This window comes from Citrus clementina, unplaced genomic scaffold (genome assembly GCF_000493195.1).
Source record: "Citrus clementina cultivar Clemenules unplaced genomic scaffold, Citrus_clementina_v1.0 scaffold_9, whole genome shotgun sequence".
NCBI classification, from domain to species: Eukaryota; Viridiplantae; Streptophyta; class Magnoliopsida; order Sapindales; family Rutaceae; genus Citrus; species Citrus x clementina.
Genome location: NW_006261964.1, coordinates 11494758 through 11566846, shown reverse-complemented (window position 1 = coordinate 11566846; position 72089 = coordinate 11494758). Strand labels below are relative to the sequence as shown.

The following is a 72089-nucleotide window of genomic DNA, read 5'->3' as shown; positions in this document are numbered from 1 at the left end:
ACAAAATCATCTTTTGTTGATTGGCGTATCTACCAGGAACCGCATACCAATCCAACTGCTAGCTTTGTCACTGATGTGTGGCAATCCTTTGGTGATGTGCTTGATTCTATATTCTTCATTGTTCAGCATTTCCTTTACAATGAGAAGGAAATGATTGAATGGATCAGTAACTCTCATAAAAATGTGAACGATTACCATTCACTAGTGGTTTTGAGACTGGTTGTCATAATATGTTTGCTTCATTTGAACTTTGGGAAGTTTGGAAGTTCACTTCGTGATTTGCTTGGAAGGAAATATGTTAGTCGCCTATTGCCATTGGAATTCTGTGATGCCCTTCGTAAAATAGAGAATCATAATTGTCTGAACGTACATGAGATTTCTCAGGCATTCAAGAAGATTGGCAATCCTCTTGTAATAGCTAGCTTGGGAAAGAATTGTTCACAATTTTTATGTCCAGATGCAATCTTTGTTAACATGAAGGTAATGAAAAGCACGGATGAGATATTCGAAATTTTGTATCCAAAAATGGAAGCTTGTCAAGTTCAAGTTGGAACGAGTAAAGATGTTCCATCTAAACGTCCTGCTTCCCTCCCTGAGGACACGGATGCTCAAAACATGAATGACAATACCTTGGTGATGAACCTTGATCAGCTGTGCAAAGTTTTTGAAGCATTGAAGATGGTAGATAATGGAAACAATGGGAATTACAGGCGCAGTGTTAAATATCAAGTTGGAACAAGTAAAGATGTTCCATCTAAACATCCTGCTTCCCTCCCTGAGGACACGGATGCTCAAAACAAGAATGACAATACCATGGTGATGAACCTTGATCAGCTGTGTAAAGCATTGGAAGCATTGAAGATGCTGGATTATGGAAACAATGGGAATCACGGGAACAGTGTTAAATATCAAGTTGGAACAAGTAAAGATGTTCCATCTAAACGTCCGGCTTCCCTCCCTGAGGACATGGATGCTCAAAACATGAATGACGATACCTTGGCAATGGACCTTGATCAGCTGTGTAAAGTACTTGAAGCATTGAAGATGGTGGATAATGGAAACAATAGGAACTAAGGGCACAGTGTTAAATGCCCCAGCGATTAAGGTACTGCCAAATTTGTTTTAACAATACCTCATGACTTCAAGATGAAGCATGTGATGAAATGAGCACTATAATGTCTGTTTGTTCTTTGTTGATTAACAGGCAAATATGTAGATAAGTATTCAACTATACTTGCAGCCAGAATGCTAGAAGAATCGAAACAACTTTATGCTGCACTTGATGGTAAGTGTGTGATTCAAAGATGTATGGTTTTTGTCATTGGATTCCATTGTTTCTTACTTTGCATAATCTTCAGTAGGCTGAAACTCGAGGGACTGCATTCAGGAATCTGAAGTCTAAGGATATTGATCTTTCTCTTAGACTGTAAATAATGTAATATAAATCATGCAACTTAAAAAGAAATTTGTGTGTACTAGCTGAGAGGTTGAGACATTTGCCACTACCCTTTTGTAGAAAAGAAACTTTGCAATGTAATATAATTTAATCAATTATACATAGTGTTGTTTCAAATGACAATGCAACACAAATGATATTTGTCACAACAAATTTACTTTGTCTAGGAGATTGCGTCTCATCCTTCCAACTACCAAATGAAAGTTGTATACGAACTTTATTTCATCCATGAGAGAGTTTGTTTATCATCTATTATTAACTCTTCCTTATTTTTATTTATCACCTAATTATATACAAAAGTCTGTCATGATTGACGGGCACAATACCATTGGTTGTCAATCTGCACTACTAAGGGTCTGTTAGTTAGATTAAATGTTTGAAGAATTTTTTATTTGTTTTAAAATATTTTTAAAATTTTATTTGTTATTTTTTCAACTTAAATCTGGTTATTATTTGTACCTAAAATTCCTATAAAATCTTAATTTCAGCCCAGCTGTTTTGCCCCCTACAAGGCAGATGCTTGGCGGCTAAGAAAACTTTATTCAGGATATAAATTCTATAATCTTAACCCAACTAGGAAGACACCCTCTCAGCAAGAATTCTCAAAACTGTACCTTATGGCATAAGGATTCGTACTACCCTCTACAAGTGAGATTCCTAAACCCTGTCAATTAGGTTTTTCCCTCAAAGCCTATAAATAGAGCACCCCATGCACTATCCATGTACCCCTTAAGAACCTAACAAAGACCTCTATCGCAACTTACCTTTAAGCATTCACGAGCAACTTAGCAATCATTTAGCAGCTTAAACATCACCTAACCAGCAGCCTCTTCAACCATCCATTCTCCTTATTCGAGAAAAACTTTTTCTTGAACAAAGTCCCCTAATTTAAATATTTTTTAACCTCAAGAGACCTTAAACCAACCATCCTTGTCATCCCATCAACATTAAATCATCTTTCTTGGATTAGAACCATCCTTCATTCTCAGACAAACTCCTTAAACCTTCAAACACGACCTTAAACCTCAAGAAATTGTTATGGTAATATTCTTGATTTGCGGCCCAAATTTCTTTTATTCTTGCAAACCAACGTTAGAACAACCCTTAGACACCATTCAATTGCATATTTTAGGTTGCCATTACCCCAGAATTCCAACTTTACACCTTAGATCCCATTAGGATATTTTTATTTTCCAATTTACTGCCGTATTGGTTACAAGGGAAGTTCTTAACTCAATTTTTGATTATTCACTAGTGTAATGCTCCCACGCTACTACTCCCAGTAGGTGCCATTGCTATTCAAGCTTAGATTTGCTATTTGTCAGATCAATGCTTAGATAATTCTTTGGACCTTACTCTTTGAACTATAAATAGAACGGTGGGTTCACATACCATATTCAATCCAAGTTACAAATCATGCCCAAATCCTATTTTCAGTTGAAAGAATTGTTTCCAACCAATCTTGAGGCGACATAAGGATGGATGTCTTGCCAAAACAATTATCAACTATTCACGTTTGAATATATAAAATAGAACTTTATAACTTTTATGTGAATGTAATAGGTTTGAAAAAAAAAAAAAAAGAATATCTGCATATACTTAATTATTATTATATATAGTCATTATATCTATCTATATCTTTTTTTTAAATTATCATTTCTATTTTTTTAACATTAAAAGATGTTTTTTTTTTCTTTTTTTTCGTAGTTATTGTTTTAGATTATGCTTGGCCCAGCCTGAGGGCATGTTTTTTAAGCACTTGGACTGAACTCAAGCTTTAACTAAAAAGTTAGGCTTGGCCACAAAGGCCTGAGAAATTTTTAAAAATAAAAGATAATTTTTTTATTTCAATAAATTTTTTAGCATTTATTTAACCACTCCATAGTCCATAACATATATGGAAAGTTGTGAATCGATTAAGCCTAATTTTTAAAGCCTAACCTTATAAAAATAAAATTTTATGAACTATAAATTGATAAAACATAATGAAAAAAAAATGTAAAACATAACATCCAGGCTTCTAAGGCTTGGATGAAAAAACCAACCAGGTTTTGCCATCCCAAATTTAGAAATAATATTAATTAATTAATAAATTAATTCGTTATCTTTTAGGTTTAGGTGGCATGATTCAAGGCTAGTGGGGACATACACGTGATCCCACAAATAAGGTGATTATTATTATTATTTAGATTGATTATAATAGGTATTACAATCATTAATTTTTTGAAAATCTAAATAGAAATAGTTACAGTACATTCAGAAATCTACCGACTCAAACTCATGTCCTCAACTTTAGATTTATCTAGTTACAAGTTACGGAAGGAGGAATGAGAATGAAAATAGTGGTCCCGACATAAAATTAGAAATATAAAAACAATGGGAATAAAGTTTTCATTCTTTGAACTCACCATCTTACCCTAATGAAATTTCATAATTTCACTTTTATCCTCAATTAAATTATCATCATCGTCATCATTCGTCATTAACTTTGTTGTTATTCTTATTATTATCATTGTCATTATCATTATCATTATTATTGTTATTATGAATATCGTCATATTCATCATCATCGTTACTTTTATTATTGTTGTTGTTGTTATTACAAGAATAATATTTATTATTATTACTAACAGTAATTTTTAATAATAATAATCACAATAATTATAAAACATGATAGTAAAAGTGACAATAATTATCTAAGGGTATTTTAGCAATTTAAAACAATTTATTACTATTTGAAAATAAAGTAAACACATCAATAAGAATACATGTTATTCTGATTCTTACAAAGTAAACAACTCGATGTTGTATTTGTTTATAGTGAATGAGAATCCAGAATTAGAAACATTAATATTGATGTTGGGAATCAACGTCATTGATGTTGTTTACTTACAAAATGAAAGGGATAATGAGAATGATAAAAGCAGTGGACTCCACATGTATTGACATAATTTTGTCAACAATTTTGATTGACGCAGTTTTATTATGTTAAAATCTAATGAAATATTATCAAAATGACTTGAAATTTTTATATGTGGTGCATTTACATGTCCATTAACATTATAAAAAAATTCAGTGTTCTGACTACTATCAAATTTAGACTAAATTCTGAAACTCATGTTTTCTTATAAAAAATTCAATTTCTACCGGTTTGATTTGAGTCATAAAAATAATAGTCAAATTTTTTATTGTAGTGTTTTTGAAATATTATTTCAAAGTGCTGCAATAGTTACTATATTCCTAATTCTCATGTGCCTGATGGTCGGGTCGTGACAATTACTAATGTAAGTATTACCTATTCTCTTGTAAAATATTGTTTTGAGTACAAAATTGGTTAGGAGTTGAGTTTTTTTGTCTCAAGCTTTTAGTTATGTAAATGGGAAGAAAGCTTGTACTAAGTCAACTTTTAAGAGATTTAAGACTAAAGGGCTTCAAATTGAAAGTTTTTGGCCCCATGTTACCATGAAGATAGTTTCCATGGTGTTTTCACTTGAGGCTTTAACAAAGAGTCAGCCTAACATTGCTCTTAAAAAATTTATATACCTTGCAGCATTTGGTGTCAGCTAACTTGTATTGGGTGCATGTGTATGTTTACAATATTTGGTTCCTAATGTACTATTTGCTTCAAATAATATCCCCACTCTCTAACTAGTCTTTTATTGAAACAGAGCCCGCTTCAAAACACATTGAAGAGCAGGGGCTTGAATTTCATCAGTTTGCTTTAACTGTTTTTTAATACGCAAGGAATAATTTCAATTTGCATTTCCAGTGCACTCTGTTGTTGTAGTTTACTTTTATTTTGCATTTTTTCTATTTCATTAATAATTTAAAATAGTGGTCTAAACCACTCATCTCTTTGCATCAAGCTGTCAAGTGTTTGGTTGAATTTACAGTTTGATTATGTTTGGAAATGGAATAGTATATCTATGCATGAAATGCCCATGATATTGAAGTCTTCATTTTTGTTCCTTTTTTTTATTGTGCTTAAAATTCTTATCATTTTCTCTCCTCTACTGTACATTTGACGAGTGTAGTAGGTATGTACACCTATTTTTGGTTATTGGATTCCAGGCCATTTTTGGATGCTTAAAATTGTATAAATGTTTAAATGTGAGTAGTAACAGAAGATGTTCATGTCAATTCTTGTTACTTCAAATATTTTACTTGCGGTAAGCTTCTTTGATAAAAAAATAGTAAAATGTTTGTTAAAAATTTGTCTTTTTTAATTTTTCATGATGCTATAATTCAGGAGTGCATATAAAAGATTTGCAGATACAATATTTGAGGGCATGGTGAGCAAATGAAGAGGAGAGAATAAAAGAGTGGTGGTAATCGGAGGAGGCACTAATCGGTGGCCCCTCGCTACTAAGACTCCAAAAGTGATTTACTGCTAGAATTTGGTGGACTTTGGTTTTTGGTCCAAGTATTTGGCTGCTGGTGGTTACTTATATTAGGATATTTTGTAAAATGTGGGATTGAAGTAGTTTTGAATACTTCAACCATATAGTTTGTACGGTTAGATGAATATTGTAGTTTGAATACATATAAATTTCATTTTTTTATTTATTGATTTTTTTAATTATAGGTATTATGTTTTGTATTTGTTTTAGAATAACAAATTTTATTTATGAAATTAAATTTGAAGAATTTGAGAATTTGTATTGTTATAAATATATTAATTGAAAATAAATTAATATTAATAAAAATAATAGTAATAATAATATTTTGAAATAAAATTTCATCGAAAAATATTAATTTTCTTGCCAAAGATTTCAAACATGGTGTGAAAATTCAAATAATATTGAAGTTCCCAATAAAATGTGGTGTGACATATATATGACTATTAATAACTATCATAAATTCATGACAGGAAAAATTTTGTTATAAATGAGGGACATTGACATAAACGACGAATAGGTTGTCTGTCATATATCCCTTTTTATGACAATTATTTCTCGTAATCTATTGTCTATTTTCCGATAGTGGAAATTGGGAATAAGAAATAGAAACTTGATTCTATTGGGAAGAGAAGTAGGTTGGGAATCAAGTACTTTTTTCTTGAACTCAGCATTTTAACCCTACCCAAATTTCATAACTCCTCTTTTGTCTTCAATTAAAATTTTATTATATTATTATTTTATTGTCATCATTATTATCATTATTCTTGTCATTGTTGTTAATAATAAAAATAATAATGATAATAAAAGTAGATAAAATAATAATGATAATGAAAATACTACTAATAATAACAACAACTACTACGACTACGATGGCAACGACGGCGATGATATTTTTATTATTATTGCTACTGCTAAAAATAAATTTTTTGAATAATAATAATCATCATAATAATTATAAAAAAATAATAATAATGACATTAATTGACTAATGACATTTTAATAACTTAAAATAATTTATTTCGATTCTAAAATAAAGTAAACACATCAATACGAATATATTCATTTTGATTCTAGTTCTATAACTCAAGTAAATAGTTTATTCTGATTTTTATTCCTCACTCACATTTCAATTTATTATAATTTCTGGTTATTCTAATTACTAATTAGTAAACGCGCGAATAGAAGGGGTTGATTACTTACTGATTTCTAATTTCATGCCAATTTGCCTATGGTAATTATCAAAACAGATGGCTGGATGGCACGTGTTAGCTAGCTGATTGATTTGAAGGGTTTTAGTTTCTTCGTGTTCACACATGATACGAGTCTAAGCATTTAGTGATGCTCAACAATTAAAAGATAGTACCAATTAATTCGAATTCTATCCATTGAATATATTCTACGGATTTAGTTGCGTGAATGTGAATATGTTCTGCATTTTGTGACTAGTCTAGTAAGAGATAGTAAAGCTGTGATTCGGATGAGTTTTCGATTTTTTTTTAAATTTTGTCTACCAAAATAATCAATAAATAATGAAGAATTAAAAGATGATAAATAATTATCATTGTTGACAATATGCTGTATATGTTTAATTACAAAATATAATGCAACAAATATGCAATAAAAAAAAAATCCATTGAGACCAGCCGACATAATTTCATAGCGACCCAAACTGCTATTTCTATATTGAGGAGCAAACTTTTTTTTTTTTAATTTAATGAGAAATCTAGTGCAATATAGGGAGAATAGAGTCCCTCATGCATGAGGGAGTGTGTGTTCTCATATGCATGAGGGAGTGTGTGTTCTCATTATGCTACGTGGTCCGGTGGTGATAATATGTTGTCCCGAAGCTAAGAATAGTTAGGATCTCAATTTGAATCCCAACTAGTGGGACATTCATTTATTAGATGATATAATACTGATTTATTAGTTATAAATTAAAATCAAAATATTAGAATGTATAACACTATTATAAAGATTATTATAAGATACTGCAATCATAAGTAAGGTAAACAGAAAGAGAAAAGTAAAGTAAAAAAAAAAGGAGTGACATCAAAGAGAAAGAAAAGAAAAGGGGTAAAAGTTAAAAATTTAAGTTATTATTTTATTAATAATTCTATATTATAATAAAAAATTTACTGGGACCAATTTGGATTGATTCTATTATGAAATAATTCAGTTTTTTATTCTCATATCGGAATATATCTATTGGTTAATATTAAGGCAGGAATCGAATATGTACCCTAAAGAATATGTTTCGGTGATAAGAATTATTTTATTTAAATCTGCAGTAAACTATATTTTCCTCACTTACTTCCTAGCCGTGCTTATGATATTATATTTTAAAACCAATTTTTTAATATTTTTAAATTGTTTTATCTATTTTAAGGAATATTAAAATTAATTTTAAGCGCAAAAATAACACTACCAAAACTAGAAATATTGCAGTGGTAACAAGGATTTTTATATATGGTAGCTTAGCCGTTGATACAAAACCCTCTTATTGTATTTCCAAACTCCAAAGTCTCTTGACCTTGACATCTAGTGGAAATAATAATCAAAAAGTAAAGTTGTATTATTTTTCAGACTAAAGATGAAATAATTTTTTTTGACCGAAAGGAAAATAATTAAATATAAAGAAATAAAATAGGAAGACCTCTGGTCAACCATATTTCCATCTATTAGTCTACTTTCTTTATTTCTTTGGGCAAGCTTTAAGTTACTCTTTTCTGAATTGACCACCCGTTATTTTTAAAAATTTCAAAATATTTTTTTTTCAAATATTAAAAAAAATAAAGGTAGGCTGATGATTCTTTTTTTGTCTTCTTAATAAAAATAGAGAATAAATCAATATTTTTAAATGTAAGAGAGGAATTTGAAGATAGTCCATTCACAAAGGTAATTCGAAATCAATCCAATTTTCTTTTAGTGGTCAAATTATTTATACATATAATTTTTTTAGAGAAAATGTAGGAGAACTTAAGACTCAACTCTTAGTTAGGACAATGCCAAGTAATATAAAAATTAAAGTAAAAACCAAATTTCTTACAACTAAAATGAAAAATAACTATGTACACTAAGATCTAGTAAGATGCTAGGGGTTAGTTTGGGAATAATGCAGCTTCTAAAATAATTATAGCTAGTTATGCTATAAAAATAATCGGCTGTGAAAATAATCAATTAAGTGTTTGGTAAATTTTTTTTTTTTCAAAAGTACTGTGAGTTTTGAAAGCAATTATGAACGTTCGGTAAATTTTACTATTAAACTACTGGGAGAAAACAAATGACTTAAATGTACATAATGTAGGATAAAATTTACTTATACTTATAAAAACATATACATATAATGCTTTTAATTGTGTGTTATAATATTTTTACTAAAAATAAAATTTATAATATTTTTTATTTTTTTTATCTTAAAACAATTGATAATTAAATTTATAATATAATGAAACAAATTTAATAATAATTTGACCAACAAATTGATATTAATAAATTGATATTGATGAATTATAATAAAAGTTTATTAAAATATTGATTCTGTTTCCAATTTGAATAAAGATAATTTTGGGTTTCGGTAATAATATTAAGGATATTTATGAAATTGTATTAAAGGATAAAATTAATTTTTAAAATCATATTCTAAAAGTCACTCATTCCCTACTTTTTAAAATCAATTCTAGAAGGAGCTAATTTTGATAAAAGTGATTTTAATTTTTTTTACCAAATACTAAAATTAGTTTAAAGATTTTCAAAATTACTTTTAAGCCTCTCAAAAGCAATCCCAGACAGACGCTAGAGAAAATTACATGTTTATAATTTATACAAAGTACTCAGTCGCCATTACAAATAAATGTGAATATTGCCTTTCTCATTCTGTAAAAGCTTGGGAAAATGAAGAAACCAAGAAAAACGACATTATTAATGGGTCATTTCTTTCTATTTTCATGGATGCGAATCTTGTGGATATGTTTCTAATGGTTTTGGGTTTCATTGGAGCCATGGGTGATAGGTTATTAACACCTTTAATGACATTTCTGACAGCTAGATTGATAAATATTGTTGGGAATGCATCAAGTCTCACTTCGGATAATTCACTCATAAACTACTATTTAATTCTCTCATCTTTCTTTCTTGATGCACACGTTTCATTCATTAGAATAAACTTAATTATTATGTATATATATATTAAGAAAAATGATATTTCACCACCAACAAAATACTATCATGATAGAAACGACACATTGTAACATAAACAATGTTGTCTTTTTGTATGCTACTATGATAATACAACATGAATAATTTTTCATTTCTATCTTGATGATATTCAAATATCAGTACTCCTATATTAAAAAGTATAAATCAATTAATTTCTCTAGACAATAGAATGCATTGGTAGTTTTGTACGTAGATTGTCTGAGATGGATTGCTGCTTTCGTAGGAGTGTCTTATAATTTGTTGATATGAGTTAAATTTGTTCAAGATTTATAAAAGAATAAATAATCTTAGCTAATTATTCTTTTAATTGTTTTTAGAGGGATATTTTTGGACAAGAACTGGCGAAAGACAAGCAACAAGGATGAGAGCTATCTAATTGAAACCAATCTTAAGGAAAGATGTTGAACACTTTGATTTAAATGTGACAAACACTGCGCTGTAGAGATTCTCAAGTGTTTCTAAATGATAACCCTGTGATTCAAGAGTCATTAGTGAAAACCTTTAATAGTAAGTAATTTAATACCATTTGATTAACTATAATTTTACAACAAAATAAAATGGTTAATTGTTTTACAAATTTTACTGTACTCCCATGCGCATAAATCTATTGTAGTATAAATTTATGGTGATGAGTGTTGATCGACGAGGAGGTAGAATTAATCATGTGTGGGGTTAATTTCCAAGTTCGTTTGTGAATTAGTTGGATGTGATTTTTGAGCAATACTAAAAGAAATGATGAGAATAAATTAATGATGAAACAATGCAAATGGGGCACTTGAATCTCTGGATTCACACACAATATTTTATACCATATGCTTAATTTTCCTTTTTAGTTCTGAATAATTTATGAGGAAGTACTTCCACTCCTCATAGTCATCATTCTAGTAAATGTAGTATCAAACACTCATTGTGTCAGGGCAAAATAATCTTCTGCTAAATGTGGTGTCAAGTACAAGTTGTGTCAGGTAACAATAATCTTATTGTTGATAATGTGGTAAGATTGTTTACTAAATAGTTTAAATATATTCTCTATCAACACTGAGTCAAGATGAACCTTTAATATTAGAAGGGAGTTTCTCGCTAATAAATATAGTGTAAAGTATTCATTGTGTCAAACAGTAATGATCTTGCACTAAGGAGTCGGTATTCTGTGCAAAATCTAGATAAGATTATTACTGTCTGTCAATAATGAGCTAAACCAATCCACATATATCAGAGAGAAAGAGTTAATAAACTTATCAATTTAAGCCTATGGATTGTGTTGAGTCTCCACATTTAGTTCAAGCCTGAAACTAAATTAGCTACTCATATTGAATTAGGAGTAAAATTAGAGACAAAGAATTATATAAGATGGAGCTCAAATTTAGATTTAGAGCTGTCGAATTAGGGGGGATCCCCCCTATTTATAGATACAAAAAATAAATCATGTTTATTGAATGAAAACAATTTAGATGCTCAAAATTACACTGCGTGGCAAGTTCTGATTAGATGGAATACGTCACCAAGATGTGATTTAGTGAATTGCATGTAACATACAAAAGAATTTTCTTTAGCCATTCATCAGACTAGAATGCTCGGAATCGAGGATCTTAACTCGATTTTCCATTATTCACTAGTATAACGCTCCCACGCTACCACTCACTATAGGTGCAATTGCTATTCAAGGCCAGATTTGCTATTTGCCAAACGAGCTATTAATGCTTCAACGCGAGTTTATCTGGGTCAGATCAATGCCTAGATAATCTTATGCTATTTGCCAAATCCTTCTCAATTGAAAGAATTTTCTCTGGCCAATCCTGGTGCAACATACGGATCCAAGTCCTTCCAAAATAATTATCAACTATTTATGTTTGAATAGAAAAAATAGAAATTTCTAACTTTTACGTGATTGCAATAGGTTTGAGAGAAAAAAAAAAACTAAAAATATCTCTCAAATTTCCCTATGCATGTACTTAATTATTATTATTATATATAGTCATAATATCTTTTTATATCTTTTTGTTTAATTATCATTTCTATTTTTTCAGCATTAAAAGATTTTTTTTGTAGTTATTGTTTTGAATTATGTTGGGCCCTACCTACGGGCATGTTTTTTGAGCTCAAGGTTTAACTAAAAAGTCAGGTTTGGCCACAAAGGTTGAGAGATACTTAACAAATAAAAGATAAATTTTTTATTTTAATAAAAAAAATTAATATTTATTTAACCATTCCATAACATATATTGAAAGTTGTAAATCCTTTAAGCCAAATTTTTAAATCCTAGTCGTATAAAAATGAAATTTTATGAACTATAAATTTATAAAACATAATGAAAAAAAATAATAAAATGTAAACCATAAAATCCAGGTGCTTCGATGAAAAAACCAATCAGGTTTTGCACTCCAAAATTTAAAAATAATATTAATTAATTAATTAATTAATTCATTATCTTTTAGGTTAGGTCGCATCATTGAAGGCTAATATGGACATATATGTGATCCCACAAATGAGGTTGTTGTTGTTGTTATTATTATTATTATATTTAAATTGATTACAATAGGCATTACAATCATCTATTTGTTAGAAATATGAAAATCCATAAATCTACCAACTCAAATTCATGCCCTCAACTTTAAATTTATCTAGTTACAAGCCCATCTTTAATGTACGGGTTATGGGAATCCAGAATCAAAATCATTGATGTTGTTTACTTGAGAAAATGGAAGGAGGAATGAGAATGAAAATAGTGGGCCCGACATAAAATTAGAAATATACAACAATAGGAATCAATTTCTCATTCCTTGAACTTACTATCTTGCCCTAATGAAATTTTATAATTTCACTTTTGTCCTCAATTAAATTATTATTATTATTATTATTATGATCATCGTCATTATTTTTGTTGTTGTTCTTAGTATTATCATTATCATTATTATTGTTATTATTAATATCATCATATTCATCATCATCATCATTACTTTTATTACTATTGTTGTTGTTGCTACAAGAATAATAGTTATTATTATTATTAACAGTAATTTTTAATAATAATAATAATCACAATTATTGTAAAACATGATAGTAAAAATGACAATAATTAATTAAGAATATTTTAGCAACTTAAAACAAGCCATTCCTATTCGAAGATAAAGTAAATAAATCAAAAGGAATGCAGCTCTTTTCAATTCTTATAAGTAAACAATTTAATGCTGTATGTGTTTATGATGAATGGGATCAAGAGTTAGAACCATTAATATTGATGCTGGGAATCAGAATCATTAATGTTGTTTACTTACAAAATGAAAGGGACAATGAGAATGAAAATAGTGGACTCCACATGTATTGACATAGTTTAAACCATTTTGATTGACGTTGTTTTATCATGTTAAAACCTAATGAAATGTTACTAAAATGACTTGGAATTTTTATATGTGGTGCATTTACATGTCCATTAACATTTCAAAAAGTTTCAATGTTCTGACTAGTATCAAATTTTAAATAAGTTGTGAAACTTAGGTTTTCTTGTGAGAATTTCAATTTCTGCCACTTTGATTTAAATCACAAAAATAATAGACAAATTTATCATTGTAGTGTTTTTGAAATATAATTTCAATATGCTGTAATAGTTAAAATATTCCTAATTCTCACATGCGATGGTCAGGTCGTGACAATTACTAATGTAAGTATTTCCTGTACTTTTGTCTTCTTTTAATTGTACAATGTTGTTTTGAGTACCAAATTGGTTAGAAGTTATGTTTTTTTTGTTTCAAGCTTTTAGTTGTGTAGACGAGAAAGGAAAGCTTGTACTAAGTCAACTTTTAAGAGATTTAAGATTAAAGGGCTTCAAATTGGAAGTTCTTTACCCCATGCTACCATTAAAATAGTTTCCTTGGTGTTTTCACTTGAGGCTTTAATAAAGACTCAGCCTAACATTGCTTTTAAGAAATCTACATACCTAGCAGCATCTAGTGTTACCTAACTTGCATTGGATGCATGTGTATGTTTACAATATTTGGTTCCTATTGTATTATTTGCTTCAAATAATATCCCTACTCCACTAACTAGTCTTTTATTAAAATAGAACCTACCTCAAAACACATTGAAGAGAAGGGACTTGAATTTCATCTATTTGCTTTAACTGTTTTTTTTTATACGCAAGGTATAATTTCAACTTGCATTTCCAGCGCACTCTGTTGTTGTAGTTTCAACTTGCACTTCCAGCGAACTCTGTTGTTGTAGTTTCAACTTGCATTCCCAGCGCACTCTGTTTTTGTAGTTTACTTTTATTTTCCAATTTTCTGTTTCATGAATAATTTAAAATAGCGGTTCAAACCACTTATCTCTTGGCATCAAGCTGCCAAGTGTTTGGTTGAGTATACACTTTAATTGTGTTTGGAAATGGAATAATGTATCTACGCATGAAATACCCATAATATTCTTTTGCGTCATTAAGTAGTAGTTGTTTCAACTCAATCTTTTTCTTTTACTGAAATCTTCACTTTTGTTCCTATTTTTTTCCCTAATTGTGCTTAAAATTCTAATAATTATCTCTCCTCTGTTATACATTTGACAAGTGCAGTATGTAAACCTATTCTTGGTTATTAGATTCCAGACCATTTTTCGATGCTTAACATTACATAAATGTATAACGTGTGAGTACTAACAGAAGATGTTCTCGTCAATTCTTGTTACTTAAAATATTTTGCTTGTGGTAAGCTTCTTTGATAAAAAAAATAGTAAAATGCTTGCTAAACGTTTTTTTTTTTGGTAATTTTTCATGATGCTATAATTCAAGACTGCATGTAAAGGATTTGCAAATGCAAATTTGAGGGCATGGATAACAAATGAAGAGGAGAGAATAAAAGAGTGGTGGTGATCGGGGGAGGCATTAATTGCTGGCCTCTCATTGCTAAGACTCTACAAGTGATTTACTACTAGAATTTGGTGGGCGTTAGTTTTTGGCGCAAAATATTTTGCTATCGGTGGTTACTTATATTAGGATATTTTGTAAAATGTGGGGTTTAAGTAATTTTGAATACTTTAATGATAAAGTTTGTATTGTTAGATGAATATTGTAGTTTGAATACATATAAACTTCATTTTTTTTAATTTATTGGATTTTTTTTTAACTATAGGTGTTATATTTTACATTTTTTTAGGATAACAAATTTTATTTATAAAATTAAATTTGAAGAATTTGAGAATTGTATTGTTATAAATATATTAATTAATAATAAATTAATATTAATAAAATAATAGTAAAAATAATATTTTGTGTCATGACCCAACCCAGACCTAGCAAAATATTGTTCGCTTTGGGTTTTAACAAATTCTGCACAGTTTTGTTTTAAAGGTGCACATACCCTCAAAAACGCATCTTACCAATTAAGGTGCAGATCACCCATATAAACTCAACATCTCTTTCGTGTTTTGTCAATGTGAGATTTACCTAAGATGTTACATACACCCCCCCTTAGGGATTTAGTGTCATCGCTGAGATTTGCCCCACCATCTTGTAAGAATACACGTGGAGCCGGTCTAATACCATCTATCATGACTTAACCAAGACCTGACAAGATATTATCAATTTTGGGCCTTAGCAATGCCCGCACGGTTTTGTTTTTAGAGCACCCCCACACCTAAAAAACGTATCTCGCCAATTAAGGTGCAGATTACCCCATATAAACACAACATCTTTTTCATGTTTTGCCAATGTAGGATTTACTTAGAATGTTACATACACTCCCTTAGGGATTCAGTGTCTTTTTTGAGGTTTGCCCCACCATCATTTAAGAATGCACATGGAGCCGGTTTGATACCATCTATCATGACTCAACCAAGACCTGACAAGATATTATCTATTTTCGACCTTAACAAAGCCCGCACAGTTTTGTTTTTAGGGCACCCTTACACCTAAAAACCCATCTCGCCAATTAAGGTGTAGATCACCTTTTATAAGCCCAACATATCTCTCGTACTTTGTCGATATGGGATTTACTTAGGTCATTTTGAAATAAGTTTTGTCGAAATAATAATAAGTTTCCCACCAAAGATTCTAAAAATGGCATGAAAATTCAAATAATATTGAATTTCCCACTAAAATATGGTGTAACATATGTATAACTATTAAAAACTATCATAAACTTATAACGAAAAGAATTTTGTCATAAATGAGGGATACTAACTTAGACGATGAATAAATTATTTATCATATACCCCCTTTTATAACAATATTTCTCGTCATCTATTACTTGTTTTCTAATAGTGGAAACTGAAAATAATAGGAGCTTGATTATTGGGAAGGGGAGTTGTTGGGACTTAGAAATCAAGTTCTTATTCCTTAAACTCAATATTTCATCCCTCCCCAAATTTCATAACTCTACTTTTGTTTCTAATTAAAATATTGTTATATTATTATCTTATTGTCATCATTATTATCATTATTCTTGTCATTATTGTTAATAATAATAATGATAGTAAAAAAGTAGTGAAAATGATAATGAAAATGAAAATAATACTAATAATAATAACAGCAACTAGGACTATGATGAGGATGATGATGATTATATTATTATTATTATTGCTAAAATTAATTTTCTTGAATAACAAGAACCGTAATAATTATAACAAATAATAATAAAAACAACATTAATTAATTAAGGATATTTTAGTAACTTGAAACAATCTATTCTAATTCTAAAATAAAGTAAACATATGAATATGAATATATTCATTTTGATTCTAATTTTATAATTTAAGTAAACATGTTATTGTGATTTCTACTACTCACTCACATTTCAATTTATTTAGTTCCTGGTTATTCTAATTACTAATTGGTCAAAGGAATGGGGTTGATTACTTCTCTTTTTCGAATTTCATGTCGATTTGCCTGTTGCACGTGTTGCACGTGTTAGCTAGCTGGTTGATTTGATGGGTTTTAGTTTCTTCGTGTTCACACATGACGCGATCTAAGCATTTAATGTTGCTTAATTACGAAGTTACCATTCATTCGAATTCGATCCGTTGAATATGTCATATGGATTTCGTTGAGCGAATGTGAATATGTTCTGCATTTTATGACTGGTCTAATGAAAGATTGTAAAGTTGTGATGCGGATGATCTTTCCATTTTATTTTTTTTTTGTCTACCAAAATAATCAATAAATAATGAAGAATTAAAAGATGATAAATAGTTATCATTGTTGACAACATGCTGTATATTTTTAATTACAAAATATAATACTATAGATATGAAATAAAAAAAAATCTATTGAGACCAGTCAATATAATTTCATACAGTTCCAAATTGCCAATTTTACGGTGAGGAGTAAACTTCTTTCTTTCTTTGTTTTTTTTTTTAATATATAATTTAAGGAGAAATCTGCTGCAATGTAGGGAGAATAGAGTCTCTCACACATGAAGGAGTATGTGCTGTCATTATGTTACGTGGCCCGATGGTGGTAATATATTATTTCGAAGTTAAGAATAATTAAGATTTTAATATGAGTTCTAGCTAATCTGACATTTATTTATTAAATGATATAATATTGATTTTATTAATTATAAAATTTTTTATTTTATAAATGAGTAACACATTAATTAAAATATAAATTAAAATTAAAATATTAAAATGTCTAACACTATTATAAAGCCAATTACAAGATACCGTAATTATAAGTCAGGTAAATAAAAAGAGAAAATAAAAAAGTAAAGTAAAAGAAACAGGAGCAGTAGCAGCTATTGCTCTGCCAGGATGATCACTACTTTCGCTATGAAAGCAAATGAGTGGGAACTGAAAAGTACAAACTGAAAACAGATGGCTGGATGGCACGTGTTAGCTAGCTGATTGATTTGAAGGGTTTTAGTTTCTTCGTGTTCACACATGATGCGAGTCTAAGCATTAGTTGAGTGAATGTGAATATGTTCCGCATTCTATGACCGGTCTAATAAAAGATTGTAAAGTTGCAATTCGGATGATCTTTCGATTTTATTTTTTTTATTTTGTCTACCAAAATAATCAATAAACAATGAAGAATTAAAAGATGATAAATAATTATAATTGTTGACAATATGTTGTATATTTTAAATACAAAATATAATACTATAGATATGCAAAAAAAAAAAAAAAAATCTATTGAGACCCGTCAATATAATTTCATAGAGACCCAAATTGCCAATTATGCGTTGAGAAGTAAAATTCTTTCTTTCTTTCTTTCTTTTTCTAATATATAATTCAAGGAGAAGTCTGCTGCAATGTAGGAAGAATAGAGTCTCTCACACATGAAGGAGTATGTGCTGTCATTATGCTACGTGGCCCGATGGTGGTAATATATTGTTCCGAAGTTAAGAATAGTTAGGATTTTAATATGAATCTTAATTAATGTGATATTTATTTATTAGATGATATAATATTAATTTTATTAATTATAAAAAATTTTATTTTATAAATGAGTAACACATTTAGTTAAAATATAAATTAAAATCAAAATATTAAAATGTCTAATACTATTATAAAGACAATTACACGATCCCGTAATTATAAGTTAAGTAAACAAAAAGAGAAAATAGAAAAGAAAAGTAAAAGAAATAGGAGCAGTAGCAGCTATTGCCCTGCCAGGGTGATCACTACTTTCGCTATTAAAGGAAACGAGCGGGAACGGAAAAGTAGAAACTGAAATATGGACTCCAAAATGACAAAAATTAAAAATTTAAAAATTTAAAAAAAGCAAAGGAAATGGAAAGACTTTTGCTGTTTTGCTACATTGTCTAGGCAAACTCATATCTTTAATCTTTGTTCCTTACTTAGTGCTCGTACGAGGTGATTCCTTGTCCTTCCATTTCTTTGCTTTCTAGTGAACCAACCCCCTTCTTTTGGGTATTTAAAGGGTGCTAGTGAAATGGGTTTTCCGCACTGTCGTCATTCATTTCAAAACAATTAAAATATAAATAAAACACTGTCATTGTTTGTTGGTTGATGGTACAGGAATCATAGAGTGAAGAAATGATGGAAGGTAAAGGTTGCAGCAGCAGCACGAAGAAAGCAGTAGGCTTCACGGAACATACAGTGTTTTCTTGGTCACTTGAGAATATTTTCAATGATAGCTATTTCAAGGACCAGGTTTTAAAATTTGTCTCTCCTGGTTTCCATGCATGTTATTAGTGTTGTTAGATCAATTTAATCCACTTGGTGCCATAAATATTCTGCTCTATTCTTGATAGTCTGCACTTGTGCCTTGTTTTTATTCAAGATTTTAATTAGTATCATTAGCATCTATCCCTTCCAATTATATTTATATATTCGGTTGGTCATTTTGAGTCATCTACTATAAACTGAATCTAGTGTTTTCGTTATTACTTATCATTATCATAATTCTGTTCTAAATGTAAAATTAGAAAGATCTCAATAGCCAAATTTTTTATTGATTTTCTATTTTAAACTGCATCCCTTTCAGGTGGAAAAAATCCCAGAGTCTTTTCAATCTGTTAAGCAGTATTTTGGGCCGTTTGTTTTCCCTTTGTTGGAAGAAACGCGTGTGCAATTGCGTTCAGGCTTGGAGGCTATGCGTAGAGCACCTTATGCTGAAGTAATAGCTTTTGAGGAGTTAAAGCCCCACGGGGCAAATAAATATAGTGTTGAGGTTGATTTCTGGAGGAACACAATCAATAACAGTGGCAAAGAGCCCTACAAAACATTGCCTGGTGATATTTTGGTTTTAGCAGATTATAAGCCTGAAAAGGTTTCTGATTTTCGAAGGGCGGGAAGGATGTGGACTTTTGTGTCAGTCACTGCAGTTCCTGATGATGAGGATGAGAATAAGAAAGAGAATTGTTATAAAGTTAAGGCCAGAAACGACTTGCAAGTCCATGACGGGACAAAGAAACCATTCTTTTTGATTTACTTGACCAATATACTTCCTAACAAACGAATATGGAACTCCTTGCATATGCGTGGAAATTGGAAGGTTATTACCCAAGTTTTAGGCACTGATTCAGTGGTAAGTGTTTGAGGATGAATTTGTAGGTTTTGATGCAATGACATTAGAATTACCTATATTGATACAGGTGTCCTGTTATCCATTTGGCGGGAGAGGGCCTTCAGAATAATTGCATTTACATTTTTGCCAGCTGATATTAAGTTTTTTTCTTTTTTTTTTTTATATGCTGAAATTTTCAATCTTTTTATGACAGGTTGACGAAAGGTGTGAACTCTGTCCTGTGCAAAGAAATGGCAAATGGGATGAGAAATTTGGTCCCAGTTTGTCATCTACCCTGAATGAGTCACAAGTAGGTGCAGTGTTTGCTTGTCTCAGAAGACTGGATTGTGATCACAAGTCTGGTGTTGAACTTATATGGGGGCCTCCAGGGACGGGTAAAACTAAAACTGTTAGTATGCTGCTCTTTAGCCTCTGGAGAATTAAATGCAGAACCCTTGCTTGCACCCCAACAAATGTGGCTATTACAGAGTTGGCCTCTCGTGTTCTAAGGCCAGTGAAGGAATCATATAAAAGGGATCCTAGAAGCAACACCCCAATTTGTTCACTTGGAGATATTCTCTTGTTTGGGAACAAGGATAGACTTAAAGTTAATCCAGGTTTTGAAGAGATATATTTGAATTATCGGATTAAAAAACTTAGGGAGTGCTTTGCACCGCTCTCTGGTTGGCGGCATTGTTTTTCTTCCATGATAGATCTTCTCGAAGATTGTGTTTCTCAGTACCATATTTATGTGGAAAAATTGGAGGAGAGGGAGGACTGTAATGTGAATCAAAGTGAAGAGAAAGAATGCAGGAAGGAAACTGAAGGGAGCAAAGGGGAGTGCAAGCCATTTCTTAAATATGTGAAAGAGAGATTTAAACGTGCTGTAGTTCCCCTTCGGAACTGTATTTTTATCTTTTGTACCCATTTGCCCAAATCGTACATTTCGGAAAATAGTTTTCAAGACATGGTTGCTCTTAAAATTTTACTTCATACTTTTGGGACTTTATTGTTTAAAGACAATGTGGTTTCTGAAGAGCTGGAGAAACTTTTTTCACATTCAGTAGATGAAGGTATCTCTTCGGCATTTGTGGGTAAAAGATACCTGTTGCAATTACACCAGAGGAGAAGTGAATGTCTTTCTGTTTTAAGAAATCTTTGGAATTCATTAGATGAACTTAACCTTCCATGTACTACAAGCAAACTATTGCTGGAAGATTTCTGTTTTAAAAGGGCTTCTCTGTTTTTTAGCACTGCTTCAAGTTCATATAAGCTGCACTCAGTGGAAATAAAACCACTGAACTTTCTAGTTATTGATGAAGCAGCACAGTTAAAAGAAAGTGAATCAACCATACCTCTACAGCTCGCGGGTATAAACCATGCCGTTCTTATTGGTGATGAGTGTCAATTACCAGCAATGGTTGCAAGCAAAGTATGTCAATTGTCTTATCTTTATTTGTTTCCTTCTAGCCTTTTTTACTTTTCTGTTTTAGGAGATTTAGTTTTGAGCTTGCTGATTTCTATGCATTTGACTATTTCTTCTCAGCTTTTTGGTTCCCAATTTTGGCTTTTTCAGATTTCTGATGAAGCTGGTTTTGGAAGAAGTTTATTTGAGAGGTTGACCTCATTGAATCATTCAAAGCACCTTCTCAATGTGCAGTACAGAATGCATCCATCAATAAGCTTATTTCCGAATTTACAATTTTATCGCAACCAGATCCTAGATGGTGCAAATGTTAAAACCAAAAGCTATGAGAAGCACTATTTGCCTGGGACAGAACTCGGCCCCTATTCTTTCATTAATATTATTGGTGGAAGCGAAGAGTTCATTTACCATAGCTGTAGAAATATGGTTGAGGTATCTGTGGTGATTAAAATACTGCAGAAGTTGTACAAAGGTATGTTTTGTAGGAATCTTTGGTGATATCATTTAAAGATTTGTTTGATTTCTTTTACTGACTTATCAGCATGATTTGATTTAATGAGTCGACTTTGTCAAAACAAGATAATTTTCACAATCTTGTCAAAAAGTTTCCTTGCGACAGCATGATTCAGCATCTGTTACACTATTCATTATTTATTTTGATTTGATTTGCCGATTCGATGTATGTGAAACCTGTTTCTCTGATATTTTAGATTTTTTTTTTTCTAATCAAGCCTTTCGTAATCCTTTTGCTTATGTGCCAAAATTTTGTGCATTCATAGGATGGTGGGACAAAATATTTGTTTGATGCAGTGAACTTGGATATTTTATAATCAATTTATAATTGAATTGTAGAGCAGTTTCCTATTGTAATGGTCAGTCTTTACTGATAGCCTGAATAGTTGACCGAAATCTTGACTGCACCATATCAATTGCTTTGTCAGGTATTATTACATTTACCTAGCATTTAATTTAGTTCCATGAATGAAAAGAAAAGGAGGTTGATTTCTTCTGGATAATGCTAAAACAATTTGTAATTATGCTTTCTGACCTATTCTTGGCTATCTTTATACTGCAGCTTGGGTTGGCTCAAAACAGAAGGTCAGCATTGGTGTAGTTTCACCATACACTGCTCAAGTAATCGCAATTCGCAAAAAAATTGGATCTGAGTATGATAACAAAGATGGTTTCACTGTAAAAGTGAAGTCAATTGACGGATTCCAGGGTGGGGAGGAGGACATTATAATTATATCCACTGTTAGGTGTAATGTTGGTGGATCGATTGGATTCATATCGAAGCCCCAGAGAGTTAATGTTGCTCTTACAAGAGCTAGGTATTACTTTTATGTAAAATCATATGATATAATACGTTTTGGGTCATTTTAAACATCTTTGGTTGATACCTGCTATCTCTTTGACACATTCTAGGCACTGTCTTTGGATTTTGGGGAACGAAAGAACATTAATTAGTAGTGAATCTATATGGGGAGCCTTAGTATGTGATGCTAAGGCACGTCAGTGTTTCTTTAATGCTGATGAAGATCGGAATGTGGCCAAAGCAAGACTAGACCTCCGTAAAGAGTTAGTTGAAATTGGTGCTGAAAGCTTAACCTCCACAAATCAAAGGGGAAAGGTATGTAGCTTCAGTAATTCATGGTTTTACATTCTTTACTTATCACATTTTCCTATTGTACCTATTTTTCTATTTTTTTTCAGTTTTTCTGTGGTTATTTCTAAGGATACCTTATTTCCCTGCTCATGTTGTTAATTACTTTTTTTTTTCCGGCTATGTTGTAAATCTAAATATGAGAAGACAACATTGTGCTATGATAAAGATGGAGAAACTTACCGGGAAGGAAGGTTTACAGCTACTGACAGCGAAGCAGCTGCTGACCCTATGTTCAATTCGACCCTAAATAGGCTAACTTTAACCTTCAGAAAGCTGCTGAGCTGATTCAGCTGTCAGATGTTTTAATGATTTGGGGAGGTATGAAGGAGCAGGTATGATTTTTAGCATGGATTAACAGTAATCTGCTACCTTCATGTGATATGAAGTTATGGTTCTAGTGTTGTACTCTTTTATCTATCTTATGAGATTTATCTTTCTGATGGACTATTGCTGATATATCTTGCAATATTGGAAATTTTGGTCTATTGTTGATATATCTTGCAATATTGAAATTTGGTGTATTCAGATTCAGCAAAGGAATAGCTCAGAACAAAAGTTAAAATTGTATAAACTTTTCCGAAAACAAGCAGCCACTAACAAGGACGCGGTTTCTAATTTTGGTGCACAAAGTTCAACAATTCTGCAGTTTATTATTCAGCTATTTTCAATGAAATTATGAGTATTAATTTTGTTTTTCATTTTTAAAAAGAAAAATTTCCTATACTAGTCCAACTTGCTGGAGTTTTCTTCTGCTATTAGCATGATTTTTTGGTAATCTCTTTTTTCATTTTTTTCCCTTTTCTGTATTTGAAGTTCTCCAAAGAACAATACCAAGTTCTGCGGGCTTGATCTTTTATTTTCTTTTATTTGCTGAGAACTCCATGATGCTCCATTGTATACTAGTTGAAAAAATAATTGCACAAAGAAATAGGAGTTTGAGTTTGAGTTTGTTAAAGCTTTTTGTTCTATAAATTTGAGACACAAAGTTTTTAACTCTTTAGGTCGCTTTGTGGATGTTGCGAAAGTGCGGGTTGATCAATTATCAATAGTATGGTGACTGTGATTTTTAAAGAAATATAAATGTGGTGATAAATAAATATAAAGAAAATTAGACACAATAATTTACGTGGTTTAGTGTAATACCTACGTCCACGGTAAAAAATAAAAGATAATTTTACTAATAATGAGAATTTATAAAAAGTGAAAAAAGCTCTTGAAACTCACAACTTCAATATACTTAATTGTATTCTCGCTAAAACACTTAAGTGAAAGTTCTCTCAAATTTTTCAAATTGCTTCATATGCAATTACCCTCGAATCTCTCAATTGGAATGCATTCAAATTAACAAATGGCCTGGTATTTATAACTAAAGATCATACATGCATCTAATCATTGTTCCCAAAAGTTTTTGAAAAATGGCAACCGAAATCAACAATTTTGAAAAAATCGATTGGCTTTTAGAAAACCACCACATTTTTCTCCATGCAACTGTCAACAAAATCATGCCACCAACTTTGCCTTTTGAAATTGCAAGCCATTATTTGAACTTTCAACTGTGGAAGCAGCAAACATGGCAGCACTTGGAGGAGGTATTTTTCTTGCAATTGATTTGCTACAGAAAGCTGGGAATTTCAGAGAAGCGAGTAAGCTTGTTATGAACTTTGTGTTCTCCAACTCACTTTGGTCATGTGGGAGCAGAGGTTGGCCCTTAAAGCAATTTACGCCGGAGGAGCTCTTACAAAAAGCAAAGTCACCGGAAAAGAATGACTCGAACTAATTCTATGAATTTGTTTGTGCACAGGCTGGCATTTTACCAAATGATCGGAGTAACCTACTCATGATGAATCAACAGTTCGTTGATTCTAAAAGAAATTACAATATCAGAGGTGAAATACTATCGTCTCGAATGATTTTGGACTTCCATCTTCATTCAAATACCTCTATATATCATTGGGAAGATGAATTAGTTTTGAACCTTACAACATATTCGGATGATTCAATTTGTAAAAGCCAGGTTTCATTTGAGACGTTCGTCTACTTTTGGAACTGCTGGAAGGATAAGATTGTAAAGATTTTTGGTAACCAGCTTGTTCTTAAACTCAACAAAACAAATCACTGCCCAAGATCTCTTTGACCAAATCAATTCAAGTTACAAAAATACAAGATTGAACAGATCAAAACACAATAAAAAAAAACACCAGCAAGAACTGATCAAGAAACAGCAAAGAACAAGAACCAAACAAAATACACAGAATGCCAAAGGTTTACGTGGTTCAGCTGTGCATAGTATGCTCATGGGAGATGAGCTTTTATGGTTTAAACAAAAGAGACAGTTATAGAGCCTTATACTAGACTTTACCAAGAACAAGATGATGCTTTCTCTCTCTCAAATCTCTTTCTGCAGGACTCTAGAATTACTTTCAGATAGCTCTCGAAAACCCAGGTTTTATACCCTGTTTCAATAACAAGTTTATTTTTAGATTGTACAGTTTGTTGACACGTGGTTAGCGAGCTTAACTAACTAATTCAAGCTCCACACATGCTCTCACGTGCTTACTTAAGCTGCTGACCAAAACGCATAATTAGCATGTCGTTTTGTAAAATCAGTTTTCTGTTACATGCAAGTGAGTAGCACGTGACTTTATAAAACTTCTCAAGCCTCAAACACTGTCGTTTCTGAAGAACCAGTTTGATTCACCAGCTATCTTCACAGAACCCTAATTTAAATATTTTTTAACCGCAAGAAACCTTAAACCAATTATCCTTATCATCCCATCAACATTTAAGCAACCCTCTTGAATTAGAACCATCCTTCATTCTCAGTCAAACTCCTTAACACCTTCAAACGTCAACCTTAAACCTCAAGAAAATGTCATAGTAATATTCTTGATTTACCACCTAAATTGTTTTATTCTTGCAAACTAATTTTAGAACCACCTTTGACATCATTCAATCGCATATTTTGGGTTGCTATCACCCCATAATTCGAACTTTACGCTCTAGATCCCATTAGGATTTTTTCACCAATTTAGTGCCATATTGGTGAGTAAAGGAGGATCTTAACTTGATTTTCCATTATTCACTAGTGTAATGCTTCCACGCTACTACTCACAGGAGGTGCCATTCCTTTTCAAGCCCAGGTTTGCTAGTTGCTAAACCAACTATAGTTAATGCTTCAACATGAGTTTATTTAGGTGAGATCAATGCCCAGATAATCTTATGAACCTTACTCTTTGATAAACAGAACGGTGGATTCACATACCACATTCAGTCGAGGTTAGAGATGATGCCCAAATACTATTCTCAGTTGAAAGGATTGTCTCCAACCAATCCTGAGATGACATATGGATGGATCCAAGTCCTGTCAAAGCAATTATCAACTATTTACGTTTGAACAGAAAAGATAGAAATTTTTAACTTTTTATGCCAATGGAATAGGTTTAAAAAAAAAAAAAAGAATACCTCTTACAATTTCCCTAGTAGCATGTACCTAATTAATATTAATATAGTCATAATATCTTTCTATATCTTTTTCTTTAAATTATCATTTCTATATTTTAACATTAAAAGATGTTTTTTTTTTTTTTGTAGTTATTGTTTTGTATTATACTTGCTTCAGCCTACCGGCATTTTTTTTTTAAGCTCTTGGGCTGAGCTTTAGCTTTGATTGAAAGGTCAGGTTTAGTCACAAGGGCTGAGAAATACTTAACAAATGAAAGATAAATTTTTTATGAGTGGGACTATTGGCACCCCTCTAAATATTTCTCAACACCTCTTTTTTTTATTAACCCCATTAAAATATTATAAAATTCTTTTAACACCCATTTAATGACAAAAATACCCTTAATTTAAATTTATTAGTATAAACCCCATTGTTTAATTTTTGATCCCTTGAATTGATTGTGGATAAAATTTAATTTTTGATCCCTTGTTTAATTTATTAATATAAAATTGTCTAATATTGTATTGACTAGCTAGATCAATTTGTTTTTCTCTATAAAGTCTTCTAAAATCAATTTCCATACAATGAATGCGTGTGTCTGAAGAATAGGGGAATTCCTCTTTCCCAGTTATAATAATCTTTCCAAAACTACAAGTTATAGTTCAAACTTTGAGTCGCCTAATTGGCTCAGTAAGATTGCCATGTCCATACCTTGTACCATAGTGGGCACCACTGTGTCATAGAGACAGTGGTGCAGATTTCTGTACTTTCTTAATGCATCTCTGAAACTTCTCGTGGCATTTAATATTTGTCAACCCTTTCTTATCAACGCATTCATCGTGGATCTTGCAGCAAGCATCCAGATCGTCACATGGTTTCTCCCCAAGACAGCTGGACCACCCTACTCCACAATACTTCCCGTACCGAATCCCAACAGAATTACAGTTCTCTGCAACACAAGTTATGCTGCATTTGACTTGAGAATCGTTGATGGCACTGGCGGACTTGGAGAAGACGATGATGAATACAAAGGCCAATGCTGCGATGACACACGTCCGAAACGGGACGAATGCACCAAGCATCATTTTTTCTCTCGTTTTCCGTCTTCTCCGCGGTAGACTAGCTAGATCAATTGTTTCTTTTGTGGTAACTTCAAACACCAAATCCTTAAAAGCACTTACATTAGCAACGATTTTACGTGAAGAGCGTGATAATGGAACAAATTTAAGAGGAATGAATAATTTTATGTCAATGATAATAGCAATGATTCTATTAACAAATCCAATAGCAATAAGGAATTTTTAAGGGGAAAAAATTATTTGATTTTGAGTGGTGGTTTAATTAGAAATTGTCTTATTATGTAATTTTAATAAAGGTTAAAATTGTAAAATAATTAAAGGGGTGTTAAAAGGTATTTAGAGGGGTGCCAATAGTCCCACTCATTTTTTATTTCAATATATTTTATTATTATTATTTAACCATTCCATAAAATAGATTGAAAGTTGTAACTCCTTTAAACCCAATTTTTTAAGCCTAATCTTATAAAAATAAAATTTTATTAACTATATATGTATAAAACATAGCGAAAAAATTTTTTTAAAAAAATGTAAAACATAACATCCCGCCTTCTAGGGCTTGGATGAAAAAGCCAACCAGATTTTGTCATTCCAACTTTGAAAATAATATTAATTGGTTCATAAATTAATTCGTTATCTTTCAGGTTTAGGTGGCATGATTCAAGGTTAATGGGGACATATATCTGATCCCACAAATGAGGTGATTATTACTATTATTATTTTTAAATTGATTACAATAGGTATTATAATTTTAAATTTATTGGAAATCTAAATACAAATAGTTATAGTATGTCCAGAAATCTACCGACTCAAACTCATTGTTGATGCTGAAATCTGCTCGTCCTTAGACCGACCAGATTCTTTCACCAACGTTTACGTTATTGACTGTTGCTCGAACCACTCAGGCTGGAATCACCTTCTTTTCCCTCGCTAGACCTGCGTTCACCAAAAACGGATCAGAGACGCCGGTGGTTTTGCCGGCGTAAACCCTCCGATGCCTAAGTTAGCACAAGGTGTTTACGGGAAAACAGTGTAATATGATTTCAGGAAATTTGTAAGGAAATGGCCTGGTTGCAATTTGGCAGCGTTTCCCCTCTCTCTCTTTTTTCTCCCCTATCTTCTTCGATGTCTTTCTCTTTTATAGCCGCCCTTTGTCCCACGTTTTCCGTTTGCCCCTGATTCCTCCTTTTTCGGGTGGTGGTAGCCCCTCATGGGACTCTAACTGTTAGATTGTGGGCAAACGTGGATCTCGCGTGTCCTTCAACCGTTCTGGGAGAAACGCAACTACCGCGGTTTTGTGGGATCGTGTTCCCGCTTTCCTGGGGATGAGTATTGGCTCGGCATATATTTCTGGTCGGTATGTTTCCCTGGTTGTTCTCTCCTCTGATCGGCTCATGCTTGCCCACATGCTCTGCTCGTATATAAGAGATGAAGCAATCCGTTCTGGGATGGAACTAGTTGCATGGCCGACCTGGTGTTCTTCATGCACTCAACACCAGTCCCCCAGTTTCTGGTCTGGCGAGTGAAATGAGTTAAGAGTAGAAACTGATGGTCAAATCACACCAGCCCAGGGAGCTTCTCATCTGACCCTCTTTTTACTGAGACGGGCCTGACCTGATGTATTATTTTTCTACTGAGGAGGCCCCGATCTGAGCATGGGCCTAAGTGACCTGTACATAGCATATCTGGGCTTACATCTAACCTGGCCCCTTGTAACGGTTGGTGACGCGGCATCTCCAGACTCTTCGTATTTGAAATTTGAAACGACGGGCTATCCATCCTCGATATATGGGGGGGGTGAGCTGGCATATCCCATCACTTAAATGCTTCCCTTTTCCCCTTTTCGTTTTAAATCCCTAAACTGGGGTCTTCATCATTTTGTTATTCGTTTCTCCGCCGTCAACCAAATTCTCTCTGTACTTTGCTCACACTTCCAGCGTCCGGAGTATCCATTCGCCGGGTGTTTTCTGTGTCACGGCGGCGCTATCAGTGTCAGTCTATTCCAGGTATAGTCCTTTTAACTTCTCCTCTGGTTGTTGTTGATTGGGTTCTGTGTTGCCTTCTTTGTGTCCATATACTCGAGTTTTCTCTGTTTCCTTTCTGGGATTCCGGTATGTCAAATCGGAAGAGGAAGTTGATTGTTGATGAGGGTGATGAAGAGTCAGGGGACTCAGGCTTCGATGTGCCAATACCCACTGATAACTTAGGACCCTCCAGTAGTGTAGGTCATTCCCATGGCAGGAGTACCCTTGAATACCCACGCCCTTTGGTTATCTCTCCTTCCCCCGAATTAGAGCTTGTAGGGAATAGAGGTGGACCTGCGTCGGGCTCTGGTGAGAATCACAGTTCTGGTGGGGTTGGGTTCCCTGAAGGAGTAGGTGATGGTGAGGGAAGCAGCTCCGGACCGAGCCGACCTGCTCAGAAAAGGCACCTAGGTCATAGGGTAGGCTGATTCCTACCCTATTGATTTCCTGGCTTGCGCCACTACCCCCACCGATTTATTTAAACTTAGGAATCTCTACAATATCCCCAACGAGATTCTTCTTGTAGTTCCTGGAAAAGGGGATGTCCCCAGTCGGCCTCCGAAAGGGTATGTGACGATGCACTTGGAGAGTTTCAAACTAGGAGCTCGGCTGCCCCTCCAACCTTATTTTGCTAAGATACTGAGCGGTATGCACCTGGCCCCAGGTCAGCTACACCCAAATGGGTGGAGGGTTCTCTCGGCAATGTTTGTGTTGTGGGAGAGGTGCGGGTTGGAGGAGCCTTCCCTTGTTGAAGTGAAACATCTGTATCAGCTGCGGAGTAGCCCGAAGGAGGCGGGCTGGTACTACTTTATGTCCAGTTCTGCAAAGAGGAAACCGATCACTGGGTTTCCATCTTCTTGCAAAAATTGGAAGAACAAATTCTTCTTTGCTGGAGGGAAATGGTGCCCAGCAGTTCGGTCGCTTGGTGGGGATCTTTATCTTCCCACCCATTTTGTCACCCCAGGTCGCTCATTTTTGCCTATATTCTTAATTAAATTGCTACTTATTGGGTTCTTTAACCTTTTGTGCTATTTCAGAGTCGTGGGGTCTGATCGGGGGGCTTGAAGATCGACCCTTGCTTCAGGTGGAAACTGCTCTGGTGAACGCTTCTACCTGCCAAGACCTCCTGTCTCCAACAAACCTGGTCGGTTCGGGCCTAGTGGATTTAGCCGCTGGAATGGATAACAAGATCCTCAGCGCGATGAGCAGGAAGCGTGGTCGGGCTCCGAGCAGCTCTAGCAACCCTCCTCCTCCTCCGAAGAAACCTAGCGTTGGTCCTTCTAAGGCGCCTATTCCTGCTCTGCCTCCTCCTCCACCTCGTAAGAGTGGTGGGGATAAAACCTCCGACAAGGGCCCTGAGGTCAGCTTGCAGTCTGGGGACCGATCTTCTCCTCTCCCGTCTCGGGATCAAGGTGATTACCTGAGTCCATATCAGAAAGACTATAAAAGATCGGTTGGGCCCAAGATGGTGAAGGACATCGAGAGCATGAGCCTCTCCGAGTTGGCTGCTTCTGTTCAGAGAGTTTCCTTCAGGCTGGCCACAATGGTCTCGTGCTACAAGACCGGGTCCGCGCGTCATGAGAAGAAGCTTCAAGCCGACAATCAGGAGTTGAAGAAGAAGGCTGACTCTGCTGATCGCTCCAAGGAGAAGCTGGCTGAGCTGAACAAGCTGAATATGGAGCTAGAGGAGAAAGTTGCAGTTGCTGAGTCCACTTCCTCCCAGCTTGAGGGCGAGTTGGGTGACCTGAGATCTGATCTTCAGGCTACTCAAGTTGAAAGGGATACTCTGAGAGCCACCCTTGAGGAGGAAATTAAATCCTTGGGTGAGCAGCTGGCTGAGGAGAAAGGCAAATCCGCTGATGTGGACGACCGGCTGGATGCCGAGTATGATTCTGGGGTTGCCTTCTCCTATAAGTGTATCATGTCTGTGCTTAAGGATGAATATCCCGAGCTGGACATGAGCAAGCTGGAGGCCAGAGTGCAGCGGTATATGGCGGGGGTCGACCAAGCAGATAAGGAGCAAGGTGAGCAGGAACAGGTGGATGCTCCTTCGGATGGGATGCAGGAGGGAGAAGCTGGGCTGCGTGTCTTTGAAGTGGGACAGGGGTCCGTGCCCCCTCCTCCCGAGATTGCTGACCTCCCACCTCCCGGGACAACAGATCCTTCACCTGCTGAAGCCGCTGTCCCTCCTAATCCTTAGGTCTATTTTTGTATAGACTTTAGATTTTCATTAGTTTTGTAACCAACTGAACATTAATAAATTTTTAGATGTTCTTTATTGGCTCCCTTGTTTAATGTCTACTCATAGACTGCTTCTGCAAAATAATTGCACGACTTATCTGATCTTGCCTGCTGGTTTCTTAGTGGACCGAGTAGGTGTAGGTATTTACTTGCCTTAGTAAACTTCTCGTAGAATTAGCTGCTGGTCTTTCGTTGACCGAGCAGAAACAGGCACTTTGTTGCCTTAGTGGAATTTTCGAAGCTTTAGCTGCTGGTCTTCGTTGACCGAGCAGAAGTAGGCACTCGCTTGCCTTAGTAAAATTAGCTGCTGGTCTTCACTGACCGAACAGAAATAGGCACTCGCTGGCCTTAGTAAAATTAGCTGCTGGTCTTCACTGACCGAACAGAAGTAGGCACTCGCTGGCCTTAGTAAAATTAGCTGCTGGTCTTCACTGACCGAACAGAAATAGGCACTCGCTGGCCTTAGGAAAATTAGCTGCTGGTCTTCGCTGACCGAACAGAAATAGGCACTCGCTGGCCTTAGGAAAATTAGCTGCTGGTCTTCACTGACCGAACAGAAATAGGCACTCGCTGGCCTTAGGAAAATTAGCTGCTGGTCTTCACTGACCGAACAGAAATAGGCACTCGCTGGCCTTAGTAAAATTCTTGTTGAGCTTGTTAGCAAAGGGATTTCGTGCTGAATTCATCTTTATTTCAAATTTGAGTGTATTACAAAACTACTGAATATTTACATGCGCATCAAGCCGTCATGCGGTTAACAGAAATAACTTATCAAAATGGGAATTCAGTAGAGGACTCTGCTTACTGGAAATATTTCTTCAAGTGTTCGGCGTTCCACGACCTTTTCACGTCTCGTCCATCCTGGTACGCTAACTTATAAGCTCCCGGTCCAGTGGCTCGTATCACCCTGTACGGACCTTCCCACTTTGGGCCAAGAGCGCCATGGTTAGGATTCCTGGTGTTCTGGTTCACCCTCCTAAGTACCCAATCTCCTGCTCGGAACTGCCTTACGCGTACGTTCTTGTTGTAATAACGCATGACCCTTTGCTGGCACTGGGCCACTTTCTGTGCTGCTCCTTCCCTTCTCTCCTCCAGCAGGTCCAGACTTAAGCAAATCTGCTCGTCATTTTGCTCCTCAATGAAATATTCCGTCCGATGTGTTCCCACTCCAATCTCTGCTGGGATTACCGCCTCATGACCAAAGGCTAAAGCGAACGGTGTTTCTCCTGTGGCGGTTTTGTGAGTTGTCCTGTAGGCCCACAGTACTCCTGCTAGCTCGTCGACCCAAGCTCCCTTCTTCTCTCCCAATCTAGTCTTTAGGAGCTTCTTTATCACCTTGTTGGCCGCTTCCACTTGTCCGTTTGCCTGGGGGTGTGCGGGGGTGCAAAACTTCAGGTCCACCCCCAGGTTTCGGCAAAATTCCCTGAAGTTGCCGTTGTCAAATTGCCTCCCATTGTCTGTGATGATGGCGTAGGGGATCCCATATCTGCAGATGATATTTTTCCAAATGAAATCTGTTGTCTTCCTCTCTGTGATTTGGCTGAGGACTCCTACTTCCACCCATTTGGTGAAGTAATCTATTGCCACAATTGCATATGTCGCCGCTCCTCGTCCCTTAGGCAATGGACCAATCAAATCGATTCCCCATTGGGCGAAAGGCCATGGGGATGTCATCGCCGTCAGCTTTTTCGGGGGTTGTGCAGGAACCTCGGAGAAGCTTTGGCATGTTTTACAATTCTTTGCCATCCTTTTGGCGTCCTGGTGTATGGTTGGCCAGAAGTATCCTTGCCGGAGTGCCTTGAAGGCTAAAGTTCTTGCTCCCGAGTGATTGCCGCATATTCCCTCATGAATCTCTCTCAGCACATAATCCGCCTCCTCATCATCCAAACATCTCAAAAGGGGCAAGGTGAACCCTCGGCGGTACAGCACTCCATCCAGTAGCGTATACCTTGCTGCTCGGCATTTTAATTTCCTTGCTTGCCTTTTGTCCTCTGGTAAAACTCCATCGCGGACATATGCGCGAATCGGGTCCATCAAGGACTCTCCAATACTTACTCTCATCACCTCTGCTTCTTCCTCAATACTTGGTGAGGTCCTTACCTCTAATGGAACCGATTTCGGTAATTTTGGGTCTGCAATGGCTGCCATCCTAGCCAGCATATCTGCTCGGAAATTTTCATTCCGGGATATCTGCTTTACCTCCACTGCTTGGAAAAGCCTAACCATCTGCTTCGCCTTCTTCAAATAAAGGCCCATCTTTTCTCCCCTCGCTTGAAACTGATCATTGAGCTGATTACACACCAATTGGGAATCTGCTCGAATTTCAACTCTTTCTGCTCTGAGAGCGTGTGCAAGTCCGAGCCCGGTGATAAAGGCTTCATACTCAGCTTGGTTGTTTGTGAGTTGAAATTCGAACTTCACCGCATATGTTATCTCGGTTCCCTCTGGGCTCCGTATTACCACTCCTGCTCCGGACCCTTGCTCACTACATGACCCGTCAACCATTACCAGCCATGTCCCCTTTGAATCCTCTTGCTCCTCCGGTTGTTCCTCTTGGACCTCTTCCCCCGGCTCAACACAATCCACCATAAAATCTACCAGGGCTTGGGCCTTGGTTGCTCCTCGGGGCCTATAGGACAGGTCAAATTCGCTCAGCTCCACGGACCATTTTACTAACCGACCAGACGCATCTGGTTTTTGGAGTACTTGCCGAAGTGGCTGGTCGGTCATTACAACGATCTGGTGGGCTTGGAAGTATGGTCGGAGTTTACGTGCTGCTGTTATCAGAGCCAACGCCCACTTCTCCATTGGTGGGTATCGGGTTTCTGCGTCCACCAGGGCCTTGCTCGTGTAGTATACCGGGTGTTGCTTCCCTTCTTCCTCCCTCACTAAGACCGAGCTGGTAGCCCGCTTGGAGATTGTTAAGTACAAAAGCAGCTGGTCACCCTCTCTCGGAGTTGATAGTAACGGGGCGCGGGCTAGGTATTCCTTCAACTGTCCAAATGCCTCCTCGCATTCTGGTGTCCATTCCATCTTCTTTCCTTTCTTTATGATTTGGAAGAAAGGGTGGCACTTATCAGTGGCTCGTGAAATGAATCGGTTCAATGCTGCCAGCTTCCCCGTAAGGCTCTGCACCTCCTTAACTGTTCGTGGGGACCTCATTTCTATCACCGCCCGTATCTTCTCCGGGTTGGCCTCAATACCTCGATGGCTCACCAGGTATCCCAAGAATTTGCCCGAGCTGACCCCAAATGCACATTTCTCCGGGTTCAGCTTCATTTTGTACCTCCTCAGCAATTCGAAAGTCTCTTCCAAGTGCTTCACATGATCCCTCGGTTCTCTTGACTTGGTGATCATATCGTCCACATATACTTCCATAGTGCGACCGATCAATGGTTTGAAGACCTTGTTCACCAACCTTTGATAGGTAGCTCCTGCATTTTTCAGGCCAAAGGGCATCACCCTGTAACAAAATAAACCCATGTTAGTTATAAAGGTGGTGCTTTCCTCATCCTGCTCGTTCATGGGTATCTGGTTGTATCCGGAGAAGGCATCCATGAAACTGAGCAGACTATGACCCGCGGTTGAGTCCACCAGCTGATCTATTTTCGGCAGGGGGAAGCTGTCCTTCGGGCATGCCTTATTGAGGTCCGTGAAGTCTACACACATTCTCCACTTCCCATTGGCCTTCTTTACCAGTACCACATTGGAAATCCACTCCGGGTACTTAGCTTCCCTTATAAATCCTGCTTTCAGTAGCTTTTCCACCTCGGCATTTATGGCCTCGTACCTTTCGTGGTTGAAGCACCTCCTTTTCTGCCTCACCGGCCTTGCCCCTCTTTTGACCGCCAGCTTGTGACAAGCTATCCCGCGGTCAATACCTGGCATATCCTCATGAGACCAGGCAAATATGTCCGCATGGGACTGTAGACACTTCACCAGCTCGCCTTTTATTGCTTCGCCTAATTCTGATCCGACCTTAACCACTTTGCTAGGGTCGCTCCTGCTTACAACAACTTCCTTCAGCTTCTCAACAGGTTCCTGGCGGCCATTTTTTGAATCCCCTCGATTATCCAGAGAGGTCACCTGCAGCGTTTCCTTGGCCGCTGTAGCATAACAGCTCCTGGCCATTCTCTGGTCGCCCTTCACTACACCCACAACTCCATTTATTCGGTACTTCAGCGCCAGATAATGCGTGGATATTACGCATTGGCTTATCCTCATGAATGGTCTCCCCAATATCATCTGATAAGGACTTCTTTCCTCTACCACTACAAAGTCCAGCATCATCGTTCTTTCAAATGGCTTTGTCCCCACAGTAATCGGGAGTTCAATGACCCCCATGGGAGTTAACCGTCCCCCTCCAAATCCCTTCAAGGATGTATTCGTTCGCTCCAGCTTTAAGTCTGAAATCCCCATATCATCTAAGGCCGACTTAAACAGAATGTCTACTGAGCTGCCCGTATCTACCAGTATTCGCCGTAATTCTGTACTGGCCACCAACGCTTTAATTACCAGTGCATCCTCGTGAGGGTACAAAATGCCCTCTTCGTCATTCTCTGTCCACATAATAGGAACTTGCCGTACTTTTGCCCTCTTGGCTGCTGGCAAATTGAAAAGCACTTCTTTGCTAGTCAGGGCGTATCTCCCATAGTTCTTCCGCGCCCTGTTCGAATCTCCGGCCAATGTTGGCCCTCCTGCTATCACACGGACGGTCGGCTGCTCACGTTCTAAACTCCTCTCAACTCCTTCATCCCGTGTGTACTGTGATTCCGTGGCAGGGGATATTCCATCTACATACTCGTCCAAGTATCGGTTCCTCACTAAATCCTCCACCTGAGTCTTCAGGTCACGGCATTGGTTGATAGTGTGACCGTGAGTGTCGTGGAACTTGCAGAATCTGCTCTTATCCCGTCGGTGAGTTGGTTTTGTTATTGGGGCCGGGGGGTATAGCAGGCCTCGTCCCTCAATCCTCTCATACAATTCCTCCATGGAGATCTTTAGTGGAGTGTGTTGTCTATATGTCAAGCTCTGGTCTACCAGCTGAACGGCTCGGCTATCATGAACGTCATCTCGGGCTGGCATAGTTGCTAACTGATCTGGTCGTCTGGCCCTGGGATTGGTTGCATGTGATGCTCTGGGAGTGTTATGATAGGGGTCGGCAGCTATCTGCCGGAATTCTCGCTGCCGATCTGGGAATGGGAGACGTGGAGGCTGAGCCCGATTGTGCTGGAACTGTTGTGATCTTGTAGCTATGGGGTAAGGGTGGGATCTAGCTGATGTTCCGCCCCTTTCTGAGGGTTCCCCAGCTCGCTTTCCCGACCTGCTCCCATTGGGAGTTCTCCTTTCCTTTCGTCTTAGCTCCTCCAGCTGTTCACTCTTTATCTTTGCCGATTTTTCTTCCTCTATTTCGATATCTCTCTTTGCCTGCTCATATCCTGCTGAATAATTCTGCACCAGGGGGCTTCTCAGGTTATACCATAGCCGGCCTATCCTCACACCCTCCTTTAAACCCTTCAACGCCTGCGGGTGATTGAAAGCTCCCAAATCAAGTACGGCTCGGTGGTATCGCTTTATAAAATCTCGCAGGGACTCGTGCTCCTCCTGTCTCATCCCCATCAATTCCATCATGTCATCCTCTGGGGCCACTGCCCCCCGAAACTGCTCGGCCAACTCCTGGCATATCTGCTCATACCCCTTTATTCCTCCTCGGGGCAGCTTGCGGTACCATTCTCGGGCTCGTCCCTCTAGGGTCAACGGGAGCACCCTACATCTCTGAGCTGGTGTCAGCCCCTGCACACCCGTCATGTCGTTGAAACGCTCAATGTGTACCAACGGGTCACTTCGCCCGGAGTATTTGAGGTCGGGGAAGCGGAAATCCTTTGGGATTATGGTACTCATGATCTCCGTTGACAACGGAGATTCTTCATCTAGCATTATCCTCCAGCTCGGGGGCTTTCTCTTGCCCTGCATCTCCTCTATCACCTGCGCCAATCTGCGCACCTCCCCCTCCAATTCTACAGCACGATCAGGATCACGTGCAGCTATCTGGTCTCGCTCCTGCTCGGCGTTCTGCAATCGCTGTTTGAGCTCTCCTTCATCAACACTGGCCCCTCGGCCATTTATTTCCAGTGTCCGTCCGGGGCGAGGTTGGTCTCTCCCTTCATCAACGTGTTCCCCTGGGACCCGACCAGTACTTCGGTGGGGATGCACCCCGTTAGGTTGGTCTCCGTACGGGGGGATTTCCCCGACTCTACGCCCCCGGAGGCTGGGTTCTGCTCCAACTCCATCTCTTCCCACGGGGGTTTCGCAATCTCTTCTCCGCTCGTCCCTCAGCTCAAACAATACGGCCGCAAGAGTCTCCATTTGTTTCTCCATCCGCTCCAGTCTATCTTGCGTCATCCTCTCTCGGGCTTCATTTGCAATTTCCCGAAGAGTGATTGTCTCCCCAGCTTCGTTATCCTCCCTCAGAGCGTCCTTCCTCGTCACATCCATGTTTAACCGTTCGCTGTTTCTCCGGTACTTCCTAATTCGGTGGTAGCTTTTTATCCAGCTCCCCACAGACGGCGCCAAAATGTTGATGCTGAAATCTGCTCGTCCTTAGACCGACCAGATTCTTTCACCAACGTTTACGTTATTGACTGTTGCTCGAACCACTCAGGCTGGAATCACCTTCTTTTCCCTCGCTAGACCTGCGTTCACCAAAAACGGATCAGAGACGCCGGTGGTTTTGCCGGCGTAAACCCTCCGATGCCTAAGTTAGCACAAGGTGTTTACGGGAAAACAGTGTAATATGATTTCAGGAAATTTGTAAGGAAATGGCCTGGTTGCAATTTGGCAGCGTTTCCCCTCTCTCTCTTTTTTCTCCCCTATCTTCTTCGATGTCTTTCTCTTTTATAGCCGCCCTTTGTCCCACGTTTTCCGTTTGCCCCTGATTCCTCCTTTTTCGGGTGGTGGTAGCCCCTCATGGGACTCTAACTGTTAGATTGTGGGCAAACGTGGATCTCGCGTGTCCTTCAACCGTTCTGGGAGAAACGCAACTACCGCGGTTTTGTGGGATCGTGTTCCCGCTTTCCTGGGGATGAGTATTGGCTCGGCATATATTTCTGGTCGGTATGTTTCCCTGGTTGTTCTCTCCTCTGATCGGCTCATGCTTGCCCACATGCTCTGCTCGTATATAAGAGATGAAGCAATCCGTTCTGGGATGGAACTAGTTGCATGGCCGACCTGGTGTTCTTCATGCACTCAACACTCATGACTGCAACTTAAAATTTATCTAGTTACAAGCTCACATCTAATGTAAGGCTTGAGAGAATCCACAATTGAAATCATTGATGTTGATCTGACTTAAAAGTGTTTATTTTACTCCCAAGTATAAGAGTGCCTAATTATACTATATCTCAGTGAGTCCAAGGTCGATCCATAGCGAAATGATTTAATTAATTTATTTAAGTTTATCTAAAAAAATAAAATAAAATTTAAATATTTACAATTTAATTTGAGAAAAACTATAAAATTGAATTAGTTAGGGTTATTGATCCGCTAATAGTAAAAAATATAATTTAGTAAATTCTTTTTATTTTTATTTTATTATCTAAAAGATTAATTGTATAAATTATATTTTTTTCCCATTAATTTTGTTATGGATTAAGTACTTATGTGCCAAAACTTAACTTGTCTACAATAAGTTAAAATACCATTTTAACATACTTTATACTAAGATATTAAGAATTGATTGTGTCAAACTCCCATGTTTGTCTACAATAAATCAAAATTTCAAAATATAAAATATGGATAAAATTAAATAGAAAATAATTTAATTTATATAATTAAAAATAGAATTTGATTAAATCATATTTTTTCTACCCTAACTATTAGTATTTAGCTAAACATATTTGAAATAAAAGAAATTATTAAAATTGAAAAATACATAAATAAAAATATGGTATTTGAAAATTGAAATAAAACTAATTTTATTTATTGAAAATATATTACAAAGAGAGATGAGAAGAAGAATTTGAGGGGAAAGAAGAGAAGGAAATGTGTGGAGAGGTGTGTCCCCCTCCCCCCCCCCCCCCCCCTCTCTATTTATACTAATACAAGATTAATTCACACCACACAAATAAATAAAACTAATTATATCTTAGCCTTACATTTGTCTCACTAACAAAACATGAATCTAACTTAATTCACTCAAGCACATCCAATACATTCCACTAACAATTACCATACCTAACATGATAAAAACTTATAATTTCACAATTACCGCATTTACTGTGGTAAAACCTTATAATTTTACAACAAAAGTCGCGAATCCTCCTTGACAATCACCTAATTTCTCGGACTTTCAGAATCCAAATTTGACATCCGTATATTTGTTTGGAGCCCCAAATTGCGTAAAATTATTATTTTTACCTAATAAACACACAAAAATACACAAAATCAAATATTTAGAAAAATAATTAGAAATTCATAATATGTTAAATAATTACAAATGTAAATTATATTAATAGCACAAAATAACATTTTTACACCTTAATAAACATATAATTTTTAACACTAATCAATGTTGTTTACTTGCAAAAAGGGAAGGAGGAATGAGAAAGAAAATAGTGGAACCGATATAAAATTGGAAATATAGAACATTGGGAATCAAGTTTTGATTCCTTGAACTCACCATCTTACCCTAATGAAATTTCATAATTTCACTTTTGTCTTCAATTAAAGCATCATCATCATCACCGTCACCGTCATCGTCATTATTTTTTGTTCTTCTTCTTATTATTATCATTACCACCATCATCATCATTATATGATCATCACTGTCATTATTTTTGTTCTTCTTATTATTATTATCATTATCATTATCATTATTATTGTTAATTATTAATATTATCATTTTCACCAGCATCATAATCATTACTTTTGTTATTATTGTTGTTGTTGTTGTTGCAAGAATAATAGTTATTATTATTAGTAACATCTATTTTTAATAATAATAATAATCACAATTATTACATATGATAGTAAAACTAATAATAATTAATTAAGGGTTTTGTAACAACTGAAAACAATTCATTCTCATTCAAAATAAATTAAATACATTAATAGGAATACAACTCATTAGGTCTTACTGTTGTATGTGTTTATAATGAATGGGAATCCAGAATTAGAATCATTAATATTGATGTTGTTTACTTACAAAATGAAAGGGACAATGAAAATGAAAACAGTGGACCCATATGTATTGACATAGTTTTATCAACAATTTCGATTGACGTAGTTTTATCATGTTAAAACCTAATGAAATGTTACCAAAATGACTTGAAATTTTTATATATGGTGCATTTACATTCCCATTAACATTTCAAAAAATATTAATGTTCTCACATGCCCGATGGCCAGGCCATGACAATTATTAATGTAAGCATTTCCTGTTCTTTTGTCTTCTTTTAATTGTAAAAAATTGTTTTTGGTACCAAATTGGTTAGAAGTTAAATTTTCTTATCTGGAACTTTTAGTTGTGCAGACGAGAAAGGAAAGCTTATACGAAGTCAACTTTTAAGACATTTAAGATTAATGGACTTCAAATTGAAAGTTCTTTACCCCATGCTACCATTAAAATAGTTTCTTTGGTGTTTTCACTTGAGGCCTTAACAAAGAGTTAGGCTAACATTGCTCTTAAGAAATGTATATACCTAGCAGCATTTGGTGCTCCCTAACTTGCATTGGATGCATATGTATGTTTACAATATTTGGTTCCTGTTGTATTATTTTCTTCAAATAATATCCCTACTCTACTAACTAGTCTTTTATTGAAATAGAACCTACTTTAAAACACATTCAAGAGAAGGGGCTTGAATTTCATCAATTTGCTTTAACTGTTTTTTTATACGTGGGGTATAATTTCAACTTGCATTTCTAGCGTACTATGTTGCTGTAGTTTACTTTGTTGACATAAATAATTATATAATATTAATTTTGATGATAATAAACTTTATATGTTTTTGATTAAAAATGTTGGAGCTATCAATATTAAACAAACTCTTAAAGCTATATAATATTTTCAGATGTGTTTATGAATTTAGATAATAATTAACTTTAATTAGAAAATCATTCTCTACAAAAGACTATTAAAATGCTGATTTTGAAAAATAACGGCGAATCGTTTACTGAAAACGGTTAACCGATAATTTCTAGAAAGGTATTAGATAACCATGAACCATTTAGCAGGAACGGTTAAGCCAAATTTGTTTTGCAGGTTTCTGAAAATAAATGGCTAATCAATAATTTCAAACGGTTAACCGTTTATTTAAAATCTCAGCTCAATGGTCATTTGGACTAGTCAAAATGGTAAACCAATAGCAGTTAACGGTGATTCGATTTTGTTCAGAAAGTCAAAAATGGCTAGTTTTCAGTTCCAACTACAAAATGACTCAATTAAATTCAAATAAAAAGAGATCGAACAGTTATCATTGAGCTTGCTACTGAGTATATAACTAGTATTGAGCTTTAAACTTGTTTTTGTTTCATTGATTCACACTTTGAGCTTTAACTTGTAACCATATTCATTGTGTGAGAGAAAACTCATTTGTAATCTTTATTGATTAAGTGATTGTAAGTGTTGAGATACACTTGGGTTAAGATATTGGGGATAATTTCTTGTTGCAAAGGTCTGTTGACACATTGAAAGTCAATTATAAGAGTTGTTGAAGCCTTGGAGGCTTACTTAGTGAAATTCTCAAGCCCAGTGAGCTTGGAGGCGTGAATGTAGGCACGATTGGCCGAACCACGTAAAAATTGCGTGTTTGCTCTCTTACCCTATCTTTTTATTTTTCATTGCACATTAATTTGTTTATTTCGAATTTGGTTGCTTTGTTTAAATTGCATTTAACTTTAATTGCTTAAATTTTTAGAAACCCAATTCACCCCCTCTTGGGTTGTCTTGTTAATAGTTCATACTTTTATTTTTCATTTTTTTGTTTCATTAATAGTTTAAAATAACGTTTCAAAACACTTATCTCTTGGCATCAAGCTGCTAAGTGTTTGGTTGAGTTTACACTTTGATTGTGTTTGGAAATGGAATAATGTATCTACGCATGAAATGCCCATAATATTCTTTTGCGTCATTAGGTAGAAGTTGTTTCAATTAAATCTTTTTCTTTTATTGAAATTTTCGCTTTTGTTCCTTTTTTTCCCCTAATTGTGCTTAAAATTCTAATCATTTTCTCTCCTCTGTTACACATTTGACAGTGCAGTATGTAAACCTATTCTTGGTTATTAGATTTCAGGCCATTTTTTGATGCTTAACATTACATAAATGTATAACGTGTGAGTACTAACAGAAGATGTTGACGTACGTCAATTCTTGTTACTTAAAATATTTTGCTTGCGGTAAGCTTCTTTGATAAAAAATAGTAAAATGCTTGCAAAACATTTTTTTTTGTAATTTTTCATGATGCTATAATTCAAGACTGCATGTAAAGGATTTGCAAATGCAACATTTGAGGGCATGGATAACAAATGAAGAGGAAAGAATAAAAGAGTGGTGGTGATCGGGGGAGGCATTAATTGCTGGCCTCTCACTGCTAAGACTCTACAAGTGATTTACTACTAGAATTTGGTGGGCGTTGGTTTTTGGCACAAAATATTTTGCTGCCGGTGGTTACTTATATTAGGGTATTTTGTAAAATGTGGGGTTTAAGTAGTTTTGAATACTTTTAACAATATAATTTGTATCGTCAGATGAATATTGTAGTTTGAATACATATAAACTTCATTTTTTTTATTAGATTTTTTTAACTATAGGTGTTATATTTTATATTTTTTTTAGGATAACAAATTTTATTGATAAAATCAAATTTGAAGAAGTTGAGAATTTTGTATTGTTATAAATATATTAATTAATAATAAATTAATATTAATAAAAATAATAATAATCATAATATTTTGTGTCATGACCTAACCTAAACCTAGCAAAATATTGTTCGCTTTAGGCCTTAACAAAGTCTGCACAGCTCTCATACACTCAAAAACACGTCTTGCCAATCAATGTGTAAATCACCTCTTATAAATCCTTCATCTCTCTCATGCTTTGTCGATATGAGATTTACTTAGGGTGTAACATACACCCTCCTTAGAAACTCAATGTCCTTGCTAAGATTTGTCTCACCATTGTTCAAGAGGACATGCGAAGCCGCTTTGAAACCATCTATCATGACCTAACCCAAACTTGATAAGATATTATTTGCTTTGGCCCTTAAAAAACCTTGCACGATTTTATTTTTAGGGCGCCTATACACCGAAAAATGCGTGTTGCCAATTAAAGTATGGATCACCCCTTATAAATTAAGCATCTCTCTCATGTTTTGTAGATGTGGCATTTATCTAGAGTGCTATATTTTTAAATAAGTTTTTGTCAAAATAATATTAATTTTTTTGCCAAAGATTTAAAAAATGGCATGAAAATTCAAATAATATTGAATTTTCCACTAAAATATAGTGTGACATATATATGACTGTTAAAAGCTGTCATAAATTCATAACGGGAAAAATTTTGTTATAAATGAGGGACATTGAAATAAATGACGAATAGACTATTTGTCATATTCCTCATTTCATGACAATTATTTCTTGTCTATCTCTTGCCTATTTTTTAATAGTGAAATTAGGAATAGAAATGGGAACTTGATTATGTTGGGAAGGGTAGTAGGTTGGGAGTCAAGTTCTTATTGCTTGAGCTCAACATTTTATCCCTACCCAAATTTCATAACTCCAGTTTTGTCTCCAATTAAAATATTAAAATATTATTATTTTATTGTCATCATTATTATCATCATTCTTGTCATTGTTGCTAATAATAAAAATAGTGAAAATTAATAATGGTAATGAAAATACTAATAGTAATAATAATAATGACTATAACTACGACGAGATGATGATGGTATTATTATTATTGTTGTTGTTGTTGATAAAAATAAATTTTTTGAATAATAATAATCATAAAAATTATAAAAAATTATAATAAAAGTGACAATGATTAATTAGGGATATTTTAGTAACCTAAAACAATCTATTCCAATTCTAAACAAAGTGAACACATTAATATGAACACATTCATTTTTATTCTAATTCTATAACTAAAGTAAACCTTTTATTCTAATTTTTATTCTTCACCTACATTTTAATCTATTATATTTTTCTGCTTATTCTTTTTACCAAGCGGTAAACCCGCCGTTATTAGCATCGAGTTGATTACTTATTTCTAATTTCATGTCGATTTGCCTATGGTAATGATCAAAACAGATAGCTGGATGGCACGTGTTAGCTAGCTGATTGATTTGAAGGGCTTTAGTTTCTTTGTGTTCACACATGACGCAAGTCTAAGCATTTAATGATGCTTAATAGTGAAGTAACCATTAATTCGGGTTCTACCCATTGAGTATATTCTATGGATTTAGTTGAGTGAATGTGAATATGTTTTGTATTTTATGATTGGTCTAGTAAAAGATTACAAGTTATGATTCGGATGAGTTTTCGATTTTTTTTTAAATTTTTTCTACCAAAATAATCAATAAATAATGAAGAATTAAAAGATGATAAATAATTGTCATTGTCCACAATATGTTGTATATTTTAATCACAAAATATATTACTATAGATATGCAAATAAGAAAAAAAAATCCATTGAGACCAGCCGACATAATTTCATAGCCACCAAAATTGCTACCTCTACGTGGAGAGGTAAATTTTATTATTATTATTTTTTTAAAGGCAAAATCTGCTGCAATATAGGGAGAATAGAGTTCCTCATGCATGAGGGAGTGTGCTTTGTCAATATGCTACGTGGCCAGGTGGTGATAATTTGTTGCCCCCGAGATAAGAATAGCTAGGATCTCAATTTCAATTCTAACTAATTTGACATTCATTTATTATATAACATAATACTAATTTTATGAGTTATAAATTTACATAATACTAATTTTATGAGTTATAAATTTACTATCCTATAAATGAGTAAAACATATAGTTGAAATATAAATTAAAATCAAAATATTGAAATGTCTAACATTATTATAAAAATAATTACAAATACTGCAATCATAAGTCAGGTAAATAGAAAGATAAAAGAAAAGTAAAAGAAATAAGAGAGACGTCAAAGAGCGAGAAAAGAAAAAGGGGCAAAAGTTGAAAAATTAAAGTTATTATTTTGTTATTATTTTATATTATAATAAAAAAATTATTGGGACTAGCTTAGATTAATTCTGTTATGAAATAATTTAGATTTTTATTGATTAGTATTATTGAAATAATTATTGATTGGTATTAACGCAGGTACTTGAGTATGTATCCTTAGAATTATGTTTTGATGATAAGAATCATTTTATTCAAATTTGCAGTAAACTATGTTTTCCTCACTTACTTCCTAGCCGTGCTTAGGATATTATATTTTAAAACCAATTTTTTAATATTTTTAAATTGTTTTATTTATTTTAAAGGGGTGTTAAAATTAATTTCTAAGCGCAAAATAACCCTACCGAAACTAGAAATATTTCAATGGAAACAAGGATTTTTATATATGGTAGCTTAGCCCTTGAGACCAAACCCTCTTCTTATATTTCCAAACTCCAAAGTCTCTTGACCTTGACATCTAGTGGAAATAATAATCAAAAGTAAAGTCGTATTATTTTTCAGAATAAAGGTGAAATAATTTTTTTTTAACCGAAAGTAAAGTAATTAAATATAAAGAAATAAAATAAGAAGACCGCGGGTCAACCATATTTCTACTCTATTAGTCTATTTTTTTTTATTTCTTTGGGTAAACTTTACATTATAATTTTGTGAATTGACCACCACTTATTTTTGAAAATCTCAAAATTATTTTTATTTTTATTTAAAAGATTAAAAAAAGGTTGATTTTTTGTGTGTGTTCTTAATAAAAATGGATGATAAATTGGAGTAATTTGAAGTTAATCCAATTTCCTTGTGGTGGTCAAATTTTTTATACACCGTAAGTCACTTCAGCCTCAAGTATAATAGAGAAAATATAGGAGAAGTTAAGATTCAACTCTTAGTTGGGATAACTCCTAATAGTATAAAAAATAACGGAAAAAAACCGAATTTCTTACAACTAAAAAGAAACAGAGATATACATTAAGATATAATAAGATACAAAAGAAAATTACGTGTTTATAATAATTTATTCAAAGTACTCTTTTAGCCACTGGGTTTCACAAATAAATGTGATTCTTGCATGCCTTTATCATTTGGTAATAGGCTTGGGAAAATGAAGCAACATTGTTGAATTTTCACCTGCCAAAAAATAAATTGATCCTAATCTTCCCCAACACCAAGAAGCTACATTTATATCCTCATTATATTCAAGATGAACAATGGAAACGAATCACTTTACTTAATTAAGCAATTGTATAAGTTGGTTAGATCTATCTTTCTTCCTTAAATTACAGGAAAATGGAGAGTTGTATCCGTACGAATGTAGCTATCCTCGATTGAAAAAAATGTTACGTCCTGCATTAATAATGCTGGAACATGTTTCCGCCGCCTAACATAAAATAAATATCTCATCATTCTGAAGATAAACAAAAACATAAGGTTAGAATGCTAGTGGTAGCCATGCCTTAATTATACGTACGTTCAAAATTTTGAAATGAACACTGAGTTGTATTATGCATAATTTTTTTTAAACTTTTTTTTCAGGAGTACATTTATAATAATATTCGTTAAGATTTATAATTACTTATATATTTATATTTACTCCTTATATTTAATATAACTACTAATGACATCTCTCTAAAAAGAGTGCAAAGTTGAAAGCTCAATTTGGATATTTTTTTCTTTTCTTATCTGATTGCTTTTAAGGATTCCTTCCTCCCACTAGCCAGCCTTTCTCTTTTGTACGGACACTTGCTTTCTTGTGAAGTAACTTCATTTTGTTTTAACACGTGGGCGTATTTGTTTTTTCTTTTTAAAAAAGTTGCTTTGAGGATGTTAAGACTGATTTTGAAGTGGGTTCTTGGCACTGTGGCCGTTATTTTGATTATACAGAGAGAGAAGAAATGATGATGCAAGGTGAAGCTAATAATAGTAGGAGCAAGAAGAAGAGAGCAGTTCCCTATGACTATGGTTTCACTGATACTGTGTTCTCTTGGTCTCTGGAGGACATTTTTAATGAAGATCTTTTTAAGGACAAGGTTTGCTTTTCTTCTCCATTTTCATCCTCATTTTGCAGCCTTTTGAATAATTTTTTTGGAATATTTATTTCTTCGGGATGTGAAGATTTGGCCATGCTAACTTACATCTATACAAAAAATGCTCTTTTGGAATTGGGACTTGGATTCTTTCTCAATTTCACCATTTGTTTTATGAGACTAAAAAATTAAAAATAGAATAAACCTTGACCTCATGTTGTAACAGATAATAAAATACATGTGCTGTAAAAATCCCTTAAAGCTTAAAGCAGTTTCTAAGAACTCTTTTCTAGTTGGTTAGTTTCTAGCATTTCCCTTTTTGTATTTGAAGTTTTTTTGATATTTTAATTAGTATGTCCAGCATCTCTCCTTCAATTATATAAATTGATGTTTGCCTATATTAATGATGTATATATCATTTTGGTTTTAAAGGAAGGCAGAATTTACCTGTTATCAAAATTACTATTCAAAAGCTTCTAAGAATGGAACTTATAGCTGGTAATGTGTTTGTGAATGTTTAACATCAAGTTTCTTGGGCTTAGCTATTTCAGTTTTCAGTCACCTTCAGTGATTGTGGCACGAAGATTATAGATTGCTTAGGCAAAGTTCTATGAGTCTCCTAAGTGACTATTGCTCTACATGAACATTTACATTACCAGTCCTCTTATATGCACGACTGTAAACATTCATGTGTGTTTTCTGCTTCTGCTTGTGCTGTTCTCCCCATTATAGATATTTCTGCTAGCTAAGTATGTCTTATTATTTAATTGTACGCTAAGTGCTACTTCATTCCTTTCAGGTGAAACGAATTCCGTTCTCGTTTTGGTCTGTCGGTCAGTATTTTCAGTCATTTGTCTTCCCCTTGTTGGAAGAAACACGAGCAAACCTGATGTCAGGCATGGAGAAAATTTCAAATGCACCTTTCGCTCAAGTGGTTGCTTTTGAGGATTCCAAGCCCTATGGATCAATGTTGTATGATGTTAAGGTTGATTGCTGGAGAAATAGATTCAGTAATCTTGGTAGAGAGCCTTACAAAACACTGCCAGGGGATATTTTGGTTCTTGCAGATGCTAAGCCTGAAACTGCTTCTGATCTGCAGAGAGTGGGAAGGATGTGGACTTTTGTATCAGTCGCAAATGTAACAGAGGACGAGAATGAAATTGATACTAGTCCCACTTATTTTAAAGTCAATGCCACTAAAGAAATCCAAATTGATGTTTCAAAGAAATCTCTTTTTGTCATTTTCTTGATAAATAGAACTTCCAACAGAAGAATATGGAACTCCTTACATATGAAGGGAAATTTGAAGATTATTAAGGAACTTCTGTGCACTGATTCTGGGGTAAGTGTTTTGGAGATGATCTTTTAGACTATGATCTTTCTTGATGACATGTAATTAGATTACTTTCACTAGTTTGGAATGTCCTTTTATAAGAGGGACTGCAAGATGAATTGAATGTATTGTAGCATGGAAGTAGGATAGATAACATGAATGACTTTTAGGGTCATTGAATATACTTCTGCCTTCTGACATTAGCTGTTGATTGATTATTAAGCTTTTATCTCCGAGTGTCAGGTTGACGAAACTTGTGAACTCTGTTCTATGCAAAGTGAGGGCGTCTGGTATGAGACATTTGGTCCTAGTTTATCTTCTACCCTGGATGATTCACAGGTACAGGCAATCTTATCTTGTCTTCGTCAAATGCATTGTGACCACAAGGCCACAGTCCAACTTATATGGGGCCCACCGGGGACGGGAAAAACTAAAACTGTTAGTATGCTGCTCGTTATCCTCTTACAAATGAAATTCAGAACCCTTGTTTGCACCCCAACAATTGTTGCAATTAAGGAACTTGCCTCTCGTGTCGTGAAACTGGTGAAAGAATCAGTTGAAAGAGATTGTAGAGATGCTTTGTTTTTCCCACTGGGAGAGATTCTGTTATTGGGAAACAATGAGCGTCTAAAAGTTGATTCTGGAGTTGAGGAAATATATTTGGACTATCGTGTTAAAAGGCTTGCAGATTGCTTTGCGCCACTCACTGGTTGGAGCCATTGCTTTGCTTCCATGGTAGATTTCCTTGATAATTGTGTTTCTCAGTATCATACTTATATGGAAAATGAATCGATGAAGCAGAGTGAAGATATCAATGGAGACATAATCAAAGAGAAAGAATGTGGGAAGGAAGCTGATGCGAGCGACGTGGAGATTAAACCTTTTCTTGAGTTTGTCAGAGAAAGATTTAAATGTATTATCAATGGAGACATAATCAAAGAGAAAGAATGTGGGAAGGAAGCTGATGCGAGCGACGTGGAGATTAAACCTTTTCTTGAGTTTGTCAGAGAAAGATTTAAATGTATTGCAGCTCCACTTAGGAGTTGCATTTTTAACTTTTGTACTCATATACCCAAATGTTACATTGGGGAAGATAATTTTCATGTCATGGCAACCCTTATAAGTTTACTTGATTCTTTTGAAACCTTACTGTTTGAAGACAACTTGGTTTCTGAAGAGCTTGAGGAACTTCTTTCACATTCAGTAGATGAAGATTTATCTGAGTCAATTGTGGATATAAAGTACTTGTTACACAAGAGGAGAAGTGAATGTCATTTTGTTTTAAGAAAACTTCTGAGTTCTTTTAATGAACTAAACCTTCCAAGTGCTGTGGAAAAAGATTTACTTGAAGATTTACTTAAGCGTTTCTGTTTAAAAAGGGCTTCTTTGTTTTTTAGCACTGCTTCGAGTTCATATATGCTGCATTCAGTGGCAATGAAACCGCTGAACTTTCTAGTTATCGATGAAGCAGCACAGTTAAAGGAAAGTGAATCAACCATACCTCTACAGCTCTCGGGTATAAAGCATGCAGTTCTTTTTGGCGATGAGTGTCAATTACCAGCAATGGTTGAAAGCAAGGTATATTAAATGAACTTGAGTTGAATTGGAGTACGTAACTTGCAGTACATTTGAGGTTCGAATCTTCAATTTTTTCTTTTTTCACTTTTTTCTCTTTTTTGCCTATCTTTTCAGGTATCTGATGAAGCTTGTTTTGGTAGAAGTTTATTTGAGAGGTTGAGCCATTTGAGACACTCAAAACACCTGCTCAGCATACAGTACAGAATGCATCCATCCATTAGCTTCTTCCCAAACTCATATTTCTATGAAAACAAGATTCATGATTCCCCTACTGTTGAGAAAAGAAGCTATGAAAAACGATTTTTGCCTGGGCCAATGTATGGTCCATATTCCTTTATCAACGTATTTGGTGGAAGAGAAGAGTTCATTGAGCACAGCTGTAGAAATATGGTTGAGGTATCTGTAGTGATGAAAATTTTGCTGAACTTGTACAAAGGTATGTGTTGGTGGAGCCTTGTTTTTGCATACATATAAATGTTTTAGCCTCACTGTAGAGCTTGGGTTTATTTGACTCTTAATATTTCCCTTTGACAAAGAAGAAATACTTCCATCTTATCAACATTTTCTGCTTCTATGATCATGCATGTTTGTTCAATCACTCTTAGACCATTTTCCTAATTAAGACTGCAATACTATATGAATTCATTTTATTTCCTTTTAAACATCATTGAAGAAAAAGAGGAGAGCCATTAGATGTAATGATGCAGTTAAGGGATTGAATGACGTGATGATGATATAGATGAAATAGAGCGAGCATTCAGACTGCATTACTGGGAAGAGATATCCGTCATCTCTACAAAATATTTATCTTTTAGCTTTCTTAATACATAATGTAAGTAATTTATGCTCGAATCTATTGAAAACGCCTATCAATGTGAAATATTTCTTTCTGTCAAAGTACTTTGAATGCCAATAGCACATCAATTTTTTGATATCCTTGTAATGTTTTAACATGAAGGTTGGATTAACTCAAAAGAGAAGCTCAGTATTGGTATAGTGTCACCTTACATTGCACAAGTTGCTGCAATCCAAGAAAAACTTGGAAGTAAGTATGTGAACAGTGCAGGCTTTGCTGTGAAAGTGATGTCCGTTGATGGTTTCCAAGGAGGAGAAGAGGACATAATTATAATTTCAACTGTAAGATCCAACAATGGTGGATCCATTGGTTTCATATCCAATCCTAGGAGAGTTAATGTTGCTCTTACAAGGGCTAGGTAACATGCAATATCTTAGAATACTGCTCCTTAATAGGAAATTATTTTGAACATCTATGGAGAATAACTTTGGTCCATTTGAATCCTTATAGGCACTGTCTTTGGATTTTGGGGAATGAAAGAACTTTAACTCGTAATATATCTGTTTGGAAAGCCTTAGTCGATGATGCTAAGGCTCGTCAGTGTTTCTTTAATGCTGATGATGATAAGGATTTAGGCAAGTCAATATTAGAGGCGAAGAAAGAGCTTAATGAATTATATGAACTCCTTAATCCAGGAAGTACACTTTTCAGGAGTCAAAGGTGGAAGGTATTTAATTTTAGCCGCCATATTTTCTTTCCCAGTCAGTGTTTCTGCCTTGGCTTGTTAGTAATTATTTTCTCCTTTCCTTAGGTTAATTTCAGTGACAACTTTTTGAAATCATTTCGAAAGCTGACTTCAGACCAGACCAAAAAGTTGGTTATCAACCTTCTACTGAAACTTGCTAGTGGCTGGCGACCTGAGAAGAGGAAAGTGGACTCAGTCTGTGGAAGCTCTTTACACATCATTAAGCAATTCAAGGTTGCAGGATTCTATATTATTTGCACAATCGACATTGTCAAGGAGTCAACGTACTTCCAAGTTTTGAAAGTCTGGGATATATTGCCTTTGAAGAATGTCCAAAACTTGTTGACACGTCTGGATAACATATTTGTGAAGTACACTGATGAATTTATTAATCATTGCAAAGAAAAATGTATCGAGGGGTATGTCTATTCTTTTTAACTCTGTTGGATATGAATCAATTTTTTAATTCGTAAACATTATCTGCATTGCTTGGATGAAAGAATATGATCGTTTATTCATGTTTGGTTGAAACTTTGTTTTAATTATATTTGCTTGTTTCTTTGCACCCAGGAATTTAGAGGTTCCAAAGAACTGGGCAACTACTTCCAATATTGTCCGTTTCAAGGGTCTTGCTGACAATGAAAGTGGGAGTGACTACAGTGGAGCTGCATCTGATGGTAGAAGTTATGCTGAGAATTCAAATGTGAGTGATAGCCTGTTGCTGATGAAGTTCTACTCCTTATCATTAGGTGTAGTGAGGCACCTGCTATCTGACCGTGATGCTAGAGAATTGGATCTTCCATTTGAAGTGACAGACGAACAATTGGATATGATCCTTTTTCCTAGAAGCACCTTTATACTTGGTCGGTCGGGTACTGGGAAAACTACTGTTCTGATAATGAAATTATTTCAGAAAGAAAAACTTCACAATATGGCACTGGAAGGATTCTTTGGAGTAAATAATAGTAGCCAGGAAACTGAAGCCGAGAAGGATCTTGAGAAGACTGAAAGGGTTATCTTGCGCCAACTTTTTGTGACAGTCAGTCCTAAATTATGTTTTGCAGTAAAGCAACATATATCTCACATGAAAAGGTGCATGGGTTTGTTTTTAATGAAATTTCTGTTAAGTTTTATTTTGTTCTAATTTTAGAAAAATTCCTCTTCTCCTTAAATCTAGAAATGATAATTTGCATGAGTTGAATAAGTTAGGTTCTATATGATTGGTTCTCGCTCTCCTCTTTTCTGTTGTGGAATGTAGAAAATTTAAACTTCTAAAACCAAATATATTATTTTAGCATTTCTATAAATGTCAAATGATAGAAAGCATATTCATGAGTTGAATAAGTTTGCTATATTGTCAAACATTTTCTGTCTAGACTGAAAGTAAAAGCTTCTAATGATTCCATAAGAAAGTTTTTTTCCCCCTCCATTTTTTTTTTTGGGAAATTTTCTTTTTTAGATTGTATGAGTTTTTTTTTGTTTTTTCCAAAGAAGATCACTGGAGTTTACCCATTCCCCCCTAATGAGGCTCGAACTCAGGACCTTTGCCATAAGAAGACAATGCTCATACCACTTGAGCTAAGCCTTTGCCTCATATTATGATGAATTGAAAAGACAACTCTCAGTTAGCTTCTTAGCTTAAGTTTAAATGGGTTAACTCTCTCTCTCTCTCTCTCTCTCTTCCTCCTTTTTTTTAATCATTTGGAAATTAAAAAAAGAATTCAAATTTTCCGTGTTGTGCAATTTGTTAATGTCTAAATAAAAAATTGAATAAAAATGAGAATCTTATACGGTATATGAAGCTTTAGGCTTCTTAGTCAAAACATATTGCAATGCATCATCTTGTTGGAATTGCTTTTGGCCCAGTGTATATGAAAATGAAGTTTCAATTGTAAATATTTATGATTCTTTCAAATTTCAGAATCTGAACTGCAGTTTTTGGCTTCAAATTCTTCTTTAAGTGTATCTTAACATTTTATTCACAATGAGCCTTGCTTTCTGGTACTTAAAGATATATTGACTTGTTAATTTTGATTGATGCAATTGCAAATAATCTTACTTTAAACTTTTTTAGACTTTGCTACTTTCCTACCATCTGAACAACAGTATTAGTATTTTTAGGTTCTCAGCGTTATTCACCAAATTTCTAATCAATTTTAATATTTTACTGGACATTTGCTACATGGAAAATGTTACATGTCTAATGATTGGCCTTTTTAAATCTACAGCTCTACCATTGGTGGGAAGTTTGCAACAGAAGGCAGTTTAATAGATATTGATGATATTGATGATGCGGAAAAACTTAAAGACATCCCAAATTCTTTTATTGATATTCCTGCTAAGTCTTACCCTCTTGTCATAACATTTCATAAGTTTTTGATGATGTTGGATGGGACTTTGTGTAATTCTTACTTTGAGAGATTCCATAATATATGGAAAAACTACGGTCAACTTCAAAATTCAAAATCAGTTTTCATAGAGACCATTATCAGGAAGAAGGAAGTTAACTATGAAAGGTTTAGTTCATCCTACTGGCCTCATTTTAATGCACAACTAGCAAGGAAGCTTGATCCTTCTAGAGTCTTTACTGAGATTATATCTCATATAAAAGGTGGCCTCCAATCCATTGAGGTTGTTAATGGTAAACTCAATCGAGAGGATTATGTTAATTTGTCAGAGACCAGGAATTCTAGTCTCAGCAGACAGAAAAGAGAGAGAATTTATGATATTTTTGAAAGCTATGAACAAATGAAGATGAGAAACGGTGAATTTGATTTGGCTGATCTGGTTAATGATCTTCATCATCGACTTAAAGAAGAAAGTTATAAGGGTGATGAATTTCATTTTGTTTACATTGACGAAGTTCAAGATCTTACCATGAGTCAAGTTGCTCTGTTCAAGTACGTCTGCAAAAACATTGAAGAGGGTTTTGTTTTTTCGGGTGATACAGCGCAGACAATCGCTAGGGGGATTGACTTTAGGTTTCAAGATATACGATCTCTTTTCTACAAGAAGTTTGTATTGGAATCAAGAAACAATGGTAATGATGGAAGACAAGAAAAAAGACAACTCTCAGATATTTTCAATTTGAGACAGAACTTCCGTACCCATGTAGGTGTGCTTAACTTAGCTCAAAGTATCATTGAACTTCTTTACCGGTTCTTCCCTCACTCCGTTGATATTTTAAAACCTGAGACTAGTCTTATATATGGAGAGCCTCCCATTTTGCTTGAATCTGGGGATGAGGAAAATGCAATCTTAAAAATTTTTGGAAACACTGGAGAAGTGGGGGGGAACATGGTCGGTTTTGGGGCAGAACAAGTAATATTGGTCCGCGATGACTGTGTTCGCAAGGAAATTTCCAATTACGTCGGGAAGCAAGCTCTTGTACTGACAATAGTAGAGAGCAAGGGCCTTGAATTTCAGGTAATTTATTATTGTAAAGTTTTTATTACTAGTGGAGTAACAAGAATTGAGTTTTATTTTTATAGATTATATTCATGCTATCTCCTTTTGAGTATTCTTCTTATATATGGTGATCTTTTTATTGGTGGGGGTTTTCTGTGTTCTAATAAACAGTTTCAAAAATGCACTATTTCATCTATTACCCCTTGTCGGATTCTTCACCATGGACAATGTACGATAAGCATGTCCAGTAATAATAAAAGAAGAAAAGATAACGAAGCTCAAACTCAGACTGTAATATGGTTAGATAGAGGTTTTTCAGTTGAACCAACTAGCACCACACTTATTTATTGATCAGAAACAAGTACTTATATATAGAAATAAAACCAAGAAGATAACCAATTCTAAGAGTAAAATACAACACTAGGAGTCATTTTACTGTCAAATAAGCTGATATAAGGACTAATGAATTTCACACCAACTTGAGTTGTAACAGCCTTTGCCAGCATGGTTTCCAAGTTTAATTTGATTCGATTTTCTAAATTTTTTATTTCATACATCCAAGTTTTCATCCCTTGTATTCAACAGTAGTTATTATGGATCCTAAACATTTACATTATTGATTTATGCTATCTCCTTCTATAGGATGTGCTGTTATACAAATTTTTTAGCGCTTCACCTCTTAAAAATCAGTGGAGGGTGGTATATGAATATATGAAGGAACAAGATTTGCTTGACTCCACATCACCTGGGTCCTTCCCAAGCTTCAATGAAGTTAGACACAACATCTTGTGTTCTGAACTCAAGCAACTATATGTAGCCATCACTCGCACAAGGCAAAGGTTGTGGATATGGGAAAATAAGGAGGAGTTCTCCAAACCTATGTTTGACTACTGGAAGAAAAGGTTTCTTGTTCAAGTGAGGCGGTTGGATGATTCACTTGCACAGGCAATGCAAGTAGCAAGCAGCCCTGAGGAGTGGAAGTCGCGGGGCATTAAGGTTTGTGAAATCTTCAAAAAGTTTATCATTTTTGTGTGCTTGTGGGTATGTGAAGACATTTCTTGGTCTAATTTTTTAATGTATTATGCTCTTGCACTCCCACAAATATTAATTTTGTTGTTATCACATTCATATTTAGACTGCATGCATACATGGCATAGAGCAAAACATGGTGATCGATTACCATCACCATTACTTTATAACTACTGCTATTTATTATCATTTTCTATGTAGATTGTCACTCCCCCATCTTGAGAAGACATTTTTGGTCAATTTTTTTACAAGGAAAAACTGCATGATTTTTGCCGGACATATCAAACTATGGTCATGAACAAATAGGTCCACGTGTTTTTGTTTGTGATTTATACCCCTCCTATTGGTTCTAAGTAATCCGCACTAAACGTTAGGATGACATTGACATTGCTAATAGTGCTGCTGTTTCTGTTACCTTCTCTTTATCGCTAACTAAATGGATGTTGGTGTTGACACCCTGCATTTTCTTCTAGTAAGATGAGATGTATGTTTGTTCCTTGTCAAAATCAAATATTCTTTTCCTTTCTGCTAATTATGTGCTGTTTTCAGCTGTTTTATGAGCAAAATTATGAAATGGCAACAATATGCTTCGAAAAAGCTAAGGACACCTATTGGGAAGGAAGGTCTAAAGCATCTGGCCTCAAGGCAGCGGCTGATCGTATTAGTAGTTCAAACCCTCTAGAGGCTAGAATTATTCTTAGGGAAGCTGCCAAAATTTTCGAAGCCATAGGCAAGGTTGATTCTGCTGCCAAATGCTTTTTTGATATGGGGGAGTATGAAAGAGCAGGTGTGAATCTGATCTTTAGCTGAAGGAACATAATGTTGTGTTATGGCTTAAGTTTTATTCTTTTTATCTTCTCTCTGAAACTTAAAAATTACATCATCATTTTCAATCTGTCTGATGGTTGAATTTGATATTTAGTTGATTTGCCATTCTATGATGTCCAGAATTTGGTATTTTCAGGATAGTTGTAAATTATGGATAAACTCTTGATTTGATTTAAGCTTGACGATGGTGATTTAATGGTTGCATTTCTTTGAAATACTTCTTACTTAAAAATAACTTCAAAGGTGTGGTTAATTGCACTTTCCAAAACTGCAAATAAAATGTGTATAAGGTGATAATGGCTTACAATGATGTAATTGTTAATATTCATAGTAGTCGAATATTCTAGAACTGCAGAATATCATACTTCATCACGAAGTGACCTATTATCTCAGTCGATCATTCTGCCTGATACTATTTGTTGGTGGTGAAATTTTTTTTTTCTCATTGTCAACAAGAACCTTTCTGTGTAATGTGCATAGCTTATTTTGTAGTTAGCATCTCCTCTCTATTGGATATGCTTGTAGAAGTGGTTAAAGTTATTTGCACAATGACGGAATGCAACGTGCTTAAGATGGCTTCAATTTAAAAGAAATTTCAACATTAAATGAGCTAAACTGAGTCTACAATTTTGGTTTATGATGACACGCAAAAGCGAAACTTGACATCTATTTTAAATTTACCTTGGTGTGTTTGTTTGCATTAATCTTTTTCCTCTTTTTGCCCTGGTTTTCCCAAGAAATTCTTGCCTTAGTTTATAGTAGTTAATGATAAAAAAGTGGGGAAAAATATCATTGCTTATAATTTCGTAGGATTTTTCAGGCAATAAATTTGACAATCAGATTAACTTCTTATTCCTGTAGGTACGATTTATTTAGAAAGATGTGAAGAACCTGAGCTGGAAAAAGCTGGGGAGTGTTTTTTTCTGGCAGGGAGCTATAAGCTTGCAGCAGATGTATATGCGAGGGGCAGTTTTTTGGCAGAATGTTTGGATGTTTGCTCCAAAGGAAAACTTTTTGACATTGGTTTACAATACATCAGCTATTGGAAACAGCATGCTGATACAGATGTTGGCCGAGTTAAAAGCAGCAAAGAAATGAAAAAAATTGAACAAGACTTTCTACAGAGTTGTGCTCTTCATTTTCATAAGCTCAATGATAACAAATCCATGATGAAATTTGTCAGAGCTTTTCATTCCATGGATTTGATACGCAACTTTTTGAACTCTAAAGGTTGCTTCGATGAGCTTCTGGTGTTGGAGGAAGAATCAGAAAACTTCATGGATGCTGCCAATATTGCAAGATTGAGAGGAGATATTCTTCGTACAGTGGATTTGTTACAGAAGGTGGGAAATTTCAAGGAAGCATGTAATCTTACTCTCAACTATGTTCTTTCCAACTCTCTTTGGTCGTCTGGGAGCAAAGGTTGGCCCTTAAAGCAGTTTACACAGAAGAAGGAGCTTCTTGAAAAAGCCAAGTTACTGGCTAAAAATGAGTCGAACAAATTCTATAACTTTGTTTGTACCGAGGCAGACATTTTGTCAAATGATCAGAGTGACTTACTGATCATGAATCAACAGTTAAATGCTTCTAAGAGACATCAGAGTGTTAATGGTGAAACTTTATCCGCTAGAAAGATACTGGATTTCCATCTTCATACAATTTCCTCTAAATATGTGTGGGAAGATGAATATGTGTTAGTTGAGAAAATTTGTAATAACAGGATTTCTGTTCAGACTCTCATCTACTTTTGGAACTGCTGGAAGGATAAGATTGTGAATGTGCTCAAGTATCTTGAATGTCTCAAAAGCCAGAACTTTAATGACTATAGAAGTTATGGAGATTTCTGCTTGAATTACCTTGGTGTGTGGAGGCAATACAATAATACGAATATCATCTACCTTTTGTTGAACGGGGATGCTGAGTGGGTGAGGGATTTGAACAATGGACATGCTCTAAGGAGTGGGAATTTGGCCTCTATCAATGTCCATCAACTTGTCTCTGCCGGAAGGAATTATTGGAGTTCAGAGTTGTTTTCTGTTGGTACGAAAGTCTTGGACAATCTTGAAGCGCTGCATAAGCAATCATCCGAGAATTCACCGTCTGTGTGGTGCCATGTACTATGTCTTGCTTACATCTACGAGGTTGCAAAATTTCTTTTGAGTTCCAATTATTCGAGCCTCCAGTACCATGCTAAGGTACTACAGAAATTTATTGACCAATCAACTGAGCATTTGTTTGACTTCATTTTTCCTCTAGAATGGCGAGAATCTCTGAATGAGAATATGATTTCTCTGAAAGGAACTAAGTTGTATAGGAATATCATCAAAGAAGTTTTTTCTAAGCACATTGGTTTGAAGGGCAAACTATCATATGGGCAAATTGGAAGTGCAGTGGTAATGATTCTTAGGACTGGCAAGCTAGGCAAAGATGTATATGGGAGAGTTGCGAAACGATTTGACGGATATACACCATGGAAGGAATTTGTCGAGAGTCTCTCTATCAATATGGGACTAGAATCTTATCGAGGGTCTGTCTTGCAAAATCATGATGATATGAAACATGCGTCTCATGTTTGGAAATTCTATAGAGCTTTGTGTGATACTTATGAAGCCAACTGGAGGAGAGTTGACTATATAACACCAGATTGTTTCCTGTATCTTATTGAGCGCCTTTTGATTTTGTTGTCTAGCCTCAAGGGATGCATTGTCACTACAAAGTCATCCTTTGTTGATTGGCTTATCTACCAGGAATGGAGCACCAACCCAACTTCCAGCTTATTTACTGACCTTCATCAATCCTTTGGAGCTGTATACGAATTTATTTTCAACATTGTTCAGCAGTTCCTATACAGTGAGAAGGACACAATGGAGTGGATTAAGAAATCTTGTACAGAAATCAAGGACTACCATTCATTGGTGGTTTTGAGATTGTTTGTGATAGTATGTTTGCTTCATTTGAACTTCGGAAATTCTTTAAATTTACTTGTGGACTTGCTGGGTAGAATCAATATAACCAAAAAGTTGTCATGGGAATTTTATGATGCCCTCCGCCGAAGACGAAAACGTGACATTCGGATTGTTATTGCAGAAGCATTTGAAAAGATAGGCAATCCTCTTGTGGTTGCAAGTTTGGGGGGAAAGTGTCCAGGATTTGCATGTCCAAATGCAATAGTGGTTGACATGGAGATCATCAGGTGTAAAGAGGACATATTAGGAATATTGTTTCCGGCAATTGAATCCTCTCAAGATCATGCTGGAGCTTCTTAAATGGAAGCCAGTAATTTACAAAGGGAAGTTTTGCATCCAGCCTGTTGTGAACTAGGGAAGAGTTCTAGTGGTTCAACTTCAAATTATGCTTCCTTGCAGTATCTTTAAATAAATATGATGAACGTTGTAGGTTTTTATGAAAAAACACTGAACTTTTCTTATTATTTTGTTGTCCTTTTAAAGACCGTTTACAGGGAGGATATTTATAGTGATTTTAAAACACATAACCCTACCATAATTTTAGGAAACAGAATAATAACAGATCAGTTAAATATTCTACTTCTTAATTTAGCTTATTCTATTTAAATTAAATGCAAAAGATCTTCTTCAATTATAGGCATTAAATCTTTGACACCCCCCTCAAGTTGGTCCTTATATATTCATCATGCCCAACTTGCTTGTGAGAATGTTAGTTATTTGTTGCGTTGATGGAACAAATGGCATGCAGATAATGCCTCCTTCAAGTTTCTCTTTAATAAAGTGGCAGTCGATTTCAATATGTTTAATTTTGTCATGATGCACTGGATTGTGAGCTACACTAATCGCCACTTTGTTATCACAATAAAGTCTCATGGGAACTTCAATTGGCTTCCTTAGCTCATCTTAAGACTTGCTTTAGGCATAACATTTCACACACACCATGTGCCATAGCTCGGTACTTGGCCTCTGCACTGCCTTGCTTCTCCAAGTAACTAAGTTGCCCTATACAAAGGTACAATAAGCCGAAGTTGATCTTATATCAGTAACTGATCCTGCCCAGTCAGCATCTGTGTAGGCTTCAATGGTCCTCTAAACTCCTTTTTTAAAACACAATCCCTTTCCTGGAGTACCCTTTAAGTACCTCAAAATTCTATATATTTCCTCAAAGTGCCCTTCATACGGAGAATGCATAAATTGTCTCACAACACTCACTAAGAAAGCCATATCAGGACGAGTATGAGCCAAGTAAATAAGCTTGTCCACTAACTTCTAATATCTAGTAGTGTCAATTGGAGTTCCATCTTTAATTTCTACTAGCTTGTGATTTGGGTCCATAGGAGTATCCGCAAGTTGGCATCCACTCATCCCTGTTTCTTTTAGAAGATCCAAGAAATACTTACATTGGGACACAACTAAACCTTTCCTAGATCGAGCTACCTCCATTCCTAAGAAATATCGAAGTGTTCCCAAGTCTTTGATTTCAAAGCTAAAAGCAAGACTCTTCTTCAACCGCTCCATCTCTATCAAGTCATCCCCTGTGAGGATGATATCATCCACATACACAATAAGTACCGCTATCTTCTCATCTTTGGAGTGTCTAAAAAACATGGTGTGATCACTTTGAGCTTGAGCATAACCCTAACCTTTGACTGACCGAGTAAATTTTTCAAACCAAGCCCTAGGAGATTGTTTGAGGCTATATAATGATTTCTTTAGCTTGCAAATTCTATACTGGAATTTTCCTTTAAATCCAGGGGGAGAGTCCACGTACACTTCTTCCACTAGATCACCATTCAGAAATGCGTTCTTTACATCAAGTTGTTGTAGTGGCCAATCAAGATTTAGCGCCATTGAGAGAAGCACCCTGACAGTATTTAATTTTGCCACTGGAGTAAAGGTTTCAAGATAGTCGATGCCGTAGGTTTGAGTAAATCTCTTAGCCACCAACCGAGCTTTGTACCGTTCCAGTGTCCCGTTGGAATTATACTTGATGGTAAAGACCCATTTACACCCTACTGTCTTTTTCCCCTTTGGTAAGTCTGTTACTTCCCATATTTGATTCTTCCCAAGAGCCCGCATCTCCTCTTCGATAGCCTTTCTCCACTCTGGAACTCTTAATGCTTCATGTATATTCTTTGGAATTTCCACAGAAGAAAGTTGAGAAGTAAATGCCAAAAAATTGGGAGATAATTTATCATAAGAGATATAGTTAGACATGGGATATTTGGTACAAGAATGCACCCTTTTTCGTGATGCAATAGGAAGATCAAAATCATCAAAATTTGGATTAGATGAATTTTTACCTGAAGACTCAAACACAACAGGTTCTACCCTCGGTTCAGATTCTTGATTGTGAAGAGAAAGGAGAACTATATCCTTTGCTCGATAATTTCTTCTGATATAGGTTTGCATAGTTTTTTCAGTCACGTTCTTGTCTCTTTCACTAGGAGAATTTGACTCTGTTATTGGCACTAAAAAGCAAGGAATCCAAATTCTTGTTATTCTTAATATTAATTTGTTTTTCGAATTCCTTTTGACTAGTAGATTGGATAGAGACATGATTTTCTGGATTGTTATTTTGGAAAGATTCTTTTTTGAGGAAAATTTGTTGTGATTGAAATCGGATATTTCTCCATCTAATCAATGCCTCTATCTGCAATCTTTTTATCAGTCTTTTGATCTGCAATATGGAAAACATCATCTTCTACTAGTTTTTCCTCATGCCTTATCCTCGGAAGACGTTTTTCAAAAAAAGGTTTGTCTTAAAAAAAATGTTACATCCATGGTTATAAACATTTTTTTGGACATAGGATCAAAACACTTATACCCTTTTTTAGTGGGTGCATATCCAACAAAAATACATTTTCTTACTTGAGGATCTAACTTACCTCGACCGTGTTCATGATTATGTTCAAAAGCAATGCACCCAAAATTTTTTAATGCAATTCTTGATATTAATCGAGAATTAGGATAAAGTGTTTTGAAGAAATCCATAAGAGTTTGAAAATTCAAAACTCTTGAGGGCATTCAGTTAAAATTGCTTCACCCCATAGATATTTAGGAACATTTTTTTTGAAAAAAGTAATGCCCTTGCCACTTCCAGAAGATGTTTGTTCTTTCTTTCAGCTACCCCATTTTGTTGAGGGGTATCATTACAAGAACTTTGATGCACAATTCCTTTTTCAAGAAAAACGTTTCCCAAAATTTTATTAAAAAATTCTTTTCCATTGTCACTTCGAATGATTTTATTTTTTTCTTAAAATTGTGTTAGAACCATGGTGTAATTATTTTAAAAAACACTTTCAACCTCTGATTTTTCTTTTAACAAATATACCCAACAAACTCTAGTGTGATCGTCAATGAATGTACCAAACCGTCTTTTTCCTGACAAATTAGGAATTCTATTTGGTCCCCATACATCAGTATGTAATAGTAAAAATGGTTTTGGGGGGGGGGGGGTTGATAAGGCTGTATAGAAAATGTAGATCGACGATGTTTAGCTAATTGACAGATTTCACATTGAAAAAGAGATTGATCTTTATTATTAAACAAGTTTGGCAATAGATATCTTAAATAATGAAAATTAGGATGGCCTAGTCTAAAGTGCCATAACATAATCTTTTTATCATTAGTAATTGAGACCGAACTGTAACATGTATTTTGAATTGGCCTTATCATACTTGATCCGTCTTCAAAGAAGTAAAGTCCTCCACTTTCTCTAGCACATCCAATCATCCTCCCCGTGGTCAGTTTATGAAACTCACAGAAAGAAGAGAAAAAATTAACTCGACACTTAAGATCAGTAGTTATTTAACTTATAGACAATAAATTACAAGATAAGTTTGGAACGTAAAGAACTTTATGGAGTATTAAAGTAGGAGAAATAACAATAAAACCTATGCCAGCTGTTATGGATAACGATCCATCGGCAATCTTGATCTTTTTATTGCTTGCACATGGACTATAAGACGAGAATAATTGTGATGAGCCAGTTATGTGGTCAGTGGCCCTGAAATCAATAATCCATGAACAAGATGGATTTGATGTTTTTCATGAATAAGGATGGCAATAGATCGAATCTGACCCAAGATCCATGTGATCCAAATCCAATTGGATCGGATTTGAGTCGGATTAAAATGGATTTCGATCGGATTTGGATATCAATGCATGGATCTAAGGCGGATCTGGAGCAAATTCATATTTATCTTAATATCAATATCCAAATCCATATCCACTCATCATTTAATGTAATTTATTTTAAAAAATTCTTAACAATTATGTAATTATAAATGATGATAAAATTTATTCATTAGCATGTATTTAAGAATCTTAAAACTTAAAGGTACTTAATTGATAATAAGACAAAAAATTATCAAGTGTAAAATAAAATTAGGATAGCCTGCCCTAATTTTTTTAAGTTTTTCACTCTACAATTTAGTCTCTTTTTTCCTCTTTAGTCTACTCTCGTTTCTCCACTTCATTTGAATGCTTGGATCAGTTCTTTAATTGTTAGGAAAATCCATAGACTTTAGTTTATTTTTCTATCATTTTCTCATAATCTTATTTATTTTGTATAATCACTAATCAATGGTGGCTATCAACTATAAAATAATTATGTTAATCATATATTTCGTTAAATACGATCATAATAAAAATAATAAAGCACTGAATATAATAAATCATTTTTAACTTATATGTTATTATTTAATGATATAGGAATGATGATGGTGTGTAGTGAATATCAAGATAGTAAATGAGACATTAGAATATTATAATGATCTTATTCCTTCAATTACTTTTGATCGATATTTTATTATCTTTCTTATTTATTTATTTTGGTGTAAAAGTAGAAGCTACAATACTTATTAGATTTTTTGTACACATTATATAATTTAATTGTTACCAATGCATTTTAGTCTTAAATTTTATTTCTAAAAAAATTGATCTCTTATTATTGAGATTTAGAATTCATGATAGATATAGAGCAGATTTGGATTTTAATTTTTCTTTTTAGATTTAGAGCATATATAGATCTTTATTTTTTGTTTTGGATCTAGATCTGAAGCGAAAAATATAGATCCATGACGGATCTGGAGCAGATACGGATCTTAATTTTTATTGCGGATTTGGATCTGGAGCAATGTAGATCCAATCCATATCTGCTCCATTGCCATCCCTATACATGAAAGAGCAGTAGTAAGAAGATTACCATTTTGAGCAAAGGAACAAGAAGGAGTTACTGAGAACTTTGGAGACTTAAAAAGTTGGTACAATTGGCTTAATTGTTCCTTTGTGAAGGCCGGTGTCTAAGAGTCGATTGATTGCTTTTGAGAGTCCTCGCTCACAGTCTGCAATGCCATGCTATCAGCCCCATTTTTCTTCTTGAAATTCGGTGGTTTTCCATGTAATTTCCAGCACATATCCTTGGTGTGCCACGACTTCTTACAGTGTTTACACCAGGGCTTTTTTCGTCTCTCTCCATCTGATTCTGTCTTAGAAACCAGGGTTTTTTTATTTAAATGCCCCCAATTCACCCTCAAATACCAAATTTATACCCTATTACATACATATACCCCATGAAGATAGGAAAAGTCAAAAATAACCTTAAAAAACCAAGAATTCACATCTTTTTTTCCCCCCATGGCTTCTCTTTTTCGGGCTTCTCTCACCATTCTCTATTTTTCTTCTCAACATTTCCCTCTTTATTTTCTTCTCTTCTCGCCATTTTCCCTCTTTGACAGTTTCCTTCTATCTCTCCATTTCATTATTTGATAGTTTCCTTACTTGACTTTAGCTCCAATACAAAGGTTTTTGATAAAAATAAACAGTTAAGAAGGTGCATTATCAAGGTATGTTTGAAATACATTCTATTTATATGGTTAGGTTTTGATTTCATTTCATTATAAGTGTTCTTGCTAATGATTTATAAATTTTAGTAGTACATTATTTATTTTTTGTGCTTGCACACACACACTATTTCATAGAATGTAGGGATTTAAGACTACATTTAAGTTTTGAGTGATTGAAGAATCAGTACAGGAAGAAGTCGGGTACGAAGTCGGGTACGAAGTTGGGTAAATCGAGAATTTAGTCGAGTAAGAATTGGAGATAAGTAAGTCGAGTATATGGTCGGGTAAGAAGTCGAGTAAGAATATTAAATTAGTCGAGTAAGAATATTAAATAAGTCGAGTATATGGTCGGGTAAGAAGTCGAGTAAGAATATTAAATTAGTCGAGTAAGAATATTAAATTAGTCGAGTAAGCATATTAAATAAGTCGAGTATATGGTCGGGTAAGAAGTCGAGTAAGAATATTAAATGAGTCGAGTAAGCATATTAAATAAGTCGAGTATATGGTCGGGTAAGAAGTCGAGTAAGAATATTAAATGAGTCGAGTAAGCATATTAAATAAGTCGAGTATATGGTCGGGTAAGAAGTCGAGTAAGAATATTAAATGACTCGAGTAAGCATATTAAATAAGTCGAGTATATGGTCCGGTAAGAAGTCGAGTAAGCATATTAAATAAGTCGAGTATTAATGGTCAAGTAATAAGTCGGGTAAGTACATTGAGTTGAGTATTAATATTTTTAAAGAAGTCAAGTATGGAGTCTGGTAAGTTGAGCATTCAATCGAGTAAGAAGTGAAGGCAATTGAATAAGTCGAGTATCTAGTCCAATATAAAGTCGGGTATAAAGTCAGGTAAGTTGACCATTTAGTCGAGTAAGAAGTTAAGGCAATTGAATAAGTCGAGTATCTAGTCAAGTACAAAGTCGAGTATAAAGTCTGGTAAGTTGAGCATTCATTCGAGTAAGAAGTAAATGCATTGAATAAGTCGAGTATGTAGTCCAGTACAAAGTCCGGTATGAAGTCTGGTAAGTTAAGCATTCAGTCGAGTAAGAAGTGAATGCATTGAATAAGTCGAGTATCTAGTCGAGTTCTAAGTCGGGAATGAAGTCTGGTAAGTTGAGCATTTAGTCGAGTAAGAAATGAAGACAATTGAATAAGTCGAGTATTTAGTCGAGCGCGAAGTCGAGTAAGTGGATTGAATAAGTATAGTAAGAAGTCGGGTATTTGATGAGTAAGAAATGAGTTGAGTAAGTCAAGTAAGAAGTCAAGTTAGTGTGTTGAATGTTGAGTATTAAGTCGAGTAATTTTACAAAATAAGTCGAGTAATAAGGTCGAGTAAGTCACTAGATCCATATTTTTTGTACTAAAATTTTTCTAATGATGGCAGTGTCTTCACTCATTCATGGCAATTGTACGTGTTCCTATATTGTATAATGGTGAATGGACTCAGGAAAATGGTGAATATAGATTTACCGGTACTCAGATACGGGGTATTAAAGTACCACATTCAACTACACTTGAGCAACTTGTCGAAAAAGTGGCAGAAGTGATTTCTATTGATCTTTCTGAATTTGTTATTAGCATGAAGTTCAAGTTCAAAACATCGTCAGAGCCTTTGCCACCTATGGAAATTTTGAATGATTGTGATGTAGAATTTTTTTTGGAAGAAGCTAATAGCGGTTTTAGAAATCCTCTATGCATCACTTATGAACGTAGGGTAAATATAATCGAGCGTAATGGCGATATAAGGGCAGAGAATAGTCCACCTGCAAGACACATTTCTTGGGAGGAGAGTCACTATTATCCAACCGTTGATTTATCAGCTTCCCAACCTGAAGTTGACAGAGTTAGAATAGAAGATGATAGTTTTATTCCTCATCCAACAGAGGTCCATCTTGATGTCGAAGACAGAATGGTACCGGATATTGAAGCACGAACTGTCCATCTTGATGCCGAAGACATGACACTACCGAATATTGAAGCAAGAACTGATAGTCCACCGATGTTGACCATAATTCAGCCACGGTGTAGTAACAACTATTTGCCGAGACTTGGTTTGCTGGCTAGTAGTAATTCAATAAGCACAAATGATTCGTTCGTTAGTGTTGATAATTTAGCATCAAATGAAGTTGGTGATGATAGTGATGGATTTATGGAAAGACAACAATTTTCTTCCAAAGAGGTCTTGCAAGGCAAGCTCAGTGCATATGCTATAGCAAGAAATTTTGAATATAAAACCTTTAAGTCTGGTAAGAATCTACTTGTTGTCACTTGCGTGGATAAAAATTGTAAATGGCGTCTTCGTGCTGTTAAGGTCAATAATTGTGGTATGTTCGAAATTAGGAAGTATTGCCATGTACATTCTTGTTCCCATGATGTCTCGAAGAAAGATCATCGCCAAGCTTCTGCGAAACTAATTGCCCAAAATATTCAGTTTAAGTATGATGGTTCATCTTCTTCATATAGGGCTGCAGACATTAGGCAGGATTTTCAGCAACAATATGGTTACGATATAAGTTATCACAAAGCATGGAGATCAAGGGAATGTGCAATGCAAATTGTTCGAGGTTCACCTGAAGAGTCTTACAAATTGCTTCCACAATATATGGCAATGCTTGAGAAAAAGAATCTTGGGGCTCGAACTTTCCTTGAGATTGATAACACAAATCACTTCAAGTACTTCTTCATGGCAATAGGTAGTTCTTTGAGGGGATTTTCTTCTTCCATTAGGCCAGTTATTGCAGTTGATGGTACCTTTCTCAAAGGAAAATATAAAGGAACTATGTTCATTGCCACATGCAAGGATGGTAACAATCAGATTTATCCATTAGCTTTCGGTGTCGGTGATAGTGAGAACAATGCATCTTGGTTGTGGTTTTTCACAAAGTTGAGGGAATCAATTGGGGAAGTTGAAAATTTAGTTTTCATTTCTGACCGCCATCCAAGTATTAAGAAATCTGTATCTACTGTGTTCCCGAATGCAACCTATGGAGTTTGTACATACCACTTAAAGCAAAACCTTAGGACTCACTTTAAAGATGTTGATGTTGGTGGTATATTTGAAGCGGCTTCAAAAGCTTATCGACTAACACACTTCACATATTATATGAATGAGATATACAAGGTCAGGGAAGCAGTTGGAAAGTATCTTGAGGAGGCAGGGATTGATAAGTGGGCACGTTCGCACTTTGATGGACGACGTTACAATATTATGAATACCAACATTGCTGAATGCATGAATGGGATTTTAAAATCTGATCGATTGTTACCTATTCATAAACTAATGGATGGGATAATTGACAAACTACGAGAGTGGTTTTGTAAGCGTCGTGAAGAGGCTGCGGCTACAAATAGTCGACTGACAAAATGGGCGGATAAGGTAGTGAGAAGTAGACAAATTGCCTCTCAAAATTTTCGAGTGATCAACTTAAATCTATATGAATTTATTGTTAAAGATGGTGATCTTGATGGGCATGTGAACATGTTAGAGAAAACTTGCACTTGTCGGGAATTCCAACTTGAACAATTACCATGTGTACATGTTGTGGCGGTGTGTAGGCATCGGGATTTTTCAATCTATGATTACTGCTCCCATTACTATTCAAGTGATGCATGGGTGTTAGCATATTCTGAGACTATTTATCCTGTTGGTCCTCAAGAGGGGTGGGATGTTTCTGGTGATGTATGTGCCCGCGAAGTACATCCTCCTCTAGAAAAGCGGTCAAGTGGGCGTCCAAAAAATAATAGAATACCATCTAGGGGTGAGGAAAAGGTGCCTCGTAAATGCAGTCGGTGTGGTGGTCGTGGACACAATCGACTCAAATGCATGACGCCAATGTCGTTACATGAGTGATACCTTGTTTTAAATTTATATGCAATGTAAGTGTCTCAATTCTTGGTATTCATTTATGTTTTATTTATTTCGTTAATGTTGTTTAAATATGTACTAAATTTAACATTATGTGTACAGGGCTTGACGAAGGATTTAGCTTGTATGTTGTCTTTAAATGGTGGCATCGTAGATTTTTGGGTTATGGCTTGAGTTCTTGGAGCAATTAAAGGACTATGCTAAGTCATTGTATAAGGATTTTCGTATTGAAATTGTAGAATGATGAATTTACTAGTTGCTATTTAATGTTTCCTGGATAAAGATCAATTTACTAGTTGTTATTTACTAGTTGAAATTGTATAAGGATGAAATACAATTGTATTTAATGTTTCCTGGATAATTTAAAGTTGTTACAGATACTATTTCATGGTCAGTTATTGCAGATAATATTTAGTAGCTATTACATTTTTTGATAGATGATTACATATTGATACAATCAAAGTCGAGTATTCTCGACTTTTAACCCGACTTTTATATTATAGTCGAGTATTCTCGATCTCAATCCCGACTGCACTGAAAAAAGTCAAGTATTTTCTGTTATTTACCCGACTTCGATGAAAGTCGAGTATTCTCGACCTCATACCCGACTTTGATGAAATAAGTTGATTTTTCATTCAATCTGACGTAATGTTACATTAAAAGCCGAGTATTCTCGACCTCATACCCGACTTTGATGAGTCGAGAATTTTCATTCAATTTGACATAATGTTACTTTAAAAGCCGAGTATTCTCGACCTCATACCCGACTTTGATGAGAGGAGAATTTTCGTTCAATGTTAGAGAAGATTGCAATATAAGTCGAGTTTTCTCGACTATTTACCTAACTTCGATGAGGAGAAATTTTATGTAATGTTAGGCAATATTACACTAAAAGTCGAGTTTTCTCGACTGTTTACCCGACTTCGATGAGGAGAAATTTTGTTCAATGTTAGACAAGATTACATTAAAAGCTGAGTATTCCCGACTATTTTCCTAACTTTGCTGAAGGAAGTCGAGAGTTAAGTCAATCAGAGGAGAATTTTTTAGGCAAACATACATTGAAGTATGGGAATCAAAATACCAGACTTTGATGAAATAAGTTGAGTATACTCGACTCTTTAGCCGACCTACATAAAAAAGTATAAAATTTCTTTGGAGACTTAATGCTGACTAAATAATAACAAAACCCAAAATATTTAACTTATTTCACACATTTACAACAATACAAGCCAGTTCATAAGGTTTTGATTAACATTATCCCAAAAGTTAAACTACAAACTAATACGAAGTCGAGTATTCTTGATTATCCAAAACAATGAACTTCTTGTCATCATCAATCGCACTCCTCTATCAACTTATTGTCAGAAAACAACCTTGTTGCCACTTGTTTTCGGTATGAGTTAATGCCTGCTTGTGTACGAACGTCATATGGAATGTCTAGACCATATACAAGTGCCTCCAAATAAAACATAACAAAAACCCCACAATCATTGCTGCAAGAGATAAATATAAAGTGATAGTTATTTGATATTACATAACTCAAGAGATAATATAAGAGAGGCAACAATATTTCTTACTTGTTTTTTT

The 72089-nt window shown here is 35.0% G+C and overlaps 4 protein-coding genes and 1 pseudogene across 4 annotated transcripts; 4 read left to right on the top strand and 1 right to left on the bottom strand.

Annotated features, from left to right (window-relative positions):
* The first annotated feature begins 18984 nt into the window (after nt 1–18984).
* On the top strand, nt 18985–23765 carry LOC18031576. Its single transcript, XM_024182660.1, has 8 exons — nt 18985–19167; nt 19502–20044; nt 20238–21455; nt 21600–21921; nt 22525–22780; nt 22875–23079; nt 23260–23447; nt 23642–23765. The coding sequence occupies exons 1-7, from the start codon at nt 19051–19053 to the stop codon at nt 23398–23400; spliced, it is 2802 nt and encodes a 933-aa protein (XP_024038428.1). The 5' UTR covers nt 18985–19050; the 3' UTR covers nt 23401–23447; nt 23642–23765.
* A 3396-nt stretch (nt 23766–27161) lies between these two features.
* Nucleotides 27162–27642, bottom strand: LOC18033354 (annotated as a pseudogene).
* Nucleotides 27643–29746: 2104 nt separating this feature from the next.
* LOC112099173 lies at nt 29747–31857 on the top strand. Its single transcript, XM_024186286.1, has 3 exons — nt 29747–30068; nt 30184–30582; nt 30695–31857. Exons 1-3 carry the CDS (start codon nt 29747–29749, stop codon nt 31855–31857), a joined length of 1884 nt encoding a protein of 627 aa, XP_024042054.1.
* Nucleotides 31858–47951: 16094 nt separating this feature from the next.
* Nucleotides 47952–50253, top strand: LOC112100406. Its single transcript, XM_024189923.1, has 4 exons — nt 47952–48109; nt 48906–49448; nt 49683–50148; nt 50241–50253. The coding sequence occupies exons 1-4, from the start codon at nt 47975–47977 to the stop codon at nt 50243–50245; spliced, it is 1149 nt and encodes a 382-aa protein (XP_024045691.1). The 5' UTR covers nt 47952–47974; the 3' UTR covers nt 50246–50253.
* Nucleotides 50254–50546: 293 nt separating this feature from the next.
* LOC18032803 lies at nt 50547–61089 on the top strand. Its single transcript, XM_024186282.1, has 10 exons — nt 50547–51017; nt 51132–51453; nt 51976–52231; nt 52324–52540; nt 52625–52977; nt 53129–53650; nt 54787–55984; nt 56609–56962; nt 57545–57782; nt 58685–61089. Exons 1-10 carry the CDS (start codon nt 50547–50549, stop codon nt 61087–61089), a joined length of 6336 nt encoding a protein of 2111 aa, XP_024042050.1.
* The last annotated feature ends 11000 nt before the right edge of the window (nt 61090–72089 follow it).

What these genes read in the sequence shown, in the direction of transcription:
- LOC112100406 (XM_024189923.1), top strand. Translation starts at nt 47,975, where the DNA reads ATGATGATGCAAGGTGAAGCTAATAATAGTAGGAGCAAGAAGAAGAGA. An exon ending in AAGATCTTTTTAAGGACAAG is followed by an intron (nt 48,110 to 48,905) that starts GTTTGCTTTTCT and finishes CATTCCTTTCAG; the next exon opens with GTGAAACGAATTCCGTTCTC. An exon ending in TTCTGTGCACTGATTCTGGG is followed by an intron (nt 49,449 to 49,682) that starts GTAAGTGTTTTG and finishes TCCGAGTGTCAG; the next exon opens with GTTGACGAAACTTGTGAACT.
- LOC112099173 (XM_024186286.1), top strand. Translation starts at nt 29,747, where the DNA reads ATGTCAAATCGGAAGAGGAAGTTGATTGTTGATGAGGGTGATGAAGAG. An exon ending in TGCTCAGAAAAGGCACCTAG is followed by an intron (nt 30,069 to 30,183) that starts GTCATAGGGTAG and finishes TTCTTCTTGTAG; the next exon opens with TTCCTGGAAAAGGGGATGTC. An exon ending in CCCAGCAGTTCGGTCGCTTG is followed by an intron (nt 30,583 to 30,694) that starts GTGGGGATCTTT and finishes GTGCTATTTCAG; the next exon opens with AGTCGTGGGGTCTGATCGGG.
- LOC18031576 (XM_024182660.1), top strand. Translation starts at nt 19,051, where the DNA reads ATGATGGAAGGTAAAGGTTGCAGCAGCAGCACGAAGAAAGCAGTAGGC. An exon ending in ATAGCTATTTCAAGGACCAG is followed by an intron (nt 19,168 to 19,501) that starts GTTTTAAAATTT and finishes CATCCCTTTCAG; the next exon opens with GTGGAAAAAATCCCAGAGTC. An exon ending in CAGCAATGGTTGCAAGCAAA is followed by an intron (nt 21,456 to 21,599) that starts GTATGTCAATTG and finishes TGGCTTTTTCAG; the next exon opens with ATTTCTGATGAAGCTGGTTT.
- LOC18032803 (XM_024186282.1), top strand. Translation starts at nt 50,547, where the DNA reads ATGGCAACCCTTATAAGTTTACTTGATTCTTTTGAAACCTTACTGTTT. An exon ending in TCAGGAGTCAAAGGTGGAAG is followed by an intron (nt 52,541 to 52,624) that starts GTATTTAATTTT and finishes TCCTTTCCTTAG; the next exon opens with GTTAATTTCAGTGACAACTT. An exon ending in CATATATCTCACATGAAAAG is followed by an intron (nt 53,651 to 54,786) that starts GTGCATGGGTTT and finishes TTAAATCTACAG; the next exon opens with CTCTACCATTGGTGGGAAGT.